The 72,089-nt window shown below is 37.3% G+C and overlaps 1 protein-coding gene, 1 long non-coding RNA gene and 1 pseudogene across 8 annotated transcripts; 1 reads left to right on the forward strand and 2 right to left on the reverse strand.

Moving 5' to 3' along the window:
• Positions 1–2,546: 2,546 nt before the first annotated feature.
• Positions 2,547–5,681, reverse strand: LOC107649008 (uncharacterized). Of its 2 annotated transcripts, none has more exons than XR_008911414.1 (2): positions 5,327–5,681; positions 2,547–3,000 (listed from the first exon to the last, which is right to left on the reverse strand). It is a non-coding gene; the product is annotated as an uncharacterized LOC107649008 (long non-coding RNA). The 2 variants fall into 2 exon arrangements; XR_008911415.1 differs by lacking the exon at positions 5,327–5,681 and adding an exon at positions 3,674–4,508.
• Positions 4,528–36,224, forward strand: SPRYD7 (SPRY domain containing 7). Of its 6 annotated transcripts, none has more exons than XM_001368591.5 (5): positions 4,528–5,163; positions 9,550–9,666; positions 17,466–17,632; positions 22,172–22,274; positions 35,254–36,224. In XM_001368591.5, exons 1-5 carry the CDS (start codon positions 5,058–5,060, stop codon positions 35,349–35,351), a joined length of 591 nt encoding a protein of 196 aa, XP_001368628.1. In that variant the 5' UTR covers positions 4,528–5,057; the 3' UTR covers positions 35,352–36,224. The 6 variants fall into 6 exon arrangements, with proteins under 6 accessions (XP_001368628.1, XP_056650808.1, XP_007495468.1 ...); XM_056794830.1 differs by lacking the exon at positions 35,254–36,224 and adding an exon at positions 32,218–35,228 and having other exon boundaries at positions 4,700–5,163; XM_007495406.3 differs by lacking the exon at positions 35,254–36,224 and adding an exon at positions 30,061–30,166 and having other exon boundaries at positions 4,703–5,163.
• On the reverse strand, positions 15,004–17,176 carry LOC130458864 (riboflavin kinase-like; annotated as a pseudogene).
• Positions 36,225–72,089: the final 35,865 nt, after the last annotated feature.

Here is a 72,089-nt window from a genome sequence, read left to right on the forward strand (position 1 = left end):
ATAGAGTAAGTAAAAGAAAGTAATGTGTAATGACTCTGGAATAGTAAATTGGTGTCAGGTTGTGAAAGGCTTTAAATTTTAAATGCCTGAGTTCATATTTGATCCTAGTGGTAATGAGATCTATATTGCAGTTTATTGTGTGAAGGGGAAAGTATTCTTATACTTAAGGATAATTGTGGTGGGCACCAGGGTCCCCCAGTACACTCCAAATTCCTAGAGACACCACAGGTCAAAGATTACATGAGGAATTCACCTTGTAGGGCTGGAAGCTGAATATAGGATCCTCTAAGCTTTGGATGTATTTACACTAGCCTTAAGATAAGGGTCTGAGCATGATGGGATACCTCTTTTTACATCTCAAACACATTAGGTTTCTCTAGATAACTTACCCACCTTTATGATCCCTACATCTCAAACATCACTTATGATCCCAAACATCCCTAGGTCTCTCAAGATAGGCAACATGATCAGGATGTCATAAAGGATATATACTTCTACCATGCCCCAGACTCACCTTTATGATCAGGATATTATAAACGATGTATGCTTATGTTTTAAGTATCCAGACACAAAGGCACCTATTCTGTTACCTATTTTCTCCCTTGATTGACCCCCTTCTTTGTTCCCATTGTTCATCTCCCTCCCCATCTTTCCTTTCCAAGTCACTTAGAACCTATCCCTTTAGGATGTAAAAATCCTTGAACTTTTCTCTGTTCAGGAAGGCAGTTGGTCTTGCATGCTTCATCCTGACCATTCAACCTAAATAAATCTCTCTATCTTTAAAGGGTTTCCACCAGAGTCTGTCATTCTTGAAAGGGCACCCTCCCTGAACAAAGGGTTAATCTTCAGCTCCCCACAACAAAATCACTTTAGTATCTGGGTGTGGAGAATGGTTTGGACAAGGGAGAGGCTAAAGGCATGACAAATTATTAGGCAATACAAGTAGATCACATAAGAGTGGTAAGGCACGGAAGTAGGATGACAATTGTATGAGTAGAGTAGAAACAATGAGTAGACATTCTACATTGAGTAGAATAGAAACAAAAGACAATGAAAAAGTAGAAACTGACATTTGGCAGCACCTGGCAATTATATTATTTCAAAGCAGTTACAATATATTTTAATGAGGTAAATAACATGTACCAATGGCATCGTTCTATGTGACAGCAACCAGTGTTATTGTATAGAAAATGATCCTTGAAGGCTATTGACTTAGAAAGCCATAAATTAATATTGTTAAGATTTTTATTTATTAAACCTTTCCTAATTACATTTTAATCTGGTTCAGAAGAGAGTTTTGCAGGCTCAGATAATCCCCTACTAATAAATTTAACATATCTGATAAAAACTAGAGACTGTATCTATAAGTTACATTATAGAGTAAATGGAAGGCACTCTGAAAAGGGAAGCAATTAGCTTTAGCTCCTTGGGAGAACTCTGAAAGGCCTCCTGGAATAGTTGGTATTCGAACTGAGTCTTGATGGAAATCAGGGAAAATAATACACAGAAGTGAGAGGGAAGAGCATTTTCAGAAAAAGGAACAGCCAAGATTTGGAGCTAGGATATGGAGTGTAATTTATTTGAGAAACTGAAAGTAAGCTGGTGTTGCCAGAAAATGGAAGAGAATAAAGTGTAAAAAGGCTGCAAAGGTATGAAAAGCTCAGGATATGAAGAGCTTAAAATGCCAAAGAAATGTGTGGCTAGTCTAAGGAGGCAATAAGGAGTTACTCATTGAGGAGTGGGGGGGATGGGGCAATTGGAGTTACATGGAAAGATAAAAAAAAATCACATTGGCAGTGAATGGAAAATGGATTGGAGTAGGTAAGAGATTTGAGACCAATTAGAAGGCTATTGTGTAAATCCAGGTGAGAAGTCATAAACCACCTGGATTAGGATTATGTCTGAATAGAGAGAAGGGGATTTATAGATGTTGTGAAGATAGAAATAACTGAGATGTAGCAACAGATTAAACATGCAGGGTGAATGAGAGTGAGTTGAGTTTAAAAATGAAAGCTTTCATTTTGAGTCAAGGATACTTATGGTTACAAAAGGAAAATCCTTAGAATTAGGTTTCCAAAGGGAAACATTCAGAACAATTAATCTAATATTAAGACTTTTGGTAACAGTAACCTCCCCAAAGGCACTGGTTATCCTGAATGAAGTTTGTTTTGGGTACACTCATTTTCTATTTTCATGATTTTCATGATTACTTGTCTCCATTACTTAATTACTAAGTCTATAGAATCTTTCAGATCTAAAAGTCATCAATGAAGGTTAAAGCTTTCCTGAGGGGACAGGAGACTTCTGTCTTCCTCAGAAGACAGAGAGCCAGGACTGGAAATGAGGTCCTGGGTTCAAATATAACCTCAAACTCTTCCTAGATTGTGACCCTGGGCAAATCATTTAACTTTAACTCCCTAGTCCATTCTGCCCTTGGAACCAATACAAAGTAAGAGTTAAAAAAAAAAAAAAAAGCTTTTTTCTTGATTTATTTTCAGGACATCATATGTCTGAAAAGAGAATAAGTGACCAGAGGACAGGTTGAATAAATTTAACTCTAAGAAAATTCTTTTATTCTCAAGATAATTCCCTCAAAACCCATAAGCAATATTAGTAAGTAGGACCTTGTAAAGATACATCATTCCTCAACACTCTCCCCAACTTTAGTTCGGATTCATTTGAATGTAGTCTAAACTAAGCTTATTTTACCAGGGTGTAGGCCAGATTAATCTTTAAGGTACAATTTGATTATAGCAGATAGCCAAGAGACTCCTGATCCCAGAGACCCTACAGATTCATTCAGCAAAAGGAGATAAAGGTATAATTAACTGCCTGAACAAGCACTCTTGGTGTTGGGGGTGGGGAAACTGTGAGTTCTCTTGGCAGCTGCTTCTATAATAATCTTGCCTATCCGGACAGATCTGGCAGTCAGGAACTGTCAGCTCCCAGGTGCGTTGGTGGGAGGGGTCCTCGGTTGCTTATCTCACTCTTGCAGACATCCTGCAAAACAGACAGATAGAAAGATGAGGAAGCATCTCTGCCAGGAAAGAAAGAAAAAAGCAGTTAAAAAAAAAACCCTAAGCACCTCTCTCTCTTCCCGACAAAATCACTAATTAGCTTGGGGTGTTGAAGTCTCTGCTGATTGCTTTAGTTTTTAGCTGTCTCACGTTTCATACTAGACACTTCCTGTGTGGGACTGGGTTAAGTTTACATATTTGTCCTCTCCAGCAAAAAGGAGAAAAAAATTCAAGGCACCCACACACTCTCTCATCAACTAGTCGAGATTTTTCTCTATAGATTAGAATGGGGCTCTAGTTTATGGCAACTTTTCTCCAATTAGAGCAACTTCTTGTTTTGCTGAGCCCCAAAGGGCAGAACCAGGAGCAGTGGCTAGGACAATTACAATCAAGCAAATTTATGTAATCTGTAAGGAAAAGTTTTTGTAACTACTCTCCAAAAATTGCTTGGGTGGTCCTGGGAAATTGTTGCCCCTCACTGCAGAGCTATCTTCAAGCTAAGGGTGCCAGTTGTTAGGTACTTGAGCATTCCTGCTGTGTATTTTTATTTTCCTATAGGTTGATCTAGTTAAGTCAGTTCCCCAGACCTCTTCCAACTTTGAGATATGGATTAAGAGATTGCTCCTTGGAAGTAGAGATGAAAGAGAAAATATCACCTCAAACATTGTCTAGACCAAGCTCTTCATTTTACAGGTGAAGATGCTAAGATTTATGAAGGTTATTTGTCCAAGGTCAGACTGTGAAGTACAGAGCAGAGTCAAGATTTGAAATCACTGTCCACTCCAAGTCCACTATTCTTTCTACTTCATTAATCTGCTTCTCTTGATAAACAATGACTGGTTCAAGATCATTCAGTCATCTAGAAGCAACTGGACTCAAAACCCCATGATAGATTGTTCTCCTGATTCTTTGAATTCTAGATTCATCATTTCATAAAGTTCAACAACATTCTATCACATCAGCATTCTATAATTTGTTCAGTCATTGCCTAATCTTTGGATAATCATCTTGTTGACAGGGTTTTTTTGTGTTTTTTTTTTTTGCCATCACGTTAACTAGTTATATTCTAACCAGCCTCTTTGCTTCAGTATATCACGATATAACTGGAAAAGATGTTTTGTCTTTGTATGAGAGATTGTAAAAGGTGGAGCTGGGCACATAGGAGCTTAATAAAGGCTTTTTCCCTCCTCTTTACTTTCTAGGTTCCATTTAGAATCCTGCCACTTGCTCTTTGTGGGGCCTAGACTTTGAGAAGCTTAGAAAGTTGTAATATCTTGTAGGTCTCTCCCATCTTTTTTTTCAGGGGTTCTCATATTTGGAGGGCCCTCAGCCCCGCCCCCTAAGAAGGGGTGAGAGGAATGTAAAAAGACACATTTTAAGAGAAATCCTATCCCTATCTGACCTTACTCTCAGCCTTCCAAGTGAACAGTTTTAAGAGATATTTTAGGTATTATCACGATATACCACCAAAAGGAACAGCCCTCTGGGAAATAAAACACACCCATACCCAATATAGGAAAAGGAGACCAGCAGACGTGTGGGTCGCGGCCGTTTCCTCCCAACCCATAAGGAGCGCGCGAGCCTAGCACAGGCCTATGCATGCATAACAATTAATGCACGAGGGCGCGCAGTGATTCGACGGTGGCGCGATCGCCTCACACGGCTCCGCCCTTTCGTGAATATTCGTGGTAGTGAACAGATTCCTCCGCGGCCCCGCCCCGCTCTCGTCGAGCTTCACCCACAGGAAATTCCTTCCTACGCGACTTGCGTGCTAGGCCGATGCAGTAGGGGTCTGTTAGCAGGAAGTCGGCTTCGAGTGCCACCTGCGCTGAGTCCTCCGAGCCTGTGGGGTCGCTGTGCCATGGTCCGAGGCGGGGAGCCCTGGGCGGATTGATTGGCGGGCGTAGAGGTTGGGGTGGAGGGGGCGGTGCCACCGGTGCCGGAGCCGGAGCCGAAGCCGAAGCCCGAGCTTGAGCTTGAACCTGAGCCTGCGCTTGCATCGCCTCGGCCCCGACCCCCAACAGAGGCGGCCTCGGCGCGATGGCGGCCTCTGTCTTTTGTTGTCTTCGCTGCTGCGGCGACTCCGGGTCCGGCCACATCCAACTGAAGGAGATGCCGGCCGTGCAACTAGACACGCAGCACATGGGTAAGGAAGGCCTTCTCGCGTTTCCCCCCACCACCACCCCAATAGCTCCTTTTTGGGTCAAAAGGGGCTGGCCCTTCCCCCTCCTCCGCCTCCCTGTGCTCAGTGTTGAAGACTGCAGCGCGACCCCTCCTCCAGCAGGCCAGGAAAAAAAGCTCCCCGTTACCTAGGTTTCTATTCCCCCGTGGATTTTTCCCGTTTCCCTTTGGCTCTAGCGGCAGGTGAGGAGGGCAGAGGCCGGGGACTAGGGGCAAGCAACTCCTGCTGCACGGAAGCTCCAAGCGAGACCTGCGTGTTTGTTTTCAAATGATCTTTGCCCTGATAGGTGACTTTACCTAAGCCTTCCTCCCAAGTCTAGTCAAGTCTACAAGCATTTATTAAGCGCCTACTGCCTCCCAGGCACTGGCCTAAGCAGCCAGAGTTACAAAGAAAGGCACAAAGAGGTCACAGTGTAGGGGAGACAACATACAGACTACCTACAAACCGAATGTATACAGGATAACTTGGAGATTGAAGGCACTTGAAAATCGGCCCTGCGTTCAAGGAATACAAGGAGACAACATCTAAACAGCTACATACAGCGTATATACACGGGATAAATTAGGAGATGAATTAATAATAATAATTCTTACTTAGGACTTAACATAGAAAGCTGAAAAAATTAACATATTCATAATAGAAGTCATTTACCCCCCTCCCCCGATTTTTTATCTATTAGCCCTTCTTCAAAGCCCTTCATTTATTTTCCACCCCGCTCATTATCGTTGTTCAGTCATGTCCCTCTCTCCATGTCCTTGTTTGGGGGTTTTCTTGGCAGAGATACTAGAGTGGTTTGCTATTTTCTTCTCCAGCTCATTTTACAGATGAGGAAACTGAGGCAAACACAGTTAAGTGACTTGACTAGGGTCACAGCTGTTAAGTGTCTGAGGCCACATCTGAACTAATTCCAGGTACAGCACTCTATCTTCATTGAGTCATCTAGTGGCCCCACTCATAGTTTTTTCATTTGTATAATTTTTATTTTTTTAAACCGTAACCTAATGTCTTACCAATACTTTGTATTGGTTCTAAGGTAGAAGATCAGTAAGGGCTAGGCAATGGGGGTCTCCCACTCTTGAAGTTTTCCACAATGTTTTATATTTATATCCACTCCATCTTTTTCTTAATCCACTATTTGATATGTCACATCAGTCACTAAGCTATTTCCAATAGAAACATCCATAGCTGCTGTTGTGGTTGTATCTCAAGACCCCATCTTTTATGGTTTACTCTTTTATAATTTTCTACTTAATCCTGTGAGTAGTTCATACATTCTCTTGACATAGAACCATATAATTATCTTTATGTGGACTTAACCAAATATATTTCTATCATAGATTTCCTCCATCTTAAAAAGATCTGGATATCTCACAGTGATACACCCATGAGATGTCCTGGTGCTATCTGAAATTAAACACTAAAAAGTCAAAATTCTAAATTTCCATCAAATCTTTCCCTGTTACTCTTAGCAGTAATAGTCTTCTCCTTTTCCAGGCTTGGTGATATTCTTCTCCCTATTTTCTCTCTCTCCTTCTCCACACACAGTAAATAATATGTACTTTTAAATGTTTGGTGATGTATGTCCCTATATGAACACCATTCCCATAGTTATTGTTTTGAAATATATAGGGAGACTAGTCTTTTTTGATGCTTTAAGGAAAGAAATCCCATAAAATGTAATCCATGTTAGATTCATGTTTGGCCATGTCTTTTGAGGTATTTAAATTGTCTGGTATACACTACTAGGTCTGTATCCCAAAGAGATTTTTTTAAAATGGGAAACGACCTGTTTGTATAAAAATATTTATAGCTGCACTTTTTGTGGTGGCAAAGAATTGGAAATTAAAGGGATATCTCTTAATTGGGGAATAGCTGAACAAGTTGTGGTATATGATAATGGTGACAATACTATTGTGCTATAAAAAATGATGAACAGGATGATTTCAGAAAAACGTGGAAATGCTTATGAAATTTTGCAAAATGAAATAAGCAGATCCAGGAGAACATTTTACACAGTAACTGAAATATTGTGAGATGATCAAATGTGATAAGACTTTGGTACTAACAGTAATACAATGATCAAGGACAATTCTAAGAGACTTTTATGAAAAAAAAATGCTGTCCACCTCCAGAGAAAGAACTGTTGGAGTAGAAATGCAGTTGAAAACATGATTTATCACTTGTTTATTTGGGTATATGGTTTGGGATTTTGGTTTTATAAGATTATTCTCTTTGAAAAATGAATAATATGGAAATATGTTTTGAGTGATAAATACATGTATAACCCAGTTGAATTGCTTGTCAACTTCAGGAAGAGGGGAAGGGAGATACCATGAATCATTTAACTTAGAAAACTTAATGTGAAATTTGTTAATGGAATAAAATAAAGATAAAAGTTAAAAAAAAAATAAAGTACCTGATATAGTATCTCATATGGGGGAGGCAGAGTGTGGCAATATTCATTTGAAACAACAGACATTTAGAAAAACCAGATGTTATTGGAGAAAGAATTTGTTAAGGATACTGAGGGTTTTTTTCCTTTCATTTTTATTGGATTCAGCAGACACTAATGGATTTCTAGTAAAGACTGTTCTTAATTTTGTATAGTTTAAAAGAGAGTCGCACCTCTGTCATCACTGTCCCATGCATTTTTGTGGAGACATTATATGAATGGCCTTTGCACTCCATTGGATCCCCAGGAGGAACAATGGATAAAAGTAGCTGCAGAAGAGAAAGCATGCCAAAGTTGGGTTCTGCATCATTGAAGGGGAAAGTACTCACACGTCTGACATCCAAATTATCTTAATTGACTGCTTACATCCAAAGATCTAAGTTTAGTTTAGTTTCCATTAATTTAAGGCTTAGAAGAAGTCTTAGTCATCTAGCCATTGAACTGATATATATATGTGTGTGTATACACACACACATCAGCCTTGTCTTCTGTCTTTGAATTAATACATGTGCCAGTTCCAAGGTGGAGGAGTGGTAAGGGTTAGATAATTAGGGTTAAGTGACTTGCCCAGGGTCACCCAGGTAGGAAGTGTCTGAGACCAAATTTGAATCTAAGACCTCCTGATTCTGGGCCTGGCATTCTATTCACTGAGCCATCCTGCTGCCCCCATTGAACTGATTGTAAAACTCAGAATGCTGCTCATTAGAAATTAGGTAGCAATCTTTGTTTTTATTAAAAATGATGCAATCTCAATATCCTTGACAAATTCTCTCAAAGTATCATTGTCCCAATTTTACTGATAAGGAAATTGGAGCCTTTCGAGGTTAAGTGATTTATCTATGGTGAAACAAGGTACAAAAGCAGATTTGAACCCAGATTCTCTGACTCCAAATCCAGTTTTTCTATTGTTGTGCCTCAGTTAGTGACTGATTCTGTTTTTGTCATTAACACTATACCCTACCTTCCTGTAGTATTTTTCCATAGGAGTTGCATCAAGTATTGACAGATTCAAATCCTGTTAAGCTAGTGATACCTTTGTGATATTACCAAACCCAAATTGTGACACCATTCCATAGATATTGAATGGCAATCATTTTCTCATTCTTACATTAGCATTCTTACATTCTTTTACATTACATCACATTTTTAAAAGCATAGTATCCTATAGTTTTCTTAATTCTCTTATTTCCAGATGCAAATGCTTTTCTCTACCAAGATTTTAAAAATTTACATAGTTTTACAATTAACAAGTTTCATTAACAAAATTTAATGTTTCCCAAATCAACCTTCTACACCATATAATTTAAGTTAAAGTTAAATTTTAAAAGAGCAAAATATATTTAATGATAGAATTGCCAGACTGTTTAGCTACTCATTTGCAATATTCTGCAATTAACAGCTGTCTTAATGAAAATTTGCTAAGTTCTATGATTATTTAACTTTCTTTGAATGTTTAGTAGCTTCACAAGCACAGATGTCTAAATATATTTGTCTCTGAACTATCCAGCACAACTATTGGCTTCAAAAATTAGGCTCATTTATAACACATGCCTTGGTATTATTTTTAAAGCTATATGTATTAGTTTAAGTTAAATAATTTAAGTAATTGGCTAACAACTGGGTTTATATAGGTTCTTTCTACTCTGGAAGATTTTTATTTATTAAATATAATTTAGAAGAACTATTTTATACCAAAATGAAATATTTTAGTTTCTATCAACAAATGACTATTACATGTAAAATTCTCTTATTTAAGAAAGAAATGCTGTCAGTAGGGGATTGCATTAATATGTTTTCTATCTTTTAAAAACAGAATTGCTTTCCTAATGGAGATTGGAATGAAAGGAAAATTGTATAATGTTTTTAATGTCTAACTAGTTTGTATTTTTTTTTTTTAGGAACAGATGTTGTCATTGTCAAAAATGGAAGAAGAATATGTGGGACAGGAGGTTGTTTAGCTAATGCACCTTTGCATCAGAACAAAAGCTACTTCGAATTCAAAATCCAATCCACAGGTTGGTTAAGTTGTATAAGAATATAAAAATTTAGGGTTTTATGCTAATATGAAAGTCCTAAAGTAATATTGTGGTCACTGATTTAAAAATACTATAGCTTAAGTCAAAATGATTTTTAGTAGCTTTATTTACAAAGAGGTGGAAAGAGTGAAAGAGGAGAAATGTCAGAGGAGGGTAGAGAAATATCTAGCTTATCACCCTAAATGTTGCTCCGGTGACTGGCTTAGCCCCGGCAGGCCTTGGTAACCTTCAGCCAGAGGACCCAGTAATGTCTTCAGCAAGCATTCTACCAATACAGCCTCCTCCAAGAAGGGAAGGCCTCTCCGGAGCCAGTCTCTCTCTAGAAGCCAGGAAAAGTAGGCCAGCTACTCACCCAGCAAGCCAATGTAGGATTCAGGGAAAGAGTCTCCTCCTTCAGTCCAGCTCACCGATGCAGAATCTCCGAAGCTGTCCTCCAAAGAAGCAGTCTCAAGGAGAAGAAGTTCAAAGGAGAAGTCCAAAAGGTGAAGTCCCTTGGACAGAAAGTTCAGGACTTTTTATAGTCCTTTTTCCATGTCACTTCGTGTCCCTTCCTCACTTTACGGGAACCAATCACAGTCTTTCAACTTGCCTAGCACTACCCAGGGGCAAGGCAGTGAGTGACCTTTGGAGTTGTCACCCACTTTAGCAAGTGACTTGCAAATTCTCTTACTAAGTTTTAAGTAGGGGTGCTCAAGTTTTTGATTGATTTAAAAGTTGCTGATTGATAGACAAAGAAAGTTTGATTCACTCTTCACAATTTTCCCCTGTGATTCTTTAGGAGACTAGTCTCTCCAATGAATTATTTACCATAACCAGCTTATACCTCTAAAGATCTAGCTATTGTTTTCTTACGATATTGTGCTTTTCTAAGAGGAAACTACAATAGTTGGAGATAAGGGGGGGGGGGGAGAGAGAGACAGAGAGAGAGAGAGAGAGAGAGAGAGAGAGAGAGAGAGAGAGAGAGAGAGAGAGAGAGAGAGAGAGAGAGAGAGAGAAGGAGGGAGAGAGAGACAGACACCAATGTTTATTAGGTGAATTGACAAAAATCCAAAATTTCTTTGGTGTTTGTTTCCAAAGTTAGTTTAAAATATAGAATTCTTAGAGTGTATAAAATAAATCTAAATCCAAAAGTAATCTCTTTATTTAGGCTTTGTTTTGTCAGTTGACTTCTTACACCAAAATGCCATTTTCTCCCTGTTTATCTCTTTTAATTAGATGTATTTTTGCTTTTTCTTTGTCTGAGATCATGATTACTTTCCCTCCTTTTTTTTAACTTCAATTGAAGAATAATAAATTCTGTTCCAGTCCCTTATTTTAACTCTATGTGTCTCTCTGTTTCAAGTGTGTGTAAACAGTATATTGTGGGATCCTAGTTTTTAATCTATCCAGCTATTCCCCTTCCAATTTATTTGTGAGTTCATCCAATTCATTTTCACAGTGGTCATTACTGTGTATTTCCCTGCATCCCATTTTTCCCATTTCTCCTCCTTTCACTCTGTCCCTTATAAATGTTTTTCTTTTAATTGCTGTCTTCCCCAATCCACCCTCATTTCTATCTCCCCTCATTTCTTTTATTCTCCCTCCCTTCCTACTTCCCTATAGGGCAAAATAGATTTCTGTATCCAACGGAGTATGTATGTTAAACTCTTTGATCTAATTTCAGTGAGATTAAAGTTCAAGCACTGCCTCCCACCATTCCCCTCTACTATAAAAGGTCTTCCTTTTACATCTCTTTGGTGAGATAATTTGCTCATTCTACCTCTCCCTTATTCTCCCAGTGCATCCCTGTTTCTCACTCCTTAATTTTTCTTTAAATCATCCCATCCCTTCTGTCTATGTATACTCCTTTTAACTGTTGTAATAAAGATAATGTTCTTAGCAATTACAAGTTTCATCTTCGATGTAGGAATGTAAATACTTGAACATAATTTGATTTTTCTTTTGTCAACCCTGAAAAACACAGAACCGTCTAAAGTAGTTATAAAGAATAAGTCTTTCAACAGGATAAGGAAGACAATGCTCTGATCAGCCACTACCTCTGGATAGTCAAACTCTGGGACTCTGGGAACAACTTCTCTGGGAAAATGTACCTCAAAAGGGGATTTTCCCTGTGAGCTAAAGAACATAGAGTCTTATGTATATTCTTGGTGTCTCATAAAGTGATTAGCTTCCACATGCCCAATTCTGATTTTTTAAGGAATTATTTTCTCCCATGAGCTTTTTGTGCTTCCTTTTCCATTTGACAAATTCTATTTTTTTTAGTGAGATCCTTTTTTCAGTGAATCCTTTTCCATTTGGCCATTTCTGCTTTTTAAAGGATTATTTTCAGTTTTAAGATGTTATTTTCTCCAGGGTTTTAAGCTGATAAATTTCTTACACAATTCATTTTCCCTCCAATTTTCCCCCTACCTTTTAAAAAATATTTTTTGAGATCTTCCAGGAATTCTTTTTGTGGCAGTTTGAGGGAGGGGGGTGTTCTGTCACTAATTCACATTTTTCTTTGAGGCTTTGCATGTCATTGTTTTGACTTCATTATCTTCTAATGCATTTTCACCTTGATCTTCCCTGTCACCACAGTAACTTTCTATTGTCATTTATTCATTTTCTAGCCTATTTCTTGCTTTTAGATTTATCTTAAAGTTAGACTGTGCATCAGGGTTTGAGAGAACACTGCCCACTTTCAATTTTTCATGTTGCTCTCATTGGGGGTCTTTAAATTTTCAGTTTTAATAGAATGGTGGGATCTAAGGAGATGTGTGATTACTGCTTTCCTGGCCTATACTGTGAACAACCACAAGCACTCTTTTTAGCTCTGAAACTGTGATAAGGGTCCCTGTTATCCTGCCTTTCATAAATCCTCCTCTTTGTTCTGAGGAGAATTTGGGAGAGCTCGGATGGGTCCCTGACTACTACACTATCTTGGCTCTGCCTAGCTCCAAAATTCTTTTCACTCACTTGAAGCCAAAACTTATTTTGAAAACATTCAAAATGTATTCAGATATTATATAACTGATAAGACATTATTAAATTCATTACATTTAATAAACAATTCCATACCATATAAATATAGTCCCAAATCAACTTTGTCATTCATTTTCCCCCTTCCAAGTATTAATACTTATTTCAGTCCTCTAAGCATTTTCGGTTTTATTCACTGAGTGCTGTATCTTTAAAGAAGCACAGCTCTACTCACAACATAGCAGTAGATTCTATGGCTGGAAAAATCTTATCTTCCTTCTGGTCTGTTAAGTCTCCAAATTATGATTAATTTGTGTAGAAATAGGATCTTTTGCTGTCCCTTGCCAGTTTGATAGTCCCTGCTAGCAAGAGCTTTTGCTTAGTGTTTAAGAATTTAGTTCTTTTCTCTGAAACAGTGAAGTGTTGGATCTGTATTTCAGTAATATGGTAATAGTATTTGGTGGCAAATATTATTTGTTACTTTATACATTAGGAGAATGTGAGACATAGGAGAACTGAGGAGCAGAACTCCAAACACAATTCTAAAATTTTTTTCCTGTCCAAACTGCTTGGTTCTTTACCCTTATTAGACCACTGGTTCTGAATCTGTAGGCTGCGGAACCTAGTAGGGCTCTCAGAATTATTGTGAGAAGTTTTCAAATCCATATGAGAACTAAGCATTATCTTTTGTTTTAACTTAGATTTTTAATGATATGGTTTATTTCTTTTCTTTTTTTAATATTGAATCAAGATTTATTTTAATTTCTGTAGACATTTGATTGTTAACCAACCCCCCCCCCCACAATTATCAGTGTTTTATAACTAATTCCCCAAAGTCCAAACATCAAAAGCAATAAATGTCCAATCAAAAAGTAATGGCTGATATCTAACAAAATGCTAGTCACAAGTGAAATACAAATGTTATAATAGCAAGACAAGTGATTTAACTTTCTAAAGCCAAATTTTAAAGCTGCTCTAATAAGCAAGTTGTATTTGCTTCTAATCTCTACTTTCTAAAATCACTAATATTTTATTACTAGACAAATTATGGGTTTGCTGATTAAATATTAAAACATAGAAAATAAAAGCAATAATCCCCTGAAGTGCTTTGTTGCCAAAACAAGTCCTTTACAAAGTAATCTAAAACACTTAATTTAAGTGAGCCATCCTCTTATCCTCCATTAGTTTTTGCTTTTTTTAAACTAGTTTTCCTCAAGGGATATTATTGTTTATAAACCTAAACTTTTTTCTTTTAACATTCTAAGAATGTCTACTGCACATTTTGATTTTTAAGGCACTACACAATGAAGTTCCCTTTAAGATAAGTTAAAAGAAGTGATTTGGGGATGGCCAAGATCTCTATTACGTTCTCTTTTGGTTTATAAACTAGAGATAATCTTGTTATTTTAGAGGCTTAAAACAGATTACATACAAAAAACAAATTACATATGGGTATATTTTCCTAATAATCCAAATTTCTTTTTATTTTTTAAAAATCGGGTATTTATTTGAAAGCAAGTATATGGGATTAAGAGGGGAAGATTTAAAGAAACCTATAAAAACCTTAAATCTTTTTTCAAGTTATAGCTACTAGTGAGACTAGTATTAACTACAGCAGAGCTTACACATGCTTAACAACATAATCACATTTAAAATAAGTTAAATAACTTTTAAAATATATTTTATAATTTAATTGGCCCTTAAATGTTTTCCCTCTGGAAGACATTAGCTCAACTTTGGCTTTTTCTAACCAACTGTTTACTTCTGACTACTTCCCCCCCCCATTTTAATGAGTTACTACGTTCTGTAGAAAGATCATAAATTGGAAATTATTAATAGAAAGAAAGCTTGAGGAATAAAAAGTTCAAATAATTTTGATTACAAACAAAACCCTTTATGATGAAAAAAAGGAAAAAAACAAATGGAATTGAGTTATAACTTTGAACTATTTTTTTTTAAGATTCAAAAGCCCTTACAAGATGAGTCAAGAAAATAAATATAAAATGGAAAACAGTGCAATTATTTGACCCTAATAAGAAACTTCTTTTAATAAATAATCCAAAACAAAATGAAGTTTCACAAAATCTTATCTTTAACAAAATATATTGCACTACATATATCAGACACACAAACACTACCATTTCTTCCTTTTAGGGCATCTGCCAAAGTTTTTCATAATGCTTCTTTTACTTCTCCATGGCATCTCGATCTAGTAGCATTATTTGCAAGTCATTAGTATTATACAAATCCTTCACCACTACGAGTGATATCTATTTTCATTTTTAGTAAATGAAATAGCTAAGCCAACTGTTTTAACATTTATACATATATTTCTGTCATAAAAAGACTTAAGACCCGTTTATGCTCTCTGCTTTTACTGTGGTGTTTTATGAAGCCTATGTATAGTTCAACATATTTTTTAAAGGCTTGATTTTTAAATGAACTTTTTTCATACTGCTGCATGATGGGTTTAATGTAACATTAATTTAAGCATAAAATGGTAACTATGTTGTATTATATAAACTAATTCACAGATATTGGGAATATTTTCTTAAGCTAACCAAATACAAGGCTGTAGCAATGATAAAAGTAGTGGAATACAAGGCACAAAAGTAAACAAGAAAATAAAATGATAGTGGCCTTTTATTATTTTGCTTTCTGGCAAATGGAAGAAATTATGTTTTTTGAGTTTCAAATGTTCTGGTAAATCCAGCTGTTTCTTAGCTTCTTCAATATCATCTTGAATTGCTGAAATAAGAGCATCAATTGAACTAAAGTTCTCTGGTAGTCCTCTTTGAAGGTATGTATAATGTGAGTTTCCACAGATTCTTTTAGATTCCTGTAGTATGGGTTCCATCCTATGCTTAAAACCATCTTATGGACACTTCCATTTCCAACAGAGGCCCAACCATAGTAAATTCCACAAGATAAATCATTTGGAAGATTATCAACAACTTGCTCAGGAAAGTTAGCTGTGGGGATGCCCAGCTGCTTGGAGCCCTGGCTGAAGCCCCTCACCACCGTCTCCCAGCAGAAATAAGGCAGGTGCTTTATTGTGCTGCTGGCTCCGGACATGGGAGGTGGCCCAGGCTGAGAGTCCAAGGGGGCCGCTGTCAAGATCAGGGCAAAGGTTCCCCCGGTCCAGCTGGGAGTGAGGGGAGGGTGGAATGGGGAGAGAGAAAGAAAGAGATTCCTAAAGGCTCAAGGCAGACAGGAGAGCAAACAAGAGCTGACAACTCGAGACTTGCACCCAACGACTACCTTGGAATGCTGGGGACGGAGGGTGAGAGAGAGAACCTCTGCATACCACTGACCAAACAGAAACTGCAACTCGGTTCATTTATTTATTTATTTGTTGATTTGATTATTTGTTTATTTTAAGCCTGGGATCTCAAGCCACTGAGCCACCCATCTGCTCCCTATTTATTTTCTAATTAATTTAACTTAAAAAAAAATGACCAGGCCTAGAGACGGGAGGTCCTAGGTTCAAATTTGGCCTCAGCCACTTCCCAGCTATGTGACCCTGGGCAAGTCACTTGACCCCCATTGCCTAGCCCTTACCACTCTTCTGCCTTGGAGCCAAAACACAGTATTGACTCCAAGACGGAAGGTAAGGGTTAAAAAAAAAACAAAAAACAAAAAACCCTTTACCTTTCATCTTAGAATTGATACTAAGTGTTGGTTCTAAGGCAAAAGAGTGGGAAGAAGAGGGCAATTAAGGTTAAGTATCATATAGCTAGGAAGTGTCTGAGGCCAGATCTAAATCTAAGACCTCCTGCCTATAGATTTGACTCACTATATACTGAACCACCTAGATGCCTTGTGATATAGTTTATTTTTACATCCACTTCATTTCCCAGTATATCTCTTTCCATCTCCCAAAAAGCTATCCCTTGTTTAAAAAAAAAAGGAAAAAAGTTCCACAAAGTTGTTCATATTAGTCCCTCATCTCTACAAAGAAAGAAGATAGAGTCTTCAGAGTTAAGCTTCTTGATTATTATAAATCCACAACATTCATTTTCATTTTATTTGATTTTGTTTGCATTTTTATTGTCCACTCATTTTTTTAAGCTGTGCCTGATTGTTTGTGACCCCATTTTGGGTTTTCTTAGCAAAGATAATGAAGTGGTTTGCCATTGCCTTCTCCAACTCATTTTGCAGATGAAAAAACTGAAGCAGGAAGGGTTAAGTGACTTGCCCAGGGTCACATAGTAAGTGTTGGAGGTCAGATTGGAATGTCAATTTTTCTGATCTTTCTGATTTCAGACCTGGTTCCCTCTCTACTCCACCATGTGGCTATTTCTTGCATTTGTATTATTGTAATCAGTGTATAGATTGTTTTCCTATTTCTATTTTCTTCATTTTAATAAATTTAAGTCTCTCCATGATTCTCTGTATTCTTAATCTTCATCATTTTTTAAAGTTCAATACTATTCTATTTATATGACAAAAAGCTTTATTACCATTACCCAGTCAACAGACATATACTCTCTTAAGATCTTTGCTACTATAAAAAACTACATACCGTCATTTTGAGCTTTAACTCCAACACTATATGTAGTACAGGTACTATCATGGAAATCTTCAAAATTATTTTAAACAAAAGGTTCAGAACCATTGATTACAAACATAATATAGAGTGAGGTTTCTAATTTTTTTAAATGAATAGATTTATTGGTACTTGAGATTTATTGAGATAACATTGTTTAATTTTTCAAGGTATTACTATTTCTTTCAAAATAAGTACACCTGAAAATTTGACCCATTTCTTCATTTTTATTCTTCAGTTCAGTGAATCATTTCCAATATTATGTTCTTAGGGATTTGGGGCATTGGAGTGGCAACACAGAAAGTTAATTTGAATCAGATTCCTCTTGGCCGAGATGTTCATAGCCTTGTGATGAGGAATGATGGAGCTCTCTACCACAACAATGAGGAAAAGAATAGGCTGCCAGCAAATAATCTTCCACAGGAAGGAGATGTAGTAGTAAGTTTATTTATGAAATTTGTTTTCACAATAATATATTTAGATTACTTTAAGACAATCCATATTTTTGTCTGAGGAAATTGTAATTGAATGTCAATACTCAATGATAGGGGTTAGCAACCTATGTCCCTGTGTCAAAAATAGTAGTTGTAATGTTTGCTCTTATCATTCTAAATTCCCTTTGCCTTTAAGATTACTCTGGGCCTTGATTCTTTGGCACAAAGTACTCCCTGCTTGGGAGGATCAATGGCAGGTTCTGACATGTATTAAACAGCCTTTATCTAGATTTGGCATTCTTGAAAGAAAAAAGTGCACCTTGCCATAACATTTTACAGAAGTTACTGAGTCTCGTGTTAGGGTGTCATAAATACTTCTGAGACTAGGAACTTGTTTAAGAAATATCTATAAAATTTTGCTTAATTTGCATCTATAATATTTTACTTAACTTTCTTAATTAGCATCTTTTAGAGGATCATACCAGCTTATCAGAGAAATTGGTCTTCAAAGGATTAAAATTCTCTTCATCAAATTTTCAAAATTCTGTAAAGTCATAGTATTGTGATTTTAAAACTGATTTGTAGTTATTTTGTTGCAGATACAAACCCAAACTATTTGCCATTTTTACTGTTTTCTTTGCTTTCCAACTATTTCTTATTACTAGTTAGCACAGATTGTTTAATAGTTAGGAGCTACTAGGAGTAGACTTCCTAAAACAGAGACACTTATGTTTAGGAAGGATTTAATATTGACCTTGTATTTTTTGCTCTTATAACATCATTAAATATTAGCTCATAGGAAACATTTAAGAAATGAGGCAAGACTTACAGCAAAAGAAATTCAGGTAAGGTAAAATCTAAGAAGGTATCAAAAGAACAAAGAAAAAAGTATGGAAGCCAATTTAGGATAGATGATGTTTCCTCCATTTTGCTGTTAATGAAAAAGCTGTTTTTAAGTCTTTGTATAAAGGCTTATTGAATGTCATTCATTTATTTATTTATTTATTTATTTGTTTTTAGGGAGATATGGGGAAAGTTTTCTTTTTTAAGAGATGAAGTGTTTTAACCATTTCTAAATATCTACTTTTACTGGTTTCCCCACTTAAATATTATACAGTAATTGGTTCTGGGTTTGGGTTTCATTTATTTAGATCATTGCCAGATGTCCACAGCATGGAACATCCTTTCTCAATTGGTTATTTTTAAGGACAGAATCTTAAAGTTAAATGGATACTGTCAACTTGTTTATACTACAAAGATGAAGTTAAAACATAAGAAAGGGTAATAAGTAACAAATGGTTTTTTTTTTGTTGTTGACTCATTGAACCTTATCCTTAACTTTGTCTTGCCTTCCTGTCTTTGCTCCCTTGCCATGAAAGTCGAGTTCTGAAGTTGTGCTGACTGATATCACAGACTGCCAGATTTAACCAACCATTAGCAAGCCATTCAACATTATCAAATCAGACCTTGAGTTTTTGTGCCAGTTTGGATAGAAGGAGGACCAACGAAGGCAAAGTATATATGAGATGGGTCAAGGAATTAGAAGAGTAAAACATTTGTTACTTGTTATCCTTCCATGTTATGGTAACTTCATCTTCATATCCTAAATGTTTATAATAGTTAAGAACAAATTTTACCCAATTGCCAACAGTAGCATCAGAAAAGTAGAATGTTTTGCAGGGCCAGAAAAACATTTTCATGTGTGGAAAATGTTTCAGCTTATATATTCTGCATCAAGTTCAAGAACATTAAGATTCTGTATTTGGTCAAATGACTTCTAGAAATGTATTTCTTCACCATTTAATCCTTAAGAACTCTGCTATTAACAATAGATACTCAAGGTGAATTCCTTAGACTATTGTTTTCTTTCTTGTATGTAATTTTTGAGGAATGTAAATTCTATTCTAAAAACACATTTTCAATTTCAGTTTAGAAAATCTTTACTGACAACATGTATTTATATAAAATTTTCACCCAAAAGTTCTATATAATACATGTAGTGGAGCTGTTTTTGTGTCATTGATGTCAAAGTCATAAAACTTATAGACCATAAAGAACTGTTTTAGATCATTATAAAGATTTTGGTTTTATTTTGAGGGGTAGAGGGGAGGAAATAAATACTTGTTAATTTAAAATTAATAATTTTTTCTAAAAGAATTGGCTTAGACTCAGAGATATATCATGTGTCTTACTTCCTTGTCCCCTTTTTACTTTGGTGTTGTTATGTCCTCACTTTATAAATTTGAGTTTGTGAGACTAGCCCTCTAGATTCTATTTATTTCTTGCTACTTATTTTGCCTACAATTAGACTGTGCTGCCACCATGTGGGCAGTGGTGTTTTTGTTATGGTTTCAGATTAAACAGCTAGATTTTTTTTTTTATAGATGTAAAAAGAAAATTTTGTTTTTTTATATAAAAATAGAATTCCTTACCAAAAAAGAGTTAGCTATAACTGAGTGTTATTAAATTTTACCACTAATTAATTTAATCTAAATAGATCATATTTAATATGGAGCAAAATTTAATACATCCTCAAGTATGTACTGAGTACTAAGTACATTTTTCACTAATCCATCATTGTTTACTCAAAGATTAGAGTAATAACACTTATTTACTACTTTGTTTTGATTCTCTTCACTTGGAATTGTATTCCAAAAGCAAATTCCAAGGGTGGCATAAGTCACTGCCCACTAATCCTTGGTATATTATCTAGAATAGGCAGAAGGTGGGCAGGCCATGACATTAGCTCCTGGTACTGTAGGACATTTTCTATAGACATCCCTTAAGCAGCCCCACAAAATAATTGCTAATGTATAATTTGTAGAGAGAGACCATGAGGCCTGTTGAGGATGATTCTTTCTCATTGTCAGGCAAATTTCCATTCCTGCCTTGAATCTCATCTGGTATTTGTGTTCTTTCTTCAGATAGTTGTTCCTTTATCAATTAACTCTTTTTTCCAGAAGAGATTAACTACTTGCTTTTAAAAAGGACCAAACTTCTTTCTTTTAAAAGAACCAGCACCTCTTTCCAATTACAAGAAATTCATGCTCACAAGAACATAATTTGTAAAACTTTAAATAAAAGAAACATTTAAAGGAATTATAAGAATTTTGAAAAGAGCTATAAAGTGACTTTTTTTCACAAACGTATTTCATCCCTATTTATCAAGAAGTCACAGAAAATAGCCTTTTTATGTGGTCTATTTGAAATTAATTTACTTAGAAAAAAATTACTTCTTAGTCACTTCTATGATTATAGTTTTTTGGGAAACAAAAGTGTAAGATAAGGTGTTTTTTTTTTCCATTTCATATTCCAGGCTACTCTTATTTTTTTCTCTTTTTGTGGCTTTAGTTTTCCCAGCTTACTTTGAACCACAAAAGCTATATAATATATCTGATCTTTTGGAAACTAATTAATTTCAAAGGACTTGGGTTCAGATCCCAGCTCTGATACTTATTTTGTGGCTCTGGAAACCTCCCTTGGTCTCAATTTCCTTATCTATAAAATGTTGGACTAGATGGCCCAATGGCTTCTAAGGTTCCTTCCATTTTTAAAACTGTGATCCCGTACTCATATTCTCAATTGATATTTTTAAAATATTATTTTCTGCCATACTAACTACTCTTAAGACAGAAGGACAAGGGCTTGGGAAACAGTTAAGTGATTTGCTTAGGGTAATTCAGCTAGAAGGGTTCTGAGGCCAGATTTGATTGAACCATGGGCTTCCTGGCCCCAGACCTGGTGTTCTAGTCACTGTGCCACTTAAGTCGCTTTTATCTGAATTGATTTTTACACTAGATTTTAAGCTTTATCAACTGAATTTTATAGATGAGGAAATTAAGGCTGAGAGGTGTCAATGACTTACTCAGGATTAAAAAAGCAGGAAATGTTTGAATTTTAGCTCGTCTCTCCCCTGGTTCTTAATGTGATTCACTTTCTACTATACCATATTGCCTTTAAGCAAAAATAAAACCTCAGTGTATAAACCAGTATAATAAATTGAGGCTTACAGAAACATGTTTCACACTTTGAAAACTACCCAAAATGAGTATTATCCAATGGAAGTCAGTTCGTAAGCATGGAAACCAGTAATTTTCATCTTGAACTTTAGAAGATCTCTACTTGTTTGTTACTTTTATATAATTTTTTAGAAACATAAAGTATAAAAATTCATATCATATAGCTATTTTGTTAAAACTTAAAATGGGAGTGTTTGATATCTTTTTTTTTTAGTTTTAAACCAACTTTAATGCAATTAAATTGTTTGATTCAATTAGCAAAATTTAAAGTCTTTTTAATTCTTAATGAAAGCATTAGTGTTAGATCCTCTAGTCACGTGACTCTTTCTTGCTTAGTTTTTTGTATTTCTGTGCCTCCCGACAACAAAAGATCCAGTGTGTTTTTTGGAAGATGTATTTTTTATGGGAATGTGGAGAATTATATCCTACCATTTTCAACTTGATTGTAAGGGATATATCAGTTAGATCTATTGCATATTAAAAATTGTGTATTAAAAGACAAACATTTTTCACTTTCTCCCTAGGGTATTACGTATGACCATGTAGAATTAAATGTGTATTTGAATGGAAAGAATATGCACTGTCCAGCATCAGGTATACGAGGGACAGTGTATCCTGTTGTATATGGTAAGCTAAGTATTTAAATTTTTGTTCAGCTTTTTATTGTTGTTTAGTTGTTTCAATTATGTCTAACCCTTTGCAATCCCATTTGGGGTTTTCTTAGCAAAGACACTGATTTGCCATTTTCTTCTACAGGTCATCTTACAGATGAGGAAACTAAGGCAAAAAGGGTTAAGTGACTCATTTCTTTTCCCCTCAGAGGAGAAAAGAAGGGGAGAAAAAGGAGGTGGAGGGATAGAGAGGAGAGTGAGGGGAGGGGAAGGGGAAGCGGAAAAGGGAGGGAAAAAGCAGAAAAAGAAAAAAATCTTTTACTCAGAGCACACTCTGAGATCAATGGAGGGACTAAAATACCTGGAGCAATGATAGTGCTCTTGGTGCCACCCAGCTAGTAAGTGTCTGAGGCCAGATTTAAACTCTGGAAGAGTCCTCCCCAGTGCTTCAGGCCTGGCACAATCCACTGCACCACCTAGCTGCCCTTTTTTGTTTAGCATTTATGTTAATTTTATAACTGTTGTATGTACTATATATGTAAGTTGTATAGAATATTCAGTAGAACATTTTAATAATCATCTAAGGAAGAATACAGCAGTCATTTAACAGAACCTAGTAATAGTAGGATTACACAACAATTTAGGGCAAACTCAGAACAAAGATTATTTTAGAACTGAGAATGGGACTGTAATTACCAAAGAGTCTCTTTGAGGACAAACAGCGGCCCCAAAGTCTTATTGCATTAACATCAATAAGACCTTTGGTATACCCTTTATATACATCTTTCTTTGAGAAACCATAAAATTAAATGTTGGTTACATTGGTTACTTTGTATTTGATAGCAAGGACATTTGATCATTGGATTCTTGGTTTACTGCAGGAGATCATGAGGTGAAATGCAGCAGTCAATTTAGGGGATAAGTTCACTTTTTTCCACAAGTGTGACTGTCCCCATTCTGCATGTGGCTTTCTTAATCATCTACATTTCATGCAAGCAGGAACATTAGCATTGCACCAGGCATTTGTGGTTCTTCCATTGACCTCTCTCCCTCTTCCCATCTACTCCCCTCTCTCTCCTATCTTATCTTTTTCTCCCTGTCTTTCTCCTTCCTCCTCCTCCTCTTCTTCCTTTTCCTCCTACTCTCCTTCCCCCTCTCTTTCACTCTCATTCTCCCTACATTGAGGGGAGGAAAAGTGAAGAAAAAGGCACTCAAGGATACTGTAGAATCATAACCCCTTTCTCAAAGCATGAACCCCATCACTAATAAGTGGTCATCCAGCTTCTGCTTCAGAACTTCCAGTGTCAGGATGCGTGCTATTCCTGAGGCATCTCATTTTGGTTTTAAACAGTTCCCTGATTTACCCCCACTATATCTTAAAAACACAAAACTTCTCCTTTCATTGCCTCAGCTTTCCCAACTAGGTTCATTTCATCCTGAGCTTTGAAATTCCTGACACTATATGTGTGCATTTTTTTAAAATTTAATTTGGTTGATGAGTTACTATGCATCCACAGTGGTATCTTCAGACATCTCCCATTTTTCTTCCTCAAAATTGTTTCATTTTGTGTCTTCAGAATTTCATGCTTGAGTGTCCCATGCCTCCTGTGCTAATTTCCCGTTAGAATTTTGTTCATTTAGTCTCTGCTCTTCCTCTGAGCCTATGAACCCATTTCTCAAAAAATAGAGAGTATGACTAACTTTTAAAACAACTTTATCACAAACTTTAGGATGAAAAGTTCCAATTATTTACAGACCAGCAGCCATTTCCTCTTTTTAAAATTGATATCTTTTGTTTCCACATTGCCTAAATTTCCCCTGTGTCATTTCCCCTTCTTCATCCCAAAGAGCCATCTGTTTTCTCCATTTTAGTGAGAATTAGATCAGAATAGGATTGCCCCTTTTTGCTTCCTTTGCTTTTTGAAGGATAAAGTTATGTCATTAAAATAGCTTTGACTAGAGACAGCTCCAGCACATGACTGCATAGTTGATTGAATCTCCCATCACTCATATCTATTATGCCTCTGTGCCAGGCATGTGATCTGTTCCTGAACAATTCATTTCTTTTTCTTTTATGTTTTAGTAGTCTATAGAAGACAATTTATTCTTTCTTGCTCCTTTGAGCTTTACCTAAATGCTCTCTACCAAGTTTCCCCCTTTCTGGTTTCCAGGTTTAATTTCTTTTAATATATATTTAATATAGTTCCAAATATACAATGCCCCTGCCTTTTTACCTGTCCTTTTTCTTTTGAATAGGATGTATTTACCCAGAGACATGGTACTTATAAAATCAAACTTCCCTTCCTTTAGGTCCTGCTTTCTCTAATTGCATTTATGAATAGACTTTTGAGACCAAATGTTTTACTACTGACTAATTTCTGACATTCTTTATCTCTTCTGAACTTCTAGGTGTCCCAACTATTCTTCCTTCATTCCTTCATTGTATTTCTTCTATTGGGCTTAGCTTTTTCCTCTCCCATTCTTTTTATTTTAGAGCCATTTTACTAGATTTGTAAGACCAGACTGATAAATTCTTACTAGTCTTATCACTCTGGCTTGTCATTGACCTTCCAAAAATGTGCTGCCCAGAATTCATCTGTTTTTGAATTTTCAGGAATCAATTTCCAAGGAATTCTATCCCTCTTGAAATGGTTTCTCTTCTACAGTTTACAACTATAGTCTCTCAAAATGGGAAGAAATGTATTTGATTTGAGTCTTGGGATGTTTTCAAAATACCAGCTAGGAAAATTGCCTCTTTGCTTCCACATTCCCTCTTTCTATTCAGCACTAGGGATGTAGCCCAATTATAGAAATTATAGGTCTAAATGGGTGGTAGTTAAAAACTATAACCACTAATTAAACAGTATCAATTGAGTTTCTCATTTTAAAATGTTTTTTCTTTTTTGTATTCCAGTAATAAATTTACACATACATTTTCCATGGTACATACTTCACGTTGTCTCCCTCCCCTCTCCCCTCCCTACTCCTGGAGTTGACAAACAATTCCAAAGAGTTATATGTGTATTATCATAGGGTTTATCATAAAATTAGAGGGACTACCTGTACCTTATGGAACTTAAAATTTAAATCGGTTCCAAAATGTTTTAGAAACATGGATTTTTGAATTATGGTAAGTTAGATAGACATTAAAAGAACTGAAAGTTCCTAACCTTTCAAGGTTAAATTAATGGAAGAAAACTACCATACTCTCCATCCCTTCTCCTCTTACTTCCTGCAATATCCTTTAATGCCATTAACTTCACGAAAATACTGGGAAGGATGAACCATGGTATTAGCAATATGTTATTTCTTATAGTATTGAAGGGCAGTTCTTAGTGTTCTAAGAGTCATAATGACTCATTTTGATCCCATAATTCTTGTCTTAGTTATGAAAGCTAAATCAAATATTATAGTGGGTCATTTGATTGAGGAAGCAGTAAAGTAAGTGGTGATCAAACCATTTGGTTGTTTAGCTTTTCCTCATTGTTGAGGCAATAGAGCATGGTAGAAGAAGCTCTTGTCTGAGAATTGAGATACTTGGCTTCTATTCCACTGATCTTTGACAAGCCACTAAATTTCTTTGGGCCTCAGTTTTTTGATCTATAAAATGAAGAAATTCAGTTTAATGATACAGCTTTGCTTTCCTCTAATTCTATTTTTGATTTATCTGTCAACATTGTCCCAAATGATATTGCTTAAGCTATGAATATAGCTCTATTCTGCCCTCATTCCAAATACTGGGCCTCTCTGACTGACTAATTAGTTTCAGCTAGTACATCAGCTTCACATCATCCTCTTTTTTTTTTGGCCTTTCATTTGTTATCTTGGAAAATGGAAGTCATTTTGAACCCTTTGGACTGATTCCAAGTAATTTTGTCATGACCAGTTATAAAATAGAATCGTATAAAAAGGCATGGAAGTGACTATTAATAAAGCTAAGTTCAGAAGCACAAGTTGAAATTAATGAGTTAAACTTAATTTTATTATAGATATTTTATTTTACCAATTACATGTAAAAACAAATTTCCACATGTTTTCAGAAATTATATGATCCAAATTGTCTCCCTTCCTCTCTTCCCTCCCCATTTCTGGAGCTAACAAATGATTTGATCTGGCTTATACATGTATTACCATGCAAAACTCAGCTTGATTTCAGGAATATAATAATTTTTTGGCAAAGGTACATAATGTGTTTTCCATGTGCTATATGTAAAATTCATGGAGTAGACAGCAAGTTTGGGGTTCACATCCTGTTTTGCCACAAGTGGTTGTATATCCTTGAACAAGTCACTAGACTTTGATGAACTTTATTTTCCTCTTTGTAAAATAGGGATATTTCCCCCCCACCTGCCTCACACAGAACTTTTGTGAATATTAAATGAAATTGTGTAAGTTAAAGTTCTTTTAAAACTCTTGGGTCCTCAATGTCTTATTTTAGCCACTTTAACAATGATAATAATAATTAATGAAAGTTAATATTATTTAAATGGCCAAGACAAGACATTTTCCTAGTCATTCAGGCTCAAAACCTCATAGTTTTTCACTCAGTAATAAGAGTGATCTCTGTCCAGATAGTCAGCATCCTGGAAGTCGTCTCTTGTTGCGTCCTCACTTTTCTGTAGTGTTGCCTGAACTTTAGTTCAGGACTGTCAACTCTCACATGGATTATTGCCATAGTCTCCTGATAAGTTTTTTCCTTTCAATTGATCATACACATATCTACTAAATTGAAGTTCTTAGTCTATCATTCTGTACAAGTCATTCCCCTACCCTCTACAAAAACCATCATTGACTTCCAACTGATAATTGTCACGTTGAGTCCAAACTCTTAGAGTAACATTCAGGTCTCTTTTCTAGTGGTCTCACCTTAACTTGCAGTATCTGCTCACACTGTTCTTCTTCATATACCTTGTGCTTTTGCTAACTACTTGGTCTGCCATACACACACTCAGGATTTCCCTGTGTCTTTGCCTTTACTTCTTTCCTCAGAAATGTCCTTCTCTTTGTTTCTGCCTATTAAAATCCTATTCATTTTAGCTTGAATCCTAACTCAATGAAACTTTCACCAGGCTTTCTCACTAGAAACCCGTCCTTATTCTCTAAATTTCTCTAGCACTTTGTTCATGCATCTCTTCTGGGACATGGATCCTAAGTGAACAGCACTTCTTAGAGCAGAGACAATGTCCAATTCATCTTGTTACCTCCAAAGGACATGGCACAGGGCCTTTTTCAATGTTAGTTGAATGAATGTTAAAAATATAATCTGAATCTCTTTCCTTAGGAAATTTGAGTTTTATCACAATGTTTCTGACATCAAGTATCAAGTTCTCATATGAATTATATTGCTGTTCCATTTCAAAAATTGAATAAACTTTTATTTATTATAAACTCTGTAGAGTGTCATCCTAGATACTTATTGAGATACAAAGGATTGTGGGGATCTGCCTGTGTGAAACTTGAAGTCTAGCAGGAATATATGGCACACACACACACATAATATTTTACGAAACCAGTCAGATGACCAGGGTTGAAATCCCCTCTCCGATGGTTACCACCTGTGTGAAGTCAGACATGTCACTCACCCTCCACAGACCTCAGCTTCCTCATCTCAGGTATAGAACTCCTCGTTAGTCTTGGAGGCCCCTTTCCAGACTCTAGTCTGTGATTCTTTGAAGTTATTACCCACGAGGAAGGTCAAGGAAGGCCTCCAGGATGAAGGGACATTTTGTTGGGCTTTAGAGTATGAATGGGAATACAGTGGAAGAAAAGGTGGTGGGACAGAGAAGGGCATTTCAGACAAGGAAGTGTGGGGTGCCCAACAGATTAACAGGGAAAAAAATTTAATATGATGGAACAAAAGCATATTATAAGTAAGGAGTGCTTCACAAGCAATTTTGCTTAGATTGAATTTGTATAGTCAGTGATCACTCAGCATTCGTACTTGAACCTTCTGGTTTGAAGAGCTGAGGCTTACTCATTTAACCCACTCTTTCATCGTAAAAAAAAAACAAAAAACTGGAGGGTTGTTTGTTTTTTTCTGAGATATAACTTTTGTCCTAGGGATCTCATACAGATTATCATTGTTGTTTGTGGGTATTATTTGTGGGTATTTAAGAGAGACGTAGAATAAATGAAAATTCCTTTGCAAAGTTTTTCCTAAAGACAGTTTAAATTTGTGTTATTGGTTGGTGATATTTTGGAATTCTTAATCTTGCCTAAAATGGTCATGGACAAAGTATGGAGTGGAATGGATGGACTCTTGAGTTGGGGTCAGGAAGATCCAGATTATAATCCTGCCTCAGACTAGCTGTGTGACACTGGGCAACTCACTTGACCCTCCTGGCCCTCAGTTTCCTCATTTGAAAAATGAGAGGAATATACTCTTAAAATTCTTTCCAGCTCAAATTCTGTGTAGGATCCTGTGAAATAGTTACATGCCACTAATTAAAATATCAGTTAGCACCTGCATTAACAATTTGGGTAGTGGGTAAATCATCAGTAAGCATCACCCATTGTGTGCCAGGTACTATGCTATGTTAGTATGTGAGTTTTAAAAAAATTATAATAATAATAACCCACTTATCACTTATCAGGATAAAAGGAACCTTCAGGCAAAAACTACACAGAGACACCCCGCCTGGCTTTTTAGAAGCTTCTTTAAAATTGTCAGTGCCATAAGATCTGTACAAAGAGTGTGTATTCTTCAAAAAACAAATTGGGGAGGGGGGATTTAGATCCTTATTAGAGTTGAGAAGTTTTGTTGATCTGCCTCCACCATACTGACCACATCTGCCCTCATCAAGCCTTCTTCATGGCCCTTACCCAGTAACCTCTGGGCTCCTCCCTCAATCCAACTTTCCCCAGAGCTGCATGTTGAGTTTTTTTGTTTGTTTTTTTGTCTCTCTCTCTCTTTTTTTTTAAACCTTTACCTTCTGTCTTAGAATAGACACAAGTATTTGTTCCAAGTCAGGAGTCTGCTAAGGGCTAGGCAGTTGGGAGTTAGGTAACTTGCCCAGGGTCGAATGGCTAGGATTTGAACCCAGGTCCTCTTGATTGTAGGCCTGGCTCTCTATCCACTGAGCCACGTAGCTGCCTCATTCATTGCCTTCAACTGATTTTTCTAAAGCCTAGGTCTTGACTGTGCCACTTCTCTGATGAAAAAGCTCCAACTTCTCTGCTGCTACCAGGGTAAAATACAAACTCCTCTGTTTGGCAGTGGCAGCCCTTGCCAGTTTGTCTCCAGCCTGACCCCTTGTCACGCATTAAAGACTCTGGCCAAACCTCCCTGCTCCACATCATGGGGTGTGACATTCCATTTCCACCTCTGTGCCTTTGTATGAGCCCCACCTTGAGCTTCAGATTACTTTGTATGTACTTGGTATACCAATTGCATTTATCTCTGATGTGTGCTGTGCTGCCCTCCCTCCCTTCTGCCCAGTAAAATGTTTGCTTCTCAGTGTCTCGCACATAGTAGGCACTTGTTGAATCAAACAGTGGTATAGTTGCTACTCTTTATTGAACCCTTAATGTATTTATTGGCTAGTTTATTAACTAGTATATTAAGTGTGTCAGGTAAAAATGTATTATAACAGTTAAGCAAAATTGCACTCATCTGTTTAAATTTTATTAGCTCTTAAGTAGCCTTTAACCTTCTAGCTTAAGAGCACTTTGTTACTACTATACTGTTTTATGAGAAGAAGACACGTTAAGACCAATTAGTGTCTTAAGCCCTTATTCAATACCACAAAAGTAGGAAAATTCCATTCTTAGGCATAATTCTTTCCTTCATTGTTGTCATGTAGAATAAAGTATTTTGAAGATCATTGGTGTTTTCAAGAAACTTCTCCACCCATGGAAATGAAAATAAATCTCAGCATGTAGAAGATTAAAGAGATGAATTAATGATAACTTTGAAGTCTCTTTCTTTTGTCATTTTTCTATTTTGTACATTTTCTCAACACATTAAAAACAATTTTGAATCAAATCTTGACCTTGTTAGGCTGGTGTCTAACAGTGAATTGAAGAAAGGGAAAATTTAGTCATGGGCTCTTAGAATTTCAGAGTTGAAACCCTCTTGTTTAAATCTGAAATTACCTTCTAGAATTTGTCCTTCATGATGACAGATGTCAATTGAGCATTCACTCTCTGCAATTCATCATGTATAGCAGACTAGAAAGTTACAAAAGGGCAATTCAGTATACTCACAATGGCAAAGAGTCATCCCTGAGAAAAAACAGCACAAAATCCCTATGCACATTCTCAGGTAGAAGGACGCACCTGGGAATCTAAGGGAGAGTGGGGTAAAACACATCTAGAGCCCAACTGGGTTTACATAACTGTAGCTGGCAATATTTTTGGCAACTTAGAGAAATCAGAAAAAAATTTGTTAGAAGGCTTAAGCTTCATAAAGAAGAATTTTAATTTGAGGCATTAGCTGGTTAAGTGCCATAAGAGGATACTCAGATATACTCAGATCAGTATTTGGGGAAGTTGTTAGTGCCATTTAAAGAGGCAATTTGGATATAGACCAGTAATCCAGATGTATCATTTTAAGGAACAGGAGTAGAATTATGCAATTAGAGATTGCTGGCCCCAAAATATTGTCAAGGAAAAATCAAAGTTAATTACAGAAGTGTGCTTTGAAATTGAGGTGATTCTACCTTTGATTATAATATTTAACAAACTGTTGTGGTTCATTTAAGAATACCTGCATATATGGTCAATTGTAGATAACCTGCACATCAGTTTTCTATAAATTGGTTGGTTACATAACCCTTGGGGGACTTAGGTGTGTTCTCTTAGATAGGGCTTTCCTCATCTTGTATTTTGGAACCAGTGCAGCTTCCTGCCAAACTATATACATGTATGATCCCTTTTTCTTTAGTGCCTAATTCAACTTAAGAAAATGCCTGTATCAAAGGAAATAAGAAAAATGTTGGCATTAACCACTTTGACTCCCTTTGCTTTTCTAGCTTTTCAGGTCTCTGTTTTCTTAATCTCAGATGGAGCAAAGAAAATCTCAAGTAGATTATACACTTAAGAAAAATTTTTCCCATACTAATGCTCACTCCTATTATCTTGGATAATTAAGAATTTATTATATACTTGTCTTTATTTCATGTAGGATTAGCGTAAATCAACTATACCATTTTTGTGTTCTTGTAGCATATGATTTAGCAATTCCCAAGAGTGGTTTATTTAATCCTTTTCCTTAGAGTCTGTTAGATTAGGGCCATAAAGAAAACAGAATTTTAAGATATTCTTGGAGTAGTGCCTATCAGTTAACAATTTCAGTTATATTAATTTAATGACAAGGTCATCTGAAATAAACATAGTGACATAAATGTTTCAAAATACAACCAGAACATGGAATATTTTTACTTTACTCAGTAGCTATATTTATCATTGGTCCTTTTTTTTTTTTAACCAGTAAAGTTTTCAGTGATTTTAACATCTGAAAGTCAGTCCAAAAAGATTTTTCCTTGGAGCACTAGAATCTGACCTTAAACTAGATTTGTATGAAATAGGTTTTTGTGTGTGTGTTTTGGAGAAACAAAGAAGTAATTCCATCCAATTGTTCTGTGTGTGTGTAATATAATAGGAAATCTGTTTGATCTGATAAGTCAAACCTGATATTGCTGATTTAGGATTAATTTTATTTTTTATTTTTTTTATTTTTTAATTATTATATTTTATTTGATCATTTCCAAGCATTATTCATTAAAGACATAGATCATTTTCTTTTCCTCCCCCCACCCCCCATAGCCAACGCATAAATCCACTGGGCATTACATGTTTTCTTGATTTGAACCCATTGCTATGTTGATAATATTTGCATTAGAGTGTTAGGATTAATTTTATAAGCAATTACAATGAATAAAATTTTCTTTGCTGTTAATTCTGCTTCTTAGATTGGCTGTGTTGAGATAAAGTTGTATAATTATTTGGCCCTCCTTTAGCCCTGATACAAGGCTTCATATTGGAATGGAGATGGCCCCAGATCATTGACAGTTGTATGAGAAGAACATAATCCCTATAGAGTTTTACCAAGGTGAAAAAGCTTTAAGTATAAGGGTCAGACCAGATTGGGTAAGACTGCTGTTTCAAGAGGCTCATCACCAGATGGCTAGCAGGTGATGGTTTTTTTTGTTGTTTTTTTGACCACAGAAACCAATTAAGGCATTTAAATTTACAAAAAAGCAAAGGAATTGTGATCTACTTGTATAGAAGTAATGATGCCAATGATATCATGAACTTTTGAAGTAGAATTTTGAGGCATCCTTTTTTTTGAATGGAAGAGAAGGGTCTGTAATTGATTCAGGAAGAACCTAATGGGAAAATTCCTACTAGTAAACATCGCTAACTTACCGTCTTAGAGAATTGTCCAAAGCCCTAATCCCATATCACCAACTGCCTTTGACACATTTTAAACTGGATGGATTGGAGACATTTCAAATTCAATATACCCCACAGCTGATTTTCTTTTAGACTCAGCTGAACCTTCTTCAGGAGACTTTTCCTAGTCCCCCCAAGTACCTTCCCTCTAGACTCCCTTCCATCTGCTCTATATATAACTTAAATTGATCTAGTTATGTACGTTTTGACTTTTCACTAAAATATAAATCCCCTGAAGGCAGGAACACATTTTTGTTGTCCCTTTTTTGCGTCCATGGTACTTATGGTATCTGGTATGGTTTTTTTTTTTTCAGTTGTTAAGTCATGTCCAATTCTTTATGACCCTTTGGACTCTGTCCATAGAGTTTTCTTGGCAAAGATACTAAAGTGGTTTTCTGTTTCCTTCTCTAGTGAATTAAGGCAGAAGAGGTTAAGTGACTTGCCCAGGGCCACACATCATGTCTGGGGCTAGATTTGAATTCAGTCTTCTTGACCCCAGATCCAGCTCTCTATCCTTTGGCCCACCTAACTGCCTCCTATCTAGTACATAGTAAACCCCAATAAATGCTGGTTAATTGATTCATTGCCTAAGAAGCTCAATTGACTTGCTTACAGCCACATATTATATGGCAGAATCAGTATTCGAACTCAGGTCTTCCTGACTTGAAGGTTGCTAACTCTTTACTACTTCTCTTTATGTGGCATTCATGTAAACTGAGATGTGTATTTCTGTCCAATTGAAAAATAGTTTAATAATTTCATCCTAATTATTCTTCATAAGCAAAACTCAGAATTTTACCTTTTGAAAGTAAGTTTTTTCAGTCTTTCCAGCTAGCCTTGAATATGTGGCAAAGACAAGTAGACAGTACATACTGATTTATTGAAGTCCTTTTTATGTTCTAAGACCATTCCAACTGAATGGAGGTGCTATAGCTTTGACTTGTGACAGTAAATTACATGATGGTAGAAATTTTAAAAATATATAAATTATGTCCATTTTTAAAAGGAGAGGACATCCTCTAAATGATATAAATCTTTGTGGCTTACAAGTGAAAGCTACGAAGTATTTTTGAACATATTAATGTATGATTTAACTCCACTATTACCACTAATATCTCATTCTGAGTCATAGCTGTGGGATAAGCCATGACAGTCTCAGAATTGTGCATTTCCTTCACTTGCATGTGGAAGGGTCAGAAGTATGGGAAGATATGGGACCATGTAGAAAAACCTAATCTTGGGTCTTTGAGCTCTACCACTGTGCACATTCCTTGCAGTTTATCAGTTCTAATTTACGTAGAAAGCAAGTTTCCCTTTTTTGAAAATCACATATCTTTTAATGTGGTTGAAAATGATGCCAACCCTTCCTTTGTGCCGTTTTACCTGTTTCACCTTTAGCCATGTCTTAAATACTAGAACATTAGACTCACCCAGTTACAAGTCACAGAATAGGGCCCTTTTGTTTTTTAGCCATTATTAAATTTATGGTTGGATCAAATATTCAATTGGTGGTCATCAGGGATTTAATTTCTAAAGTACCAAAATGAATTACTTAAGTAAAATGGAATTTATGGTAGTTTATTTTTACAGTAGAGGAAATATATTAAGGAAGAGATAAAAGGAGAAATCCCAAGTCACTATATATATAAAAAGCCCAAGTTGCTGAATCTTCACTCCAAGTCTGAGTGTCTGATCTCTTCCAGTCCAACTCTGAGTGAATCATTCTTGATTAATCTTTGTGTCTCTGTCTCCTCTATTTAAAGACCTTTTTCTCTTGTGTCACCTCCCCTAAATTTTATGTCTACCAGTCATAGCAGATGCTCCTCTTTAGGACTGCCCACTCAATGTATGAAATGGTGTCACACCTTTTGTAGTTAGTTAACACCTTTTTGTGGTTAATTACCACCTTTTTGGTTAGTAAACACCTTTTTGTAGTTAAAATGGATAGATCTACTTTAAATAACGAGTTATCACTTTGGGGATTAAGATCTAAAAATAGACCAGGGATTATAGTTTTATCTTCACTGTCAAGGGAGAACTTACGTACCTTCATTGTTACAATCAGGGGAGAGCTAAATCCAATCTTCACACCATCATTGGCTACAACCATAAGCCAGTTTAAATGTGCCTTTTGAAAGTAATTTTGCATTTTGGAAAATGATTATATATAAAAATAAAAGATAGCAATAAAAAGATTTAAACAGTTTTAAGAAAACTAAGATTCAGGGGGAGCTGGGGCTCAGTGGATAGAGTGAGGGCTATTGGAGGTCTTGGGTTCAAATCTGGCCCTCACTATGTGGCCCTGGGCAAGTCACTTAACACCCATTGCCTCGTCCTCACCACTCCTCTACCTTAGAACTAAGGCAGATAGTCAGGGTTTAGATAAAATAAGTTTATGTGATTTTACAGATTGGAATATTAATATGTACAATGGCTTTGTGGTTTGTATTTAGTCTACAAATCAAAACCTTCTATACCTTTTGTTTTCTATTAATGTTATTCATCATAAGAAATCATACATTATTTCAAAATCATTTCTATTATGCTTAAACTGTATGAAGATAATAAGTTCTGATTTCATGTTTGTTTCTATCCTTTAGTTGATGACAGTGCGATTTTGGATTGCCAATTCAGTGACTTTTATCATATTCCTCCAACTGGTTTTGAAAAAATATTATTTGAACAGCAGATCTTCTGAATATAATTAAACTGAAAACTTCTACTTCTACGCTCTCCTAAAAAAAAGCATTTACTACCATCTTAATAAAGCCTCACTTGATCCATAGGAAGTATATTCTCTGTTTTTAATAAATGTTTGTGAAGTTATCTAAGGATGCAATAGGTTAAACACAACAGCGGAATTATGATTAAATAACCAGGTTGTGTTTTTTGATGTGAAAAATCTGCATTTTGGACAGTTTTATTCTTATATGTATAAATGGAAATTCACAAACAGTATTAAATGGAAATTTGGATGCTTGTGACATAGAAAGTAAATTTATTTCTTACATGAAACACTTGATTTAAGTTATAGGGATAAAGTCGGTTGTGATTTTATTAATTCTAAAGTTTGTACACTATTAAGAGAAGCACTGTCATAAGAGTCCGCAGTCCTATTATCTTCTTTTATACTGTCTTTTTTTGTGTACAGAATGAAGAGTGACAATTATGTAAAACTGATAGCTTGTTTTTTTCCAGCATGTCTCTTCAGTATAAATGTTGCTCTTTTTCATAAATGTTAAATGTATGTTTAATTTGTATATTTCATGGCTTTGTATTTCCTTTGTGTAAGGAAGAATAGATTTATATATTTTTAATGATTGTTAGACATCATGTTGAATGTGAAAAAGGAACAATAGAAATATTTATGAAGACCACCATGCTGTGTTATTCTACTCAGAGTAATTATGAATTGATCAGTGATGTAGTATACACTGGCGAAACACAATGGAAAATTATGATGAAACTTTACACTTGAACTGTAAATCATAGTATTCTTTTCTGGAATATTTTATTTAAATGTCTTGTTTTTCTGCAATGAACAATAAAATGAATAATGGTTAAGGTGAAATTCAATATCACAACTCACTACTGAAAACACATTCTTTTTAATTTGTGAGTTATATCTGGTGAGCCCAGTTCTCCCTTGTATACTAGGGGACATTTATTTCAGGGTTTGGAATAGTTTGGTACTGTAGAAAGATCACTAAATGAAGTCAAAGGACTTTGATTCAAATCCTTCCTCTGCTACTGATTAACTGTATGATTTTGGTGAAGTCAAAAATGTGATTTCTTTGAGCTACAGTTTTCCTCATCTGTAGAATGAAAGACTCCAAAGTCCCTTGGACCTTAGCTCTAATCCTGTAAACTTGTAAATAAATGAAGAGAAGGGGGGCAGCTAGGTGGCTCGTTCAGTACATAGAGAGCCAGGCCTAGAGATGGGAGGTCCTTGGTTCAAATGTGAACTCGGAGACTTTCTAGCATATAACCTGGACAAATTTAACTCCCATTGCCTGGCCCTTTCTACTCTTCTGCCTTGAAACCAGTACACAGTATTGAGTCTAAGACACAAGATAAAGGTTTAAAAAACAATAAATAAACAGAAGGAAGTGAGTCCATGATGCCTCTTAGATTTTGCCCTTTACTATCTTAAGGCATGTAAGGGAGAAAAAGGGGTTATCATATAAAAAGGTTGGACTGGATTATTTAAGAATAGGGTCACCAGTAATTTTATTCCAAAGAGATTTATTTACAAAATATAGAAAGAGTGAAGTAAGAAAATCAGAGAAGAGGATAGGGTAAGATATCTAGCCTGAGCACTAAATAATTTATTCCAACCCCTGGCTCAAAAACATGCAGGGGAGGGAGTTTAGTGCTTAACCAGAGAGGCTTTGGCCCTTGTAGCCGAGGACCTGGGAATTCTGAGAGCCTCTCTCAAGAGGATAGGTCTCTCCTGAGGCTAGTCTCTTCAGAAAATCCAGGAAAGGAGTCAGCTCTTTTTACTCACCACATGTCAGTCGAAAGGGAGAGATTTAAGAACAATCTCACCACATAAAGGGTCTCAGGATCCAGTCAGCAGATTCTTCACCAGCTGAACATCTCAGGCCAATCTCAGATGAATCTCCCACAAATTCTGCTCCACTGGAAGTTGTAACTCCCTTTTAAAGACACTTTCTTTTGCGTCACTTCCTGAGGCAGAGTCAAGATGGCGACCTAGAAGGAGCAGAAGTTCAGACCTCTGAATACCCTTCCTTACCGATCACAAACTGAATGTTCCTAGGGGACTGAAAATCAAACCTAACAACAAGACAGAGCCAAGGAACCCTCCTGCTGGACTCATTTCAAAAGTCACCTCCTGTGCCTTGCCCAAATTTTACATCTTCCAATCACAGTTGAAGCTTTGCTTTAGGATTGCCCAGGGATAGTCAGTTTAATTCTGATTCATCACTCACTATTGCACACATGGGTCACAGACCTTTCCACTAAATGATTAAGTGAGATGTTTATACTTTTGGTGATTATATCTAAAAATGGGCAGGGGAGTTAATTTAATTTTCACAATCAGAGGAGAATTAAATTTAATCTTCACAGGCAAAGTCACTGTAGTTTAGCAAACTAAATACAGAGTAGGTTAAAAAGAAATGTAGAAGTCACCTCCTCAATCCCTTCCCTTTCACAAATGAAGATACTGAGATCTAGAGTGGTTCACAGTGATCTGTAATAGCTCAGGCAGTGGCAACTAGAACCCAGGTCTCCAAAATCTTAGAGCAGCGGCACACTCTCTTCTTTACCTTATATTGTCCCAATGCCCAGATGATAGAGCATGGGGCTGGAGGGATTTTTGGGATTCTCAAAGCAGAGAGGAGGATTCTACACATACATACATACATACATACATACATATATACCACTGACTATAACCTTAGGAATGAAGCATTGCTGAAGGTTTATGACAGGCTAATCCATTTGTTGGGGAAATCTGGCAAAATGTATATTCCTACTAAGCTGCTTATCAAGCACCAATACTGTAGTGTTGTTAATAAATCTCTGGTTTTCTGTAAATCTTAAATATGCCCTCAGAAGGTTTATGAAGACATTGAAATGAACTCAATTAGCCCACCCTTCAGTTTGTGACTTTATATTAATACCAAAAAGGCGCATTTACTCTTTTAAAATTTACTTTTGATAATTTTTAATGTCAGTTTATTTTGCAATATAACCTTCACCTTTCCTTTATCCAGTGAATTATGTTTTTGTAAGAAACATTTTAAAAGCAGGAAATAAAGCAGGCCTGCAAAACTAAGCAACATGTCAACCATGTCTGACAATTTTTATAATCCATAATCCCCTGCCTCTTCAACAAAGAGAGGGGAAGATATAATCACATTTGAAAGTAGTTTTAGCTTTCATTTCTATAATTTTTTATCACTAGAAAGCCCCTTTGCAATCATGTCAGTTGTTTCATAACATCCTGGGAAGTAGGTCACTCAAGTAGCTTTAGCTTTTTAAAGAGGCCCACAGAGGTTCCATGACTGACCCATCCAAGGGATGGGCACCAAGCTTATTCCACACCCACCTTGTTGTTCCCAGCTTTATAATGTTACTCTATTATAAAATGCAGTCTTTTGAACAAATTCACTCTCTCAAAACTACCTTTTCTTCCAAACACAGTGCTGAAAAAAACACTTTGCATCAGAGTTTTTCCAAAATCCAGGTTGTCAGTTCCTTCTCTGGGAATACTTTGGAGAACTTAAAAAGGAAGCATGTCTTTAGATGAACAGAGAAATTTTTTTGACATGATCTCATCACTTCAGTGTTTAATAGTAATAGGATATGTAAGTCCCCATTCATTTTAGTTTGTACACAGTTGTATGGTTGTCAAGTTCAGTATCTTTTTGTTCCTTGCTATTTTGTCCTAATATATTGTGTAAAAGTTATCTCATAAAAATCCATTTATCCAAGCAAATGTAGCAGGCCATCTATGCAAACTGTGAAGATTGGATTTAGCTATTTCCTGTTTGTTACAATGAAGATACTTAGTTTAACAAAATCAGGAATGTTTTGGAAACTCTAAATTACTCCACCCTACTTAGACTATACTTTAGGGGAAGCTAAAGTTGTAATCTCCTGATTGAACAATGAAGGTACTTAGTTCTCACCTTATAGGGAAGCTATAACTTTAAGCTAAGTCTATTTTTAGATCTTAATACAAAAAAGTGTTAAGTATCTATAAATGTTAAATTAATCACAAAAAGGTTCAGTAACTCACAAAAGGTGAACTTAACAAACTAGTGGTAAGTAACTCTAAAGATATAATCAAATCAAAGAAGATGAGAACTAAAAGTATGGGCAGTCCTGGGGAAAAGCCTTTGATATGATTGGTAGACATGAAAATTTAGAGGAGGAGACACAAGGGTGAAAGGTCTATATATTTGGGATTTTTGCTCTCTCCGGCACCTTATTGGCGGTGGAGAGTTAACTGAGAGCAGCATGCTGAGCCTTCTGGCATCTTAGCATGGCTACAAGCTATTTGTCTGGTTCGGTGGTGAGTGTCTGGCTGAGTTTCCTCCTTTACTTTTCCAACTTTATCCCCTTAAAAGCCTCTAATCTTCTTCAGAGACCTAGAGGCGGGAATTTTAAACTCCCCCGGGAACAGGCCAGGCAGGAGGAATCCTATATCCTTTTCCCTCCTTAAATTCCTTCCCTCCACATTAATTAAGTTACCATAAATTTCCAGACTGACTTTGGTATTTTATTTGGGATTTCCCTGGTGACCAATTAAATATAGATTTTAAGTCACAACCCTAAAATTATCTTGACAAAATGCTAAAATTAAACAGTCATGTAGCATTTAGAGCAAGAAAGGACCTTATGAGGCAGAGGGATGGGAAGAACATATTTTGGAGTCAGATGGCTAAAGTTTCAATTTTGACTTGTGCTCCTTAATAATACACTTACAATAGTGTTTAAAGTTTGTAAAGCAGTTTTCACATATAATTGAACCTGCTAAACCTATGAAGAAGGTGCTATCTATTATTATCCCCAGCTGGGGAAACTGAGGGAGACAGCAGTTAAGTGACTGGCTCCAGGGTGACACAGTTGATAAGTATCTGAGGCTACATTTGAACTCAGGTCCAGGTCCTATGAGTGTTCTATCCATTGCCCCCTAGCTTCTCTTTGGATTTGTATATATTTTTTCCTCTAAAGAGACTACCATTCAGATACAACAATGGAACAAAACAATTTCAATGTAGAATATCTGACAAGGATAACCACCTTCTTATTCCTCGCTCTCATCAATCAAGTTTTCAAGATCCTTACTCTAGAAATCCTTTTTTCCATCAGGGATTTACCCCATCTCCTGAGTTCCAAACCCCAATTATCCTCCCCAAACCCAGAGTTACTTCTGGGGCCCCACATCCAAGCACAGATTTAGACCTGATTCATAGTCATGCCATGTAATCTCTAACCTGGTGACTAAACATCATGCCTCTCTGTTTCAGTTCAGTCACTACCCAAAACTAACTATCTGAGTTTGTCTCTGCTCTGCTAGTATGTGATTCCAGCAGTTAAGAGATCATTGTTAACTTCCCACAATTGAGTGACATGATAGGGAATTTCTCTTCTTCCATTTAAACTTTGGGTGGAATATCCCCTTGTTGAGCATTCCCTCCTTACGTCACACTTGATGCTGCTAAAGGGATTGTTGAATAATGGTCTATGGTTGTATCTCTCAAGTATGACCATAATATTCAAAGAGAAAACATTTCATTGGAAGAAAGCCTCTCATGGCATAGCAGTGGGAGATCAGACCCCTTTTAAAAATCGAGGATGGGGAGTCTGGAGAACAAAGCATGGATGGATAGATAATGTTTCCATCAGTTTGGAGATTTGACATTGTAGTCAGAGTGCTTGAGCATTGCAAGGCAAGTGTATTAGGATGAATTATGAGTAGTGAGATAATGGATAAGGGATAATATAGCATGAGTGACTTAGTAGGAGTGATTTGGGGATACATCCAGATATGGATGCTGTGAAGATTGGATTTGACTCTCCCCTGATTGTAACAATGAAGGTACTTAGCTCTTCCTTGATTGTGAAGATTAAGTTGTAATCCCCTATTTTTAGATTTTAATCCCCAAAGTGTAAACACAGTACTTAAAGTTGAATATGTAAATCTACTCATTTTGGATTTTAACCACAAAATGGTGTGAACAACCATTTCATACATTAAGTGGGAGGTCTGTGACCCATGTGTGAAAGAGTGGGCAGTCCTGGAGTGAAGCGTTGGCTGTGACTGGTAGACATAAAATTGAAGGGATGTGACACAAGAGGAAAAGGTCTTTAAAAGTGGAAACAGACACTCCAACTTGGAGTGAAGAGAGACTTGAAAGGAATCACTTGGAGTGAAGCCTGCTGAAGTTGAGGCTGATAAAAGAATGTACTGATTGAACTGACAACATGGTGAGTGTAAAGACTGACTTCCTTCCTTGCCCTTTCTGGAGGGAAAGGCCCATTAGCCTTAGAATTTCTACCTGGCTCAAGAGGAAGCCAGAGCGCTATTTCTCTCTCTCTCTCTCTCTGTCTCTATCTCTGTCTCTCTCCCCCTTTTCTCTCTTCCTTAATATCTTTCCTCTATTGTAAAAATAAACTACCATAAATTCCATTTTACTTTATTCATTCATTTTTGGGATTTAGAAATTAAATCCCTGGCAACCAATTAAATATTCAGTCCAACCATAAAATCTAACAGTGCCCAGTAGTTTGGGATTCAGTATGGGTTCAGAAGAACCTAGAATGATCCTTATTTTGTGATGTCATGGATGACCTGTGGACATCAGAATAGATGGTGGTCTGAGCCTTGAAATTGTGTGTTCTTAGTTTCTTCCAGAAACTGCCCTCCATACTCACTATTGTCTTTAAGGATCTCCATGACTGGTATAGTTGAGGCCCCCCCCCCCCCCCATAGTCTTCACATCTGGAAATGACAGCAAACCTTGATCTTAGGAAGTGAGTGAGAGAGGATGAGTTTGATTCACTTGGGACTGTCATACTATATTTTTTTTTATGATTCCTTGATGGATATGGGAATTGGGGAAGAAAGGTTAAATATATATGCATACATATATTGTGCTCTCTATATATTTTAATTATTATTATTTTTTTAATAAAACCCTTACCTTCTGTCTTGGAGTCAATACTGTGTATTGGTTCCAAGGCAGAAGAGTGGTAAGGGCTAGGCAATGGGAGTTAAGTGACTTGCCCAGGGTCACACAGCTGGGAAGTGTCTGAGGCCAGATTTGAACCTAGGACCTCCTGTCTCTAGGCCTGGTATTTTAAAATTATTTTAAATTTTATTTTAAAAAAATCTTCCACGGTTACATGATTCCTGTTGTCTCCCTCCCCTCTTCCCTCCCCCCTCCTGGAGTTGACAAGCAATTCCACTGGGTTATACATTATATATATAACATATGTTATATATAGGGTTTTTCTCTGAGGCTTTATGAATAGCCAAAGAGCAGAGAAGTAGATTAAAGTGGGCTCACAGTCTATTCTAATACAAGTAAAATCCTATGTAATAACAAATTCTGTTAGAAGATTTATGATTGACTTTCCCCCTCCCTTCAGTGTTAGAAATCGGTTTTTATTTAAGTCTGAGTTTAATTTGAAAGGCTATTATTTTTTCCAACTAAAGAATTACATTTTGAAAAACAGTGGTCCAGAAATCTTTATGCCACTCAATTATTTGGAATATAACAAGATTTAAAAAACACAATACACAATTCTATTTAAGCACAATTGCCTGGAGATTTCATATAAAAACCTGGCTTCTGTAGTGAGTAAATTACCTGAGTAATTACTTCATTTCTCTGTGTCTTTTCTACTGTTTAAATGTAACAGTATGATCAAAACAAGAGTTTATGTCTTCTGGTAAAAATAGGATTAATGTTGCTAGTTCAAATGAATATAGTAACAATCTTTATAAATGACTATTCTATTAAAGTTGATTATTTTGTAACATGAGATGGTATGTGACTTACTCTTCTATTTCATATTTGCCCTAAAATTTGAAAGATAAAAATTATGAAAGGATAATCAAAATCATGACTACTACCCCAAAAGCTTCTGTATTACAGGGAGACCAAAAAAGACCAAAAAAGGATTCTTCTCCAGTAGTTACATTTATTTCACAATTAATAAAGAGGAACTCAAACTTAAGATTGAAATTTTGGGGGAAAGATAACGTAATAAAATGTTAATTTTTTCACATTTGGGAAGTCAGGGCTGATGATTTGTGAGACAGTAGCTGTTGCCAGTGTTCTAATGAAGACACAAGTGTCTCCCTCAATTCCGAAGTTACCTGTAGACAAGAGAGAAAAGAAGCCAAAGCCTAGACAGAATTTCTGTTTATTTTATGCTGGCCTATTTATGCTGTGATAGTACTCTTGTGTCTTTTGGGAGATAGGAGAACAGCAAAGGGAGGTCTCTTTGCGGCTAGGCAAAGCAGCCTCAGAGGCTTAGTTATCTGAGTGACTTTTGTATTAATTAAATTAGTTTCCTGTAATAAAAGTATTATATTTTATGAGGTTTATTAAAGATTATTAGAAATCAAGGATACAGAATAATAAAACATGTGTCTAGGCTGATTAGCCCATTCACAGCCTACTCACTACATTCTTGCCATCTCCAAGTAGAGGAAGAGAGAGGCCGAAGTGGGCATTACAGCCAGTTTAAATACAAATTGTGATCTCCCCCAGGTGGGGACTCAGGTGAGATTATAGGGAATTCTGGGAAGTACCAAGGACTTCTGAGGATTGAAGTCTGGGGTTCAAATCTCCATTTTATACTTTCCCTGTGTTTTGTTCCCCTGTGGCATCTGCATCTGTCTCTAAGAAGTTTTGTGTACCAGGCTAAGTGACAAACTTATTTGAGATCTTAGGCACTTTAAAGATCTAGGTGATGTCCATGTGTTATAAAGTCAGCAATAATTGCGTCTGCGATGGTCCCTCTGAGCTGTCCTTTATTCTCTTTTGGATGCTGTATGATTGAAAATCTGTTACCCCTAAAAAAAGAACTACATATCCCAAGAGCCCACTGACTTCCTGTCATTACGTACTTCCTGTAGACAGAGGATAAAGGTAGTGGACTTTGTAGGCTCTCTCTCTCTGATGTAGAATCAGCATTGATGGTGGTGAGTGGGGTTGACTAAAAAATGGCTGACCAGCCATGGGCTGGTCTTTATTTTGTATCTTCTTTAATCCTTAATTTTTAATGATCATTAATAAATCTCTTAAAATATAATATTATTATTGAGATTTAATTTTAACTTTTACATGGGATCCTGACTATAATACCCACTCCAGGATCTAACTCTCTCCCCATCTCAGAGTTCTAGAAGGAGCTGATATAAGTAATGCATGGGCTTATAGGGATTATAGGGAGAGGTCACACTTAGAATGGTAAAGCAGGAGCAGCCTATAACCAGGTGACCATAGTGACTTCACCGGTGCCCTTTGATATGGAAATGTTTCCAGTGCCCAGGCTTGCCATTGTCTTTCCTTCCCCCATTCCAGGAGGTTTCCTAGGGTAGTATGACCCAGTGTGACTCCAACATACCTGCCAAGCACGGACTTTGCCATGGGCATATTGGAGAAAACTGCCCTTGACTGGACACTTCTCTGATGAAGAAGGGAAGCTCCCCAATGGGGATCTCTGGCCATTTGAAAATACCAATATCACAAACAAGTTGTGGCTACTTTCATGATGGATCTGTGCCTGGAAGACAGCCTTTGTCATTCTCCAGAATCCACCAAATCAGTAATTCCATCAATGTGGGTATTCAAGAAAACTGATCACAAACCATTCACTTTTGCCTGCCCTATGTGATTCCCATTCATGTCCTCCCATGAATTTGCTGCATCAAGGTGGGAAACTGCAAATGGTCCTCAACTTTGCATAGATACAAGTGGAGCATGAAGGCTCTCCATACTGAATGAATATCACCCCCACTAGGAATACGATGAGAAAGGGTCTCCTACTTTTTCCAGGAAAGGAAGAAGGGAGGACAGACGTTAGAAAGATGATACTCTTAACACAATCAGAAAGATAAATAGATCTCTGAAGTAGGTAGCCTTACAGATCAACTGATCCATTTCTACCTGAAGCCTCCTAAGGAATAAAATATTTATGAAAGTTTTAAAATGATGGCATCAGGGAAATGAAAGCCCATTTTTTGAAATTTCTGGATTGGTTAATTTTAAGAAAAAGAAAATTGAACAGATCTTTGACTCTAAAACAAATACATAGTATAAACAGCACGCCATATTCTCAGAGAAGTTACACAAGTTCAGTAAAGATGACAACTCCTAATGTGAAGAAATGCCCAGATTGTCTTATAACTCTTACATAAGCCATTGCCTTGGTGAACAGCAAAAGTTATGGCCTCCTGTTGTCTGGAAATTTTTTTTGCCTTTTGCCTTTATATATTCAAATCCATCATCTGAAGACTCCTCCCATATCATGTCTGGAATGATTATTAAGACAGACTCTTCTTTTATGACCAATAAATTGTCCCATAGTTTTGCCTTGTGTGTGTGTGTGTGTGTGTGTGTGCTTAAGCACGTGTCTCCAACATGTGCAGATTGCTGAGCCAATATAAACTTGCAAAGGGAGAGTTCTGCCGTCTAAATTTACTTGTCACGTGGAAGGAGAACTAATTTCCATTCAAAATAATCCAAATAAAAAGTCTTGACCATGAATGCCAAGTTGATTCTTCCTCTGAGCAATCATACTGCCTTCAGCCTGTCAACATGTAATACTATGCACCTTCCTTTCAAAAGGGTTAACAATGCTTTCCATCATATTCCTAAGCATAAGTTTAGAGTCACCCAAGTTCAATAGGAATTATATCATAAGACACAATCCAAACCAAGATGGGTCTGAATCAGATGGATGGGAGAGTGATGCACCATGAGAACTAGATCAAACACATGATTGATGCCCACTCCTTTTTGGCAAAGGATATGGTATTTCTTTAGCTCCAGGAGAGCACAGTTCTGTTCTTAAGTATCATTTTTAGGGGTTCTAGCTTCAATTTTTTGTTATGGTCATTTCTTGTTTATGATAATAGGAAGGAGTGATAGTGAGAATATGGTCATGAAAATTCAGAAAAAAAAGTGTAAAGACACAAATTAACTTATTTTTGTATTCATCCTGATTTTCTTCCTTAATGATGATCTTTTTAAAAACAAAAACAAAAATTCTTTCCTTCTTCTTAGAATTAATACTATGTATTGGTTTCAAGGCAGAAGAACTGTTAAGGGCTAGGCAATGGGAATTAAATTACTTGCCCAGGATCACACTGTAAAAATTAAATCTCTAATAAAAATATTATATTTTAAGAGATTTATTAATGACCATTAGAAGTCAAGGAATAAAGAAAATACAAAATAAAGACCACATGCCCATGGCTGATCAGCCAGTTCAAACACCCGCCTTACCACTACCAAACTTAGGACTGGAAGTAAAGAGGTGGGACCTTCCATCTCCTCGCCTAATATCCCCTACCTACAGGAAGAACATAATGATAGGAAGTCAGTGGGCTCCTGGAAATGTAGTTCTTTTTTTTTAGGGTAACAGATTTTCTATTATATAACACAGCTAGGAAGTGTCTGAGGCCAGATTTGAACCCAGGACCTCCCGTCTCTAGCCCTGGTTCTCAATCCACTGAGCTTCCTAGCTACCATCTTAATGTAGCAACCAGAGCCCCTCTTCACAGTGCTCCCCTAGAAAACTAACTGGTACTTTGTGGGAAAGCATCCACTCAAAACCATAGTTTGAAAGCTTCTACTATGTGTTTCATTTTACCTAGGCAACCAGAGGATCCAATAATATTTTAGAAAATATTTAATCAAACATTATAACAAGGGGGCAGCTGAGTAGCTCAGTGAATTGAGCCAGGCCTAGAGATGAGAGGTCCTGGGTTCATATCTAGCCTCAGACACTACCTAACTGTGTGACCCTGGGCAAGTCACTTAACCCCCGTTGTCTAGTTCTTACTGATCTTCTGTCTTGGAACCAAAACACATTATTGATTCAAGACTGAAGGTAAAGGTTTTTAAAACACATCAACAAACAATCATAGCAAACAGGTTGACAATATACCCTCATGCATGAATGGGGTGCATTCTCCTATGGGGTACCTCATCACTAGTAAGGAGGACACATCTCCAAAGGACTCATTCTAAGAAATGCTATCTAGATAGAGAACTGACAGATTCAGAGTATTCAATTAAAGCATCTGTTTTCCCCTTTATTTTTCTTGCTTTGTTTTTGAAAATATAGCAAGATGTTTTGCATGACTTCATATGTATAAGAGGTGAAACACTAATTTTACAAATAAAGAAACTTAAGACCAAAAGTGACTTGCCCAGGGTCAAACAACTAGAACTTAGCACAGCCTAAACTCAACCCCCTTTTTGATTATAAGACATTATAAAATCATAGCACTAACTAATAGAGACAAAAGCAGCCCCTCCCTGTCCATGGAAAGCCAGAATCAAACATGGCACAGCAGAGACTTGTTATAATGGTAATAGGGGCTTTGGACAGGAAAAGGAAAGGGTAGATTGATTAGGTGAATTGTGAATCTAAGGAATTCTTCCTAACAAGCAAACACAAATTGAATTTCAAATCCATTTGTGCTACATAACTCAAAATTTACACATTTCCCAACATTTTAATGAGGAGTAAAACAAAGGATGTGTAAGTAGAGAACTGTGAAGATAGATATGGGCAACATGGATGCAAACACTGTTTCATTAGGCATCTGTTTACTTGCCAAGATTCCTTGATATGATACCAGAAGCAAAGTGATATAGAAAGGCACTGTGGCATGATGGAAAGGTTAGAATGACCAAGGTCATTTAGGCTTTGCCAGTTCACCAGCCCTTTAGACTTGAACAAGTCCCTTGCCTTCTCTGGACCTCAAATACAATGCTTTTTATTTTTAAATAAATTTTGCCTTTTATTATGAGCTTAAATGAACAATCATAAATTATACTTAATGATCATTAAATTAAGTACACCAACCGTTCAATATGGAACCAGTGATCACAGTAAATGGAGAAATTGTGAATGCTATGGAAAAGTTCACTTACTTTAGCAGCATACTTTCTAAGGATGTCCAGGTAGAGGATGAGGTTGGCTCAACATCTGGGAGGCACTGAAAGAAAGTAGGGGAGGTATTAGGTTGCCTACCATCCTGAAGGTCTACAGAGCCATTGTGCCAACCTCATTGATGTATGCTTGTGAAAGCTGAACAGGGTACCAGAGCCATGCCAGGAAACTGAATCGTCTTAGGAAGATTCTGCTGATTAGCTGGCAAGATAAGGTACCAGACACTGAGTTCTTCCCTTAAACAATCATTTGTGTGTGTGTGTGTATTTTCTACCTACCTACCTATCTATCTATCTATCTACCTATCTATCTATCTATCTATCTATCCATCTATCTATCTATCCATCTATCTATCTATCATCTCCCTATCCATCTGCATCTATTTATCTATCACTCTCTCCCTTAAAGGAGTACAGGTAATGACTGGACCTGTTTATTATTTAATAGCAAAACAAACTACCCTGAGGAAGTTTCCTCTACCAAATGCATGTGGAGAGGCAACTAGGTGGCTCTGGAAATAGAGAGCCAGGTCTGGAAACAGGAGGTTCTGGGTTCAAATTTTACTTTAGATACTTCCTAGCTGTATGACTCTGGTTGAATCACTTAACCCAAATTGCCCAACCTTTGCTGCTCTTCTACCTATGGATAATATTTAGTTTTGATTCTAAGACAGCTGATAAAGTTTTTTTTTTTTTTAATGCATATGGACACCTTCTCTCTTAGAGAGTTGCCTGGAACACTGAAAGTTTAAGTGATGTTCAGAATCCCACAATCAGTACTTAGCAATAGCAAAGGTAGGACTGGAACCTAGACGGCAGGCTTTGCTGGCTTCAAGGTTAATTCCCTATCCATTATGCGATATTGCCTCACAAGGATTTTGGAAGAGTGGTGAGACTTAGAACCAGAGAGAGAGAGGAGAAATACAAAGGCAGAAAGAATGAGAAAGAGAAAGACAGAGAAGCAGAGAGAGAGAGAAGCAGAGAGACAGAGACAGAGACAGAGACAGAGAGAGATGTTTTCCCCCTTGCAGTAGTAAGTGAAAGTCATCTAACTATATAATTCAGAAACGAGTGCCATATCAATACAGACTAAAAGCTGGCTGAACAATTCACTGACAGAAAGTGCTTCCAAGCTCACAAATAATTTACATTTTTTACAAAAGGGAATAAGTAAAAAATGGTTTGCAGTGGGAGCAGGGATGAGAACTTGAGGTACATGATAAAAACTTTGTGTTCCCAATTCGTGCCAAACACTTTTCTGTCTGAGTTGAGAGACTCATCAAGGACTGACTCTTTCAGAACGGTGAAGTTCAGAATGAGCAACAGTTATTTTGGGGCATGCAGCCTGATTAGGAGGACCGGAGGAGGAGAGCTGGGCTTCACTTTCTCACTTCTAGCAATCCAAGTATCTCAACATGTCCTTAAATGCTGCAAGTGTGAAAAGTCCTAAAATGAAGGAAAGGAACTATGATTACAGGTAATTACATGACTTAAAAAGACTTCCTCAGAATTAGAATAAGGAAGAAGAGACAGAATGGCTGGCCCATTGGTGCTAATAAACTAGGACCAAGAGCCTGGAATCTCTATAGAGGCAAATTTGGGCTCAATATAATTTAGGGTCATAAAATTAGAGCTGAAAGATAACATTTTACTTCTCTCTTCCAGATCAGAAAACTGAAGCCTACCCAGACAAGTAATTTGGTTAAGATCATATGGGTAGTTAATTGCAGAGCTGAGATTTGAATCCAGGTCCGTTGTCAGCTGAGCCAGGGCTCTTTGCATTCTATCATACTGCCTCATCTTCTTACACCACAACGCAGATCCTTTATCTCCAAATCTAGCATCCTTTCTATTGCTTCATGCAGCCTCTTAACCACCAGAACTCTATAAGAATAGAATAGATCCCTTGAGTTACAAGGATTTCTTTGTCACTGAAAGTGTTCCAGTAGAGGCTACACATTTGATAAGTGTTAACATTTCAGAGTGAGGAGTCATGCTTCAGGTTTAGGTTGACCTAGATGAGCTCGGAACATTCCTTCAAACTCTTAAGATTCTAAGTTCCATATTTTCTCCCTTTCAAGTAAAGCTCAAATCACTCCCTTCTTCCTGGATAGAAATTGTATCATGTGGAACATCAAGATCTGTTCCATTCAGTTCAATAAGCATTAATTAAGCACCTACTATTTGCAGACCCTTCTTCATATATCTTCAGTATAGACTTCAGTTTTATAGTTTCTCTTTACCAGAGCATCACTCTCTTACCCTAGATATCACAACCTACAAACTGGCTTGGAAATAGATTAGCATTAGCTACATAGACTAATTGGGTCATACATAGCTATCACAGAAATAGATTTAAATCCCATTATTGAAGTGTTTTTTAAAAGAATAAAGCAATATTCCTTTAATGATTGAATCAAAATTGATAATAATAAAGGGAAAGAGTTTTGCTGTTGGGTTTTAAATTACAACAGTAAAGTATAAGATCCCAAGTCCCAAAAGACCAAGTTAAACAACTTGGCAGTCATCATGGTGGTCATTTTGAGCCACTAGATACTTCATGTCATTGAAGCATCAGAACCATGTTTAGGCTGTTTAGCCACCAGGCCTGGATTCATGAAGATCTGAGTTCAAATATGGCTTCAGACACTTACCAGTTATGGGACCCTGGACAAGTTACTTAACCCTTGCCTGCCTCAGTTTCCTCATATATAAAATGGAGTTAATAATAATAATACCTGCCTTCCAAGGCTATTGTGAGGAGGATCAAGTGAGATAATAAATGTAAATAAAACATATGTAAAACATAGTGCCTGGCATATAAGCATTATATAAATTAATTAATTCCTGGGGACAGCTAGGTAGCACAGTGGATAGAAAACCAGGCCTGGAATTGGGAGGGCAAAAGGTTCAAATATGGCCTCAGACACTTCCTAGCTGTGTAGTCCTGGGCAAGCCTCTTAACCCCTATTGCCTAGCCCTGACCAATCTTCCGTCTTAAAATTGATACTAAGAAAGAAGGTAAGGGTTAAAAAAAATGCTAGGGAACTCTATATCTAATACCACCAGCTCAAGGACCCATTCCAGTGTGTTCTCTCCCCTATCAATTACTAGTTACAATTAGTATTTTCCTTATATCATTAGTAACCTCCTGTGTTTAGTGACCTAGTATTACTTAACCAATTAACACCAATTAGCTTAATTGATTAACATTATCTTTTATAAAGACATTTACTGAGAAGATGGAGTTAGAATAGAAGTTGCAAAACATTTCTCCCCAATGGCAACTCTGCATGCTCTCAGGATGGGGCTCCTAGGCCCCCTGGTTCTAATAATTATCATAACTATCAGCAATAAAAAGAACATCAACTAATGCCCGTTTGTAGATGCTTCTAGGACAGTGATGACAAACCTTTGGCACAGGTGCCAAAGATGGCATGCAGAGTGCTCTCATTGGGCACGAATGCTCCCCCACCCCACCCCAGGGCTCATTACTAAAAAGGCAAAGAGACTCAGGTGGAGCTGTTCCCCTCCCCATCCCCACCATGCCTGATGACATTTTTGCACGTTCCACCCCTCTGCCCTGCAGCCAATGGGAGCGCATAGCAAGTAAGGTGGTTGGCTCACAGGTGGCAGAGGTGGAGGGGAGAAGAGCACTCAGGGCCACTCCTCCCCCTATACTTGCTGAGGACACTCCTCACATCGCCCACCTTCTGCCCAGCAGCCCAATGAGAGTGTTTCCTTTCTCCTCTATATGGGGTAAGGAGGGGGGGTACACCTGGCACTTGGGGGGGGGTATGACATGGCACTCGGTCTAGAGAGGGGATGGGGCCTGGCACTCCATCTCTAAAAGGTTTACCATCACTATTCTAGGAGATTCTTTCCCAACCTTTGGCCCATAGCAGAGTTTTACAAGCTCACAAAACTTTTGCTACCAAAAACCAAAAAAGGATAAAGAGATAGTAGGGAGGGAGAGGGAGAGAAAAAAGGGGGAGAGTGAAAGAGGAGAGAGAAAGAGAGAGAAGGAGAGGGAATAAGAGTGCAAGGGAGGGAGAGAAGAGAGAGAAAGAGAAAGGGAAGGAGATATGGAGAAAGGAAAGAGAAACCGACAGAAATAGTTTAAGTTGTGATTTCATTAGCATAGAAAACTCCCAGTTTCAAATCTCTGAAAGTAATGTCTTAGCTGCCAGATCATTAAGAGGATAAGTGACTTATCCACAGCCATGCAGCCAGCATGTGTCAGAGGTTGTAGTTAAATCCAGCAGATAGAGAACAACATGAATAATTTCAGGCAATTCCACAGCCATCCCACTCATGGGTGTATATTGCAGAGAAAGAAAGTGTGAGGTGGGAGACTTGAATATGTTGCTTCCTCAGTCAACCTTAGCTCCTAGAAGCCTCTCATGGTGTAAGCGTCTCAGCCACACAGAATGTGACTCTCCCATTTGACGTACTAATGGGCAATCTATTGATTTTGCTTGGGCTGGTAGACTTAATGCTAGGAACTGCGCATATTTTTCACCAGCAAGAAGTGCCTACACTTACCTTACTTTCCTTGGACTTCCTTATAATCTTTCTTGCCTCATGAAGAAAGAATCATATGGCATCATAGATCTCTAATAAAATCCCATTTGTGTGTGGAACTTTTTCAAGAGTGTTTTCCCCCTAAACATTGTTCCCAGTCAGCTAAGACTTTACCTATTTTTTTTCTGCTTGTGTAGGAATTCTTGCCTCCATCCTTATCAAAAACTCAGCTGGTTACAGTGAAAAATAAAAATCTACACCCAACTATTCCATAACAACCATTTCAAATCCATCTGCTCTCTGATATACCCCACCTTCTTTTAAAGAGACCTTTTGCCTGGCTTTCAAAGCCCATTCTAGGGATAACTTTTAAAAAACACTGTAACTGTACTTAAAATTTATTTTAGTTTCAGCTCCCAATTCTCTCCGTCCTACTTCTCTTTCTCTCCACCCTCCACCGTGAGAAAGCAAGAAAAACAAAACCCCTGTTATAAACATGGTTAGTTAAGCAAAATAAATTCCCACATTGACTATGTCTAAAAACAAAAAACAAAAAAACAGCCTTAACCCGTGGGTCCATGACTTTTTTTTTTTAAAACCCTTACCTTTTGTCTTAGAATCTATTGGTTCCAAGGCAGAAGGGCAGTTGGATTAAGTGACTTGCCCAGGGTCACACAGGTAGGAAGTATCTGATGCCAAATGACTCTTTGTGACTCCATGTAGAGTTTTTTTGATAAAGATAATGGACTGGTGTTACTTGCTCTCAGCCCAGGTGAGAATTCAGTGAGGTTACAAAGCATCCTGGGAAGTGGAGCAAGGACTTCTGGGGGTTGGAGTCCTAGGTTCAAATCTCCATTTTTACATTGGTTTGCCATTTCCTTTTCCAATAGATCAAGGCAAACAGAGGGTAAGTGACTTGCTCAGAGTCACATAGCTAGTGAGTGTCTGAGAACAGATTTGAATTCAGATCTTCCCAACTCCAGACCTAGCTGTCCCATGACTGCTGTCAGAAGTTGAGCATCATGTTTTATCTTGAGTCTTGTAGAATAGTGATTGGTCATTGTGTTGCTCAGAGTTCCTAAATCTTTCAAAACTGCTTTTGTGATAGTATTATAAATGCAAATGTAAAATGTAAAGACAGCATGATTGTAGTTACAGTTTTGTTTTTGTAAGATTGTTCTCCTGGTTCTAGTCAGTTATCCTCAATCAGGTCATACAAGCCTTCCCAGATTTTCCCTTCATAATTTCTTATAATACAATAGTATTCCATCACATTCATATACTTTTTTTAAACCCTTACCTTCCATCTTAGTAGCAATATTGTATATAAAGGCTGGACTAAGGGAGTTAAGTGACTTTCCCAGGGTCATGCAGTAGGAAATGTCTGAGATCAGATTTGAATTCAGGATCTCCCATCTCTAGACCTGGCTCTCAATCCACTGAGCCACCTAACTGTCCCCTACTATAACTTTTTAAACTATTCCCCACTTGATAGGTCCCTGTTTAGTTTCCATTTCTTTGGCAACATAAAAAGTGCTATAGATTCTTTTGTGTATGCGAGTCTCCTTCCTCTTTCTTTGCTCTCTTTAGGGGTATAGACCTAGTTGTATCCATAATTTAATTGCATAGTTCCAAATTGCTCCCCAGAATGGCTAGACTAGTTCACAGTTCCAATAAGGGTCTATTTTTGTGCTTATTTTCAACAGCTCATCTAGGATTTATCATTTTTATTTTTTGTCAGCTTTGCCAATCTGATGGATGTAAGGTGGAATCTCAAAGTTCTTATTTCTCTAATTATGAGTGGTTAGAACATTTTTAATATGACTATTGATAGCGTGGATTTCTTCCTCTGAAAGCTGCCTATTATATCCTTTGACTATGCATCAATTAGGGAATGACATTTGTTCTTATAAATTTGAATCAGCTCCATGTGTATCTTGGAATGAAGCCTTCATCAGAAAAGCTTGCTATAAAGAATTTTTTCCCTCTAACTTCTTGCATCTCTTCTAATTTTAGCTTGTGCTCAAGGTTTTATTTGTGCAAAACCTTTTCAATTTTATGTTATCAAAATTGTCCATTTATGAAAACAAAATTTGATCTTCTATATTCTGTTTTTCATGAAACCTTCCCCTATTTGAGATCTAATAGATAATTTCTTACTTGTTCCTCTTACTTATATCACTCTTTACGTTTAAGTCATGTACTCATTAGGAATTTGTCTTGGTCTATACTTTGAAAGATTGGTCTATGCCTAGTTTCTTTCAGACTGCTTTTCAGTTTTCCTACCAGTTTTTGTCAAAGAGTGAGTTCTTATACTAATAATGAAGATCTGTTAGACTTATCAAACAGTAGACCACTGTATTTGTTAGCTTCTGTATATTGTGTATCTAATCTGATCAATCAGTCTGTTTCTTTGTTTTTGATGTTGTTCAGTCATTCATTCATGTCTGACTCTTTGTGACCCCATGTGGGGTTTTCTTGGCAAAGATAATGGAGTGGTTTGCCATTTACTTCTCCAGTGGATTGAAGCAAACAGAGGCTAAATGACTTGCCCAGGATTACACAACTAGTGAGTGTCTGAGATAAGATTTGAATTCAGGTCTTTCTGATTCCAGGTCCAGTGCTTTATCCACTCTGCCACCTAGCTAACTCTCTCTTTCTTACCCAGTACCAAATTATTTTTTTAATTGAAAATTTTTATTTAATTAATTTAGAATATTTTTCCATGGTTACATGATTCATGTCCTTTCCTTCCCCTCTGCCCCTCTCCCCCGTAGCCAACACACAATTCCTCTGGGTTTTACATGTGTCATTGGTCAAGACCTATTTCCACATTATTGATATTTGCACTAGCGGGATCCTTTAGAGTCTACATCCCCAATCATATCCCCCTCGACCCATGGGATCAAGCAGTTGTTTTTCTCCTGTGTTTCTACTCCCACAGTTCTTTCTCTGGATGTGGAGAGCATCTTTCTCATAAGTCCCCCAGAATTGTCCTAGATCATTGAATTGCTGCTAGTAGAGAAGTTCATTACATTCAATTAGTACCAAATTGTTTTGATGATTATTACTTTTTAGTGTAATCTGAGATCTGTCACTCCTGGGACCCATTGACATTTTTTTCCTATAAACTAACTCTTATTTTTTCAGACTCTCTAAAGTAATTCTTTGGTAGTTGGATTAATAATGCTATGGTATTGAACACATGAATTCAATTGGGTAAAATTGTCATTTTTATTATCTTGGCTTAGTCTTTTCATAAGCAATTAATATTGCTCCAATTATTTAGATGTATTTGTATATAGAGTGTTTTGTAATGGTTCCTATATATGTCTTGGCAAGTTGAATCTCAAATATTTTATATTTTGGTAATAATTTTAGATAGACTCTTTCTATCTCTTGTTGAATTTTATTGGATTGATTTGTGTGAATGTATTTTATATTTTACAGCTTTGCTGAAGTTGTTAATTGTTTGAATGAGTTTTTTTATTGGCTTTCTAGAATTCTTTTTGTAAAATGTTGTCATCTGCAAAAAGTGATAATTTTGTTTCTTTTTTGCCTATGCCTATTCCCTCAATTTCTTTTTCTTATTGCAGTAATGAGTATTTCTAGCACTATGTCAAACTGCAATGGTGATAATGGATATCCTTTCTTCACTTCTAGCTTATTCTCATTACAGATAACGCTGTGTGTTCATGCATATTCTTCCTCTTTTAACCAGTTCAGAAGAGATTTGAGGTTCTAGTTTCATCTGCTCCCCCCCCCCATTCCTTCCTCTTTGGATAGACTTCTGCTTACACACCCCAATTATGAGATAATTCTCCCCATTCTTTCTCTCTTCTTCCCTTATATTGCATTTCCCTTTCTCTTCCTTCTTAATTCTTCTTTTAAAATCATTAAGACATAATACAAACAGGGCAGCTAGGTGACTCGGTGGATAGAGAGCCAGGCCTAGAGATCTGACCTCAGTAATTTCCTAGCTATGTGACCCTGGACAAATAACGATGCCCATTGCCTTATCCCTTATAATTCTCCCCCTTGGAACCAATATACAGTATTGATTCTAGGACAGAAGATAAGAGTTAAAAAAATAATAATAATGCAACCATTCTCTAATCTGTCTAATTAGATTCCTGTGACTCTTGATGACAACAGAGTTCTCAGGTGACACATATAACATCTGATTTTTTTTTCTTTTATAGGATTATACTCAGTTCTGCTGGTTAAATTATTCTTGGTTGCAGGCCTACATCTTTTACCTTTTGAAATACTATATTCTAAGATCTCCATTTCTTTCTTCATGATGGTGACTACAAAATTTTGTGTGAGCCTAACTGACTCCTTGGTACCTGAATTCTTTCTGGATACTTGCAGTGTTGTTGTTTTTTAAACTCTTACCTTCTATCTTAGAATCAATATTGCATATTGGCTTCCAGGCAGAGGGTCAGGGCTAGGTAATGGGGGTTAAGTGACTTGCCCAGGGTCACACAGCTAGGAAGTGTCTGAGAACAGATCTGAACCTCCTGTCTCCAGGGCTGGCTCTCAATCCACTGAACCACCCAGCTGCCCCTCTGTGTTTGCAGCATTTTTTATTTGACCTAGAACCTATGGTCCTTCTACTACTCTCTTGGTCTATTGAATATTGTGTGATTCCAGGATCTCAGGAACAACTTAGTCTGCGGACCTTTCAAAAGCTTTTTTGGGATCTTTCAGCACTCTCAGAGTGGTATGATCTGGGGGCAAAGTATGATAACCATTTTCCTGGTCTGAGCTCAGCAGTTTCCTAACCTGCCCTTATGTCTGAGCGACATTCCTTTAGGCTCAGGGATGTTCTAGTAAATGTTTAGCAGCTGTCCTTCTGGGTATGGGGGATGCAGAGATGCAGGGATGCAGGGATGGTACAATTTTAAGCTTAATCTGCCTTAGTGCTTTCTGTGTCACTTTCTTATGTTTAAATAATCAACAAAAGAAAAAGTCCAGCCTTGATTCCATGCACTGGCAATTTCTATGATGCAAATGCTCACAGTTTAACAGGTAGGAGCTTGCTTCAGCATGCCCTGTGTACACCTGCCCCTCAATTGTTTCTGGATATGGCCTCTCTCAGCCAGCTATAAAACTATCTATTCAGAATGACTGTCTCCCCTTTGGTCTGGGATTTGTTTCCTGATTATTGCTCTGCAGGCTTCAATTGGGTTGGAGACTAGAATTGAGTCTCTGCTGGCTCCTGGGATCAGAATGACATAGCTACCATTTGTCTTTGAAATTGTCCCTAGTAATAATAAAGTGGAGGAATTCCATGGAGACTGGAACAACCTCCAGGAAGTGACGCAGAGCAAAAGGAGCAGAACCAGGAGGACATTGTACACAGAGACTGATACACTGTGGTACAATCGAAGGTAATGGACTTCTCCATTAGTGTCAATGCAATGTCCCTGAACAATCTGCAGGGATCTAAAAAACACTATCCACAAGCAGAGGATAAACTGTGGGAGTAAAAACACCAAGGAAAAGCAACTGCTTGACTACAGGGGGGAAGGGGATATGACTGAGGAGAGACTCTAAATGAATACTCTAATGCAAATACCAACAACATGGAAATGGGTTCGAGTCAAGAACACATGTGATAACCAGTGGAATCATGTGTCAGCTATGGGAGAGGTGGTGGGAGGAGGGCGGAGGAAAAGAAAATGATTTTTGTTTCCAATGAATAATGTTTGGAAATGACCGAATAAAATAATGTTTATTTAAAAAAAAAAAAGAAAAGAAATTGTTCCTAACTCAGAATTCAGTCTACAGCCCATGATGGCCCCTCACCCTAGAAAGTCATCCAGAGATACATAAATGCCTTCTTTAGTTTGCCCTGAATTTTTGACCTGGAACGGAGTAGTGATCAGCAGAGCCACCAGTTGACACTTGTCTCTACATCCCTGGGAAGGATAAGGTGCTCCAGGATGGGTCTGGGATGTCTTCTTTCTCTTGGGTACAGACTCAGTCCTCTTTCAGTCCCTGAGCAATAAAGCATTCCCTGTGAGTGGTCCCCCGGCAATATCCCATGACCAGCCTCCACAGACCTTTCATCTGTGTCTCTATGCTGCCCTGGGCTTGAAAAATGACACACTGTGGTTTTCTTTCCTTAGATTTTCTATTCCAGATTGTGTCGGTACATTTTCTAGATCTTTATGGAAGGGTTTTCTTAGAGGAGCTGGGCAATACTTCTTCCTGCTATGCTACCATTGTGGTTCCATTTCTCCACTGATCAATACTGCAATGTTCTGTATAGCCATTTAAACTCTTTTGAAGGCTAATTCTAATCACAAGTAATCTTTGCCTTAAATGCTGACTTTATTATCTAGCCCCCATTTAAATTTGAATCCATTATGTAGCATTTTCCAGATTAATTTGAGACAGTGACTGCTTCGCAGCTTGAAATATGCTGGTAGAACTCATATTGTTCCAAGGAAGCTGAAGATATGAACTATGGGATAAAGGGAGGTTTGGGTAATATTTATGATAAAATTTTTAAAAATCACATTCATTTTCATGCCCCCCCAAATGGCCCTCCATAATTGTTGGCATAGACCTAAATTCATATTTATTTGTTTTGAGAGGAAATATTGTTAATCTCCATTTTTTGTAATATTAATCATATCATGTGGAACACTAGGGTTCTGTTCCATTCAACAAAGATAAAAAATCTACTTGGTTAGACCCAGGGGAGTCTCAAATTTAGATAAAGATACCAACCCTAACTTCTTGGAGCTTACAGTCTAGTAGGGGCACACATACACAGATATGATAAGTCCATTAGAGAGATGTAAGACAAAGTGTTATTTGGGATCTAAATGGGAAGAGATTTTTACTGAAAGAACAATCAAAGAAGTCTTCCTGGTGGAAGTAGCATTTGAATTGGTCTTTAAGGGACAGAGAGAAATTCAATAGGAGGGCATGTGATTCCAGGAATAAGGAACAATGTGAGCAAAGAGAAGAGTTAGAGAAGTACAGGGTAGAGAGATAATGGACAATAAGGGATCCAGTTTCAGATATAGTCAATAGGGTTGACTTGTTCTGTTTGCCTATACATATTTCTTACTAGGTAGGAGCTATGTTGGGGCAGCTAGGTGGTATAGCTGATAGAACACTGGCCCTGGAGTCAGGAAGCCTAGGTTCAAATCCAGCCTTATTCACTTACTAGTTGTGTAACCCTGGGCAAATCATCTAATCTTTATCTGCCTCAATTTCCTCAATTGTAAAATCAAAATAATAATGGCACCTAACTCTCAGGGCTGTTGTGAGGATCAAATGAAAGAATACATTCAAAGTGCTTTGCAAACCATAAAGTACTATGTAAATATTATATATTGTTGTTATTTTTGTTATGGGCACCACTCTTTAGGAAAAACACTGACCATGTCCAGAGGAGGATAAGCCAAATGGTGAAGAGTCTTGAAACTATCCTGAAAGGAGATCATTTAAAGGAGGTGGCAATATTTGTTCCAAAGAGAAGACGAGGTGGGGAATGTGACAGCTGACTGAAGGTATTTGAGGGGTTGTCATGGAAAAGAAAGATTCTAGTCTGTTAGAGGGCAGGAGTAGGAGGAATGAGTGGAAATAACAGGAAGCAGTGTTAGGTTAGGAGGAAGGAAAAGTTCCCCAACCTTTAGAACTTTCCAAAAATGTCCCGGACTTCCTCAAGAGAGAGAAAGAGTTTCCTATCTATAGAAGTCTTCAAGCTGAGTCTAGGTCGCTTCATCAGGATTATCATGCAGAGAATTCATGGGTAGTGTAGATTAATGATGAATAGTAATGTGAAATAAGATCAAAGTCAAGCTTATGTAGACCAGAAATAGCTTGTCCCTAAATGTCCTTCCTCTGGAGGAAATATGAATTAAAGGGAAACAAACACCTAGGCAGAGACAATGGAAAGAATAAACAGGCAGTTCCCTCCATGATCCTTGTGTTGAAAAAAGTTCCCAGTGACAGGAAAGTGGCAGCTTATTTCTCTAGGAATCAGGTGAACTCTGTAGGTCTTTTTAAATTTTTATTTACTTATTTTTTAAAAACCCTTACCTTTCGTCTTAGAATCAACACTGTGTATTAGTTCTAAGGCAAAAGAGTGGTAAGGGCTAGGTGATGGGGATAAGTGACTTGCCCAGGGTCACACAGCCAGGAAATGTCTGAGGTCAGATTTGAACCTAGGACCTCCCATCTCTGGGTCTGGCTCTCAATCTACTGAGCCACTCAGTTGACCCCTTAAGTGAAGACAAATACTGATATTCTCCATTTTTTCCAGAGAAGATCTTTCTGCAGCCCCAACCAAAAGAAAATAATCAGATATGGGAGAAATTGAAATAAAGCAAAGCCTCCCACATAGGCTTGAATTTTTTTCTCTGTAAGAACCCATTTTTGTGTAAAAAATTTGGAATTAGTATGCTTATCATATAGTTTAGAGTGGATTCAAACTGAAGATAGCCAAGGGCTCTTACTGAAACCCTTTGGCCAACTGTTGGCACACTTCTACATGGCTCTCTTCCCATTCCTTCCTACCCAACAGGCTAAGGGGACAACTCAAATAGTAGTGATTTGTTTCTTGGGCAGAACTGATTTTATATGAGAGCTAGTATATTAGGAGAGTAATTTATTTCTGTTCTGGAGGTATCAAGAAGAGAGAAGTTTTTACCCTAGGACTTCATTTTCATAATTAGAGACTGAAGCTCAATATGCTTGGTGGAGAGACAAGGGGGCAGACAGAGACAGACAGAGCTGCAGAATGGTAGAGACAGAGAAGAGAAATAAAGGACACAAGGCGAGAAGAGAGGGGTGGCAGGTCTTCCCTCACAAATGAAGCAATGGTGTTGACTGTGGCAAGCTTGAATAGAAGGGAACTTCAGAGGTCTTTGCAGTCAGTGTAAATTTTGCCATAGGGTTAGAACAAATGGATGATTAAAATTTTTGTAACTTGGTTTGGTTTGTTGGTGACTGGCAACAGAAGCAAAATGTGTTGGCAGAGCACAGCTTTTGTTGACCTGTTGTAAAATTATTTTAAAGAGGAAAAAGCATCTCACATCTGATTCTACACAATAATTCTGCTTTATGAATTAAACTTGGAAAGGTAACCTGGTAACGAGGTAACAGGTAATGGTAGATATAAAATTAGGACTCTCTAGGGCTTCTGTTAAAGGACAATAAACACCTAAATGTTCAGCTTTTAGAATGGAAATAAATATAAGATAGAAGCAACTTCAACCCTGGAGCAAGATTACTAAAAGCAACAGTAAAACTGTATTAGTTGGGTCCCTGCCTTTTGTTTACAGAATAAAAGAGGGAAGAAATATGAAAACTGTAATTATAAGGTCTGCCCTTATTTAACATCCTTCCTTTCACCTTAAAAGAATGTACAGTGGGTTAGGAAATAAGGCTGGTTGTATAAATGAAGACTTGTCGAGGCTTGCAGATTCAAAATTTAACAGTTGGGATTCAGTGGAACTAGAGAATAACAGAATTGTGTAGAAGACATGCTCAGGCATGTCCCAGGACGATGAACTTCTCCCTTGTCTATTTCTCTGACAAAATAGGAATCCTCTACATAATGTGAGAATTCTACTTGTGCTGAGTGCTTATTGCTCTATTGACGAGTCTATCAATGAAACTGAAACTGCCCATGGGGTTGACCTGTTAAAGAGATCAAATTCATACAGAAAGATCTGTCAGGAAAAAGTGGAGTTTAGGGGTTGGATATAGACCTTTTTCATTTTTTTGCAGGCATCCACATGGCCCTTTCAGGGCACCATATTCATCAAAGAAGTGGTTCCAAATGGGATAAAGCCTGCCAAAGAGACAAGTACAAACACATCAGCAACTGGAGAGAGATCTGTATAAACATGAGACCCCTAGGAAAGAAGGAACCATTGTCAGAGAAATGGAGCCTTGACAAAGAGGAGAGAAGATAAAGGCTCCAGCGTCACTCAGACTTGGAAGGAGGCCTGGGGGCCCTATCATATGTGTGATCCAGATGGGGAAGGAGGAGTAGAATCATAAGGAGTCACCTCCTGGAGGCGCTTTCCTCACTGGTAATGTGAGTCATGTGGACTGTGATGATCTAGAGGGGAATCAAAAGCTACAAAAGGGGAATTGTTTGACATTCTAGAAATCTTGATTTCTTTCCCCATATTAATTAGGAGATAACTTCAAACTCAGGATGGCATTATAAATCTGGAAGAATTGCATATGTCCCAAGGGAAGGTAAGCTAACTTCCTGGAAAATCAGAATTTTTTTTTCTAGATAGGAGAGCCTTAACCCTAAGAGGACATTTTAAGTGAAAGTGAATTTCCTGGGGGCAAAGGTAGAGATCACCAGAGGTGGGAGACAGTTATTTGTTTGAACTGTTTATGGCTATGGATATTAGTTCTTTATATTTTCCTCTCAGGCTATATTAAACCTATTCTATATTTTATGATTTGGGTCAGTTTGTATGGAAGCTGAGATACCTTTTAAAATAAGATATTAAATCCTGTCTTTCCAGTGAAAACCCTGGGTAGGAACATGATCCAAAAAGACATGCCAAATACTCTTAATGTGAATTTAATCTATAAGGTGGGTGGCCCCAAGTGACACACAAATTGCATTGGAAGGCACCTTATAGGCAATTTAATCTGACCTATAAATGTCTAACAAAGAGTTCTGTGTGCATATACACTTTTAAATTTAATCTATCATCACTTCTTAAGTCTAGATAATCATCAAATTCTGATTTGCAGCATTTGTCTAGAAATAAATGCTTACATTAAAAATTTAACAATTAGTTATCCTGAGTAGTTATAAACTGGTTTCCCATCCACTTCTGAAAAGAGGTCATTAGTTGATAGTGGCAAGTTACGGATTTTGAAGTTTCAATGAGGAGTGGCAAATCTGCCAATCCTACATCCTGGCCCTGTGAATACCTCTTTATGAGAGTGGGAACAATCAGCACTAGAACAGGTGGTGAGGGATGACATGTCTTCTGGGAAAAGCCAAGTTTTAATTATTGTCAGGAGATGGAAAGACTGACCAAAGTTCCCATCTCTACTACATACTATATTTGTGAACTTGGACATGTTTCCCCTCTTCTCTGGATCTCAGTTTCCTTATCTGTAGGATGAAATAATTTGAGCAGATAATTTCTTAGGATCCTTTCAGCCCAAACTCTCTGTGACTATCCAGAACAATGATATCAAACATAAATAGAACCAGACCACTAAAGCATACATAATGATACCCACCTGAGTATACCTGCACATTGTCTTTCATTTAAATGAGTGTGAATTTCAAAACTACTCAACCCTATTCAGACCATTCTTTAGAAGATGGGATTTAGAGGACTTCCGGTTAAGATGGCGGCTTAGAGAAAGCTGAAGTTCAGATCTCCGGAAAACCCTTCCCGACCGATCTCAAACTAGAAGCTCCTAAGGCGCCGAAATTCAAAACGATCAACAGCACAGACCCTGGGAACCCTCCTCCTGGACCTGGACCCAGTTCAAAAGGTACGGCTCCCCTTAAAAGCCAGAACCCGAGATCCCTCGGACCTCAGGGGTAGGAGCACAGAGTCCAAGGCTCCCGGAAGCGGCAGCCGCGCCGGGCTCAGAGAGCAGGGTCTGAGGAACAACAACCCTCAGGGTCTTCTACCCAAGTCCCAGTCCGGGTGAAAGTTACTGCCTGGGGCTTCCGCTGCAAAGAGCCGGTAGGTCCGGGTGAAAGTTACTGCCTGGGGCCTCCGCTGCAGAGAGCTGGTCAAAACAACAGCAACCCTCAGGGCGGGCAAGACAGCCTCACGGGCTGGATCCTGCTATCCAAGTCTCAGTGAAAGTCTGTGCTCTCGGAGCTTGGGGAAGCGGCAGCCCATCCCCCCCGCAGGCCGACGAAACAGCCTCACGGCCAGGGATTCTGAAGGCAACCTCTGGAAATCAAGCCAGGGGGAGAGTGTGGCCTCGTGGTCCGACCCTTCCATTCCAGTTCCAGTGAGGCATATTCAGTTTAACCCAGGGAACGCTCATAGAACCAACATCTGCCCAGGACTAAAGCCTCTGATCACCAGACAAAGACAAGAAAAGCCAATCCTCCACGTTCAGAGATGACAAATTCCACAGAAGCACAGAAGCCCCAAAATACCAAGAAAAATAAGAAGAAAGGGGCGACTCTGGACACATTCTATGGAGCCAAAATACAAAATACAGAGCAGATAGAAGAAGATATACAAGAAAATTCTCCAAAATCTTCCAAAGGAAATAGAAACTCTCCACAAACCCATGAAGAATTTGAATCAGAAAGGACCAAAAAGATGGAAGCCCTCTGGGAGGAAAAGTGGGAAATGATGCAAAAGAAATTCACGCATCTACAAAACCAGTTTGACCAAACTGTAAAAGAAAACCAGGCTTTAAAGCAAGAACTAATAAAGCAAAGCCAAAACACCAAGAAATTAGAAGAGAACATAAAATATCTCACCGACAAGGTGATAGATCTGGAAAACAGGGGGAGAAGAGAAAATTTAAGAATAATTGGACTCCCAGAAAAGCCAGAAATAAACACCAAACTGGACATGGTGATACAAGATATAATCAAAGAAAATTGCCCAGAGATTCTAGAACAAGGGGGCAATACATCCACTGACAGAGCTCACAGAACACCTTCTACACTAAACCCCCAAAAGACAACTCCCAGGAATGTAATTGCCAAATTCCAAAGCTATCAAACAAAAGAAAAAATCCTACAGGAAGCCAGAAAAAGACAATTTAGATATAAAGGAATGCCAATCAGGGTCACACAAGACCTTGCAAGTTCTACGCTGAATGATCGTAAGGCATGGAACATGATCTTCAGAAAGGCAAGAGAGCTGGGTCTCCAACCAAGAATCAGCTACCCAGCAAAACTGACTATATACTTCCAAGGGAAAGTATGGGCATTCAACAAAATAGAAGACTTCCAACTTTTTGCAAAGAAAAGACCAGAGCTCTGTGGAAAGTTTGATACCGAAAATCAAAGAGCAAGGAATACCTGAAAAGGTAAATATTAAGGAAAGGGGAAAAATGTTATCTTCTTTTACTCAAACTCTCTTCTATAAGGACTACATTTATATCAACCTATGTATACTAATATGTGGGGAAAATGTAATGTATAAATAGGGGGTAAAGAAAGACCAAATAGAATAATGGTTCTCACACAAAGATTCACAGGGGAAGGGGAGGGGAAGAAAACTCCTATAAGAAGGAGAGGAAGAGGGGGGGGGGTTACTTAAACCTCAATCTCAGGGAAATCAACTTTGAGAGGGAAAAGCATCCAGATCCATTGGGATCTTGAATTCTATCTTACCCAACAAGGGTAAGGAGAAGGGAAAACCAAGGGGGGGAGGGGGAGAGGGAGAACAAAAAGGGAGGGAAAGAGAGGGGGGAGGGGGAGGGAACAAAAAGGGAGGGACTAAAAAGGGAAACATCAAGGGAGGGGACAAGGGGGACTGATTCAAAGTAAATCACTGGACTAAAAGGTAGAGCCGAAGAAGAAAAGGTTAGAATTAGGGAAGGCAATCAAAATGCCAGGGAGTCCACAAATGACAATCATAACTTTGAACGTGAATGGGATGAACTCACCCATAAAATGTAGACGAATAGCTGAATGGATTAGAATCCAAAACCCTACCATATGTTGTCTTCAAGAAACACACATGAGGCGGGTTGACACCCACAAGGTCAGAATTAAAGGATGGAGTAAGACCTTCTGGGCCTCAACTGATAGAAAGAAGGCAGGAGTGGTAATCATGATATCTGATAAAGCCAATGCAAAAATAGACCTGATCAAAAGGGATAGGGAAGGTAATTATATTTTGTTAAAAGGGACTCTAGACAATGAGGAAATATCATTAATCAACATGTATGCACCAAATAATATAGCACCCAAATTTCTAATGGAGAAACTAGGAGAATTGAAGGAAGAAATAGACAATAAAACCATACTAGTGGGAGACTTAAACCAACCATTATCAAATTTAGATAAATCAAATCAAAAAATAAATAAGAAAGAGGTAAAAGAAGTGAATGAAATCTTAGAAAAATTAGAATTAATAGACATATGGAGAAAAATAAATAGGGATAAAAAGGAATACACCTTCTTCTCAGCACCACATGGCACATTCACAAAAATTGACCATACATTAGGTCACAGAAACATAGCACACAAATGCAAAAAAGCAGAAATAATGAATGCAGCCTTCTCAGATCACAAGGCAATAAAAATAATGATTAGTAATGGTACATGGAAAACCAAATCTAAAACCAATTGGAAATTAAACAATATGATACTCCAAAACCGTTTAGCTAAAGAAGAAATCATAGAAACAATAATTTCATCAAGGAAAATGACAATGGCGAAACATCCTTTCAAACCTTTTGGGATGCAGCCAAAGCGGTAATCAGAGGCAAATTCATATCCCTGAAAGCTCATATTAACAAACAAGGGAGAGCAGAGATCAATCAATTGGAAATGCAATTGAAAAAACTCGAAAGCGATCAAATTAAAAACCCCCAGCAGAAAACCAAATTAGAAATCCTAAAAATTAAGGGAGAAATTAATAAAATCGAAAGTGATAGAACTATTGATTTAATAAATAAGACAAGAAGCTGGTACTTTGAAAAAACAAACAAAATAGACAAAGTACTGGTCAATCTAATTAAAAAAAGGAAGGAAGAAAAGCAAATTCACAGCATTAAAGATGAAAAGGGGGACAGCACCTCCAATGAGGAGGAAATTAAGGCAATCATTAGAAATTACTTTGCCCAATTATATGGCAATAAATACACCAATTTAGGAGAAATGGATGAATATATACAAAAATACAAACTGCCTAGACTAACAGAAGAGGAAATAGAATTCTTAAATAATCCCATATCAGAAATTGAAATCCATCAAGCCATCAAAGAACTTCCTAAGAAAAAATCCCCAGGGCCTGATGGATTCACCTGTGAATTCTATCAAACATTCAGAGAACAGTTAACCCCAATACTATACAAACTATTTGACATAATAAGCAAAGAGGGAGTTCTACCAAACTCCTTTTACGACACAAACATGGTACTGATTCCAAAACCAGGCAGGTCAAAAACAGAGAAAGAAAACTATAGACCAATCTCCCTAATGAATATAGATGCAAAAATTTTAAATAGGATACTAGCAAAAAGACTCCAGCAAGTGATCAGAAGGATCATTCACCATGATCAAGTAGGATTCATACCAGGGATGCAGGGCTGGTTCAACATTAGGAAAACCATCCACATAATTGACCACATCAACAAGCAAACTAGCAAGAACCACATGATTATCTCAATAGATGCAGAAAAAGCCTTTGATAAAATACAACACCCATTCCTATTAAAAACACTAGAAAGCATAGGAATAGAAGGGTCATTCCTAACAATAATAAACAGTATATATCTAAAACCAACAGCTAATATCATCTGCAATAGGGATAAACTAGATGCATTCCCAATAAGATCAGGAGTGAAACAAGGATGCCCATTATCACCTCTACTATTTGACATTGTACTAGAAACACTAGCAGTAGCAATTAGAGAAGATAAAGAAATTGAAGGCATCAGAATAGGCAAGGAGGAGACCAAGTTATCACTCTTTGCGGATGACATGATGGTCTACTTAAAGAATCCTAGAGATTCAACCAAAAAGCTAATTGAAATAATCAACAACTTTAGCAAAGTTGCAGGATACAAAATAAACCCACATAAATCATCAGCTTTTCTATATATCTCCAACACATCTCAGCAGCAAGAACTAGAAAGAGAAATCCCATTCAAAATCACCTTAGACAAAATAAAATACCTAGGAATCTATCTCCCAAGACAAACACAGGAACTATATGAACACAACTACAAAACACTCGCCACACAACTAAAACTAGACTTGAACAATTGGAAAAACATTAACTGCTCATGGATAGGACGAGCCAATATAATAAAAATGACCATCCTACCCAAACTTATTTATCTATTTAGTGCCATACCCATTGAACTACCAAAATACTTCTTCACTGATTTAGAAAAAACCATAACAAAGTTCATTTGGAAGAACAAAAGATCAAGGATATCCAGGGAAATAATGAAAAAAAACACATATGATGGGGGCCTTGCAGTCCCAGACCTCAAACTATATTACAAAGCAGCAGTCATCAAAACAATTTGGTACTGGCTAAGAAACAGAAAGGAAGATCAGTGGAATAGACTGGGGGAAAACGACCTCAGCAAGACAGTATACGATAAACCCAAAGATCCCAGCTTTTGGGACAAAAATCCACTATTCGATAAAAACTGCTGGGAAAATTGGAAGACAGTGTGGGAGAGACTAGGAATAGATCAACACCTCACACCCTACACCAAGATAAATTCAAAATGGGTGAGTGACTTAAACATAAAGAAGGAAACCATAAGTAAATTGGGTAAACACAGAATAGTATACATGTCAGACCTTTGGGAGGGGAAAGGCTTTAAAACCAAGCAAGATATAGAAAGAATCACAAAATGTAAAATAAATAATTTTGACTACATCAAACTAAAAAGCTTTTGTACAAACAAAACCAATATAACTAAAATCAGAAGGGAAACAACAAATTGGGAAAAAATCTTCATAGAAACCTCTGACAAAGGTTTAATTACTCATATTTATAATGAGCTAAATCAATTGTACAAAAAATCAAGCCATTCTCCAATTGATAAATGGGCAAGGGAAATGGATAGGCAGTTCTCAGATAAAGAAATCAAAACTATTAACAAGCACATGAAGAAGTGTTCTACATCTCTTATAATCAGAGAGATGCAAATCAAAACAACTCTGAGGTATCACCTCACACCTAGCAGATTGGCTAACATAACAGCAAAGGAAAGTAATGAATGCTGGAGGGGATGTGGCAAAGTAGGGACATTAATTCATTGCTGGTGGAGTTGTGAACTGATCCAACCATTCTGGAGGGCAATTTGGAACTATGCCCAAAGGGCGACAAAAGAATATCTACCCTTTGACCCAGCCATAGCACTGCTGGGTCTGTACCCCAAAGAGATAATGGACACAAAGACTTGTACAAAAATATTCATAGCTGCGCTCTTTGTGGTGGCCCAAAACTGGAAAACGAGGGGATGCCCATCAATTGGGGAATGGCTGAACAAACTGTGGTATATGTTGGTGATGGAATACTATTGTGCTCAAAGGAATAATAAAGTGGAGAAGTTCCATGGAGACTGGAACAACCTCCAGGAAGTGATGCAGAGCGAGAGGAGCAGAACCAGGAGAACATTGTACACAGAGACTAATACACTGTGGTATAATCGAACGTAATGGACTTCTCCATTAGGGGCGGTGTAATGTCCCTGAACAACTTTCAGGGATCCAGGAGAAAAAAAACACCATTCATAAGCAAAGGATAAACTATGGGAGTGGAAACACCGAGAAAAAGCAACTGCCTGAATACAGAGGTTGAGGGGACATGACAGAGGATAGACTTTAAATGAACACTCTAATGCAAATACTATCAACAAAGCAATGGGTTCAAATCAAGAAAACATCTAATGCCCAGTGGACTTACGCGTCGGCTATGGGGGGTGGGGGGGAGGAAAAGAAAATGATCTATTAACGAATAATGCTTGGAAATGATCAAATAAAATATATTTTAAAAAAAAAAGAAGATGGGATTTAGCTATTTCCTGATCAATAACAATAGAGATACTTGGAATAACAGAATCAGGTCTTGGAAACTACAATCTCCACCCTACTCAGGGTAACAGGATTTAGGAAGGGCTGCAGCAAAACTCAAGATTTAATTATTTGAGAATATGGCCTTCAACAGACATGTGCAAAAAGGACAGACCTCTGGGTGGTCTTGGGTGAAGCTCCCAATCACTGTCCATCAATTTCCCTGTGCCAATGGAGGCTCTAGCTTAACCCAGGACCGCCCAGAGGCCTCTGGCTTTGCACATGTCTGTTGAAGGTCATATTTTCAAATAATTAAATCTTTGATCCTTTGCTACAGCCCTTCCTAAATCCTGTTAACCTGAGTAGGGTAGAGATTGGAATAATTAAATTTTGATCTATGCTGCAGCCCTTCCTCAATCCTGTTAGGACTGAGTAGGGTGGAGATTGATTCCAAGTATCTCCATTGTATCAATTCCAAAATCAATCATGACTCAAAGAAATTCATGTTCTATGCTTAAGCATAGGTCAAAGTCCTTTCCATTGTTCAGCAAAAGGTTTCTGTCCTAAAGTAATCTTAAGAAGGGAGGAGGGGGAAACTCTCATGCCAATGGGGTTCACATTCCAATAGCCAAGACCCACTATCAATAGGAAATTTTTCAAGTATGAAATTTCCCAATGGTGTAATTTCCAACATTTATAAGTCTAAGAAATTTTGAGGTTTACAATCCCCCCTGATGATCATTGGGAGACTAGTCTCCCCATTGATCATTTAACATAATCATTTTGTAGTTCTAAATTCACTTCTAACTAAAGATATACACAATATTCAATTTTCTAAGAGAAATTAGAATAGTGAGAGAGGAAATAGAAAAGAAAAGAAAGCAAAACCAATGTTTGCTAGGCGCATTGACAGAAAGCCAAATTAGGGGCAGTCCCTTTTGGCATAAATGTGTACAGTTACAATAAATGTTCAATCAAAAGTTCAGTCCAATCAATCACATCCAAAGTTCATTCTTGATCTTCTTGATGAAGTGTAGGTTTTCGGCATCTTTCTGCAACAGTTCATTCTCTGGATATAAAAATTTCAAGCTTCTTTCTTGAAGATCTTTTCTCAAACAGAATCAAAATCTTTGAATTTTTTTATAAAAGTAAAATCTTAAACAAAATTCTTGGATTTTTATAAAAATACAATCTCAAACAAAAAAAAATTCAAAAATTCTTAGATTTTAAATTAAAATACAATCCCCCCTGAAGTAAATATTAAAAAAAAAATATCAAGTTTAGCTCAGAATGCAATGTTCAGTTATGGGGGTGTATGTGTCAATTATCAAAAGAATAGAAAAATAATCAAAAACATAAGAAAAATTCAAAATAGACCTTGTATAGGTCCAGTTTAAAGTAATTTCTATCCCACAAGTATGTAGGACAGAATGCAGTAATATTTCACTTAGCCATTTGTAGCCAAGACTACAGGAAGTTGCCATAATATAAGAAGAAAAGAATTAGAATTCTATTTTGATGG

Source organism: Monodelphis domestica, chromosome 4, assembly GCF_027887165.1.
Source record: "Monodelphis domestica isolate mMonDom1 chromosome 4, mMonDom1.pri, whole genome shotgun sequence".
In the NCBI taxonomy this organism is placed as follows: Eukaryota; Metazoa; Chordata; class Mammalia; order Didelphimorphia; family Didelphidae; genus Monodelphis; species Monodelphis domestica.

What these genes read in the sequence shown, in the direction of transcription:
- SPRYD7 (XM_056794828.1), top strand. Translation starts at nt 9,935, where the DNA reads ATGTCTTCAGCAAGCATTCTACCAATACAGCCTCCTCCAAGAAGGGAA. An exon ending in CACAGGAAGGAGATGTAGTA is followed by an intron (nt 17,633 to 22,171) that starts GTAAGTTTATTT and finishes CTTTCTCCCTAG; the next exon opens with GGTATTACGTATGACCATGT. An exon ending in AGTGTATCCTGTTGTATATG is followed by an intron (nt 22,275 to 35,253) that starts GTAAGCTAAGTA and finishes TCTATCCTTTAG; the next exon opens with TTGATGACAGTGCGATTTTG.